The following is a 72,089-nucleotide window of genomic DNA, read 5'->3' as shown; positions in this document are numbered from 1 at the left end:
GATTTGGGAATTTAAAAGATGTACACATTAATTTTATATTTAATAAGATTAATACACGATTTTTTTTATGTTACCATTTATCTTCTGAAAACTTTGGGGTTTGATGCGGGCTATTGAGCTTGTTTATTCTATAAATATAATATAATTCCCTAAAAAATAACTTAAAAAATAAAAGTGTCAAAGTGCAATAAAAATATATGTTCTCAGAAACTAAAGTTGAAGAATTGCATATTTTAGAGTACATACCTGTGAAAACGTTTCCAGGCAAATATAATTCTTGAAGCATAGTGAGGTTTACAATCTCCCTTGGAATGTGTCCACTAAATCTATTGGAGGCTACTGAAAACATGTTGAGATCCTTGCATTGTATCCATTGAGATGGTAAGGCACCAGACAATTCATTGAATTCAAGAGACAGATATTGGATTTTTGGAATCCCATGACATATATATGAGGGGATGCTCCCTGACAAATTATTCTGACTCAAATCCATCTGTTGCAACCCTGAAATGTTGAAGATAGTTGATGGTATTTGACCAAAAAACTCATTAACACCCAAGGATATTGTTTTCAAATTATGAAGTTCACCAATCTCTTTTGGAATACTTCCTGCATCGTGGTATAAAAACCACAAAGAGAAAAAGAAACCAAAAATGTTGTTTACGGTGACGCAAAGAAAACTAGTTGAAAAGGAGAAAATTAAGAGTAATAGCACATCATAATAATTTGATGAAAAAGTACCTTGCAAGTCATTGTAAGAAAGATATAACTCTTCAAGCATAGTCAAGTTTTCAATGCCTTTTGGTAATTGTCCAGACAGCAGATTTCCACTTAAAGATATGTACTTTACATTTGTCAGATTACTGATTCCTTTAGGAATAACTCCTGTGATGTAAGAAAGAAAAGCTCATCTTGCTTAGTGCTAATGAATACAGAATCATGTCATAGAAACAAACAATATTTTCACTTGTGTTAATCCTTTTCAATAAATTATAGGGTTAAGGTGTAAATTTATCTTAAATTATAGGGTTAAGGCATCACAAGATTAAGTTTCAGAAGATGGATGTGGTAGTTGCGTGTTGGAGAAGATGATGAATGCAATTCTATAATCGCCGGTCTTGGATCTTTCAGCGTTGGCATCACTCATCTCCATCACAGCCAGGAATGAGACGCACAAAAAGTAAAACCTATGCCTCACCAAAATGAGTAAAGCGTACATTGAAGAAGAAACATTAAATATCTTAAAAGCAAACAACTACAAATTTGTATTATTATTAGATTAGACTAGGCTAGACATATAAATAAATATTATATGAAATATTTTTTAATATGTGCCTCCTTTGGAGTCTTAAGACAACATGACATGCGAGTGAGGATAAGTTTGAAATAAGATATTTTGCCTAAAATGTTTCTTCATAGAAGTACTATATATAATCTGAAGGATGTGAATAACAACTTGTAAATAACTTAAGGCACCTAAAAATAACACACAAACTTGAAATTAAATATATGAAAACCAATATCAACAAAATTATTGAAGTGACCATTTAAAAAAAATATTTCATAAATTTATCCTTGATATATTTATAAAATATTTATGTAAGTTACTTAGAACATACCTGATAAGGAATTGAAGGACAAAACGATTTGTTCAAGTGAGTATAGGTTAGAAATAGTTGGAGGTATCATTCCTGAAAGGTTGTTTGATGAAATGCTTAAAATCTTCAAACGTTGAAGTCTTGCAATCTCAAGTGGAATGGATCCTTTTATAAAATTAGATCTCCAAATTAAGGTCTCCAACTTTGTTAGATATATAAAATACTTATATCACATAATTTAATTAGGATATACCTGATAAGGAATTGTTGGACAAAATGATCTGCTCAAGTGAGGATAAGTTAAAAACACTTGGAGGTATCATCCCTGAAAGGTTGTTTGATGAAATGCGTAAAATCTTCAAGTATTGAAGCCTTCCAATCTCAAGTGGAATGGATCCTTCTATGAAATTAGATCTCCAATTTAAAGTCTCCAGCTTTGACAAATTGGATATGCTTAAAGGAATAACACCCCCAAGATTATTTTTTTCGAGAATCAAGTGTTGAAGTGTGAATAAGCTTCCTATCCATAATGGAATATCTCCACTAAATTGATTGTAGCTCAAGTTGAGAATTCTTAACTTGTCTAACTTCCGTAACTCTTTTGGCAACTCACCGTAAAAACTATTGCTGTGAAGGTCAAGTTCCTCCAGAAAAGACAAATTACCAATTTGCGAGGGTAAGGCGCCCTTGAGACCCATCCCGCCAAGTTTCAAGATCTTGACTCTCCCATCATTGGAATCACATATAACACCAGTCCAATCGCAAATTGAAGAAGAGTTGGACCAATTAGCCAAGTGATTGTGAGGATCGGTCACTGAAAATTTGAGGGCAAGAACTGCAGAGTCATCAGTGGTAAAAGTGGTGTTACATATAATGGGACAAACCATGAGACAAAGTAGTAATAAGGACATGGAGACACAAAAATGAAAACAAAGATTTGTCATGATGATGGATATGTTTAAGGCTTATTGTAGAGGAAGGAGGAGAAGGCTATCCTGTATATATATATGTATATATATATATATATATATATGTCTTGTTATTGAATATGAACAATGTATATCGTTTAAGCTATATATCTCGCGATACCAAAGTTAGGTAAAGACATTAATTAAATAAGGGAGAATGATGAAGAGATTCCAAATGGATTAAATAATTTAAGTTAGGTCTCTAATGCCAAACTCTAAAAATTTGCAAGTCCATTTATTAAATTTGCAACTGCATTGTTATGAATTTATAATTTATTTTTTAAATTTTAATATAATTAAAAATAAAAGAATTTATTTTTTTCGTTAAAATTTAAAATACAATATGCAAATTCATCACAATAAAATTGTAAAACTGAAAAATTGAGTTGTAAATTTTTAAAATTTAATATTTAATATCTAACTTAAATTAATTATTTTTTTTAGATCTGTCATTCTCCCATTAAATAATTATTAAAAAAATGTATTGTATAGACAATGGAAGGAGCTGTAGAAAGGTCAGCAATGATGGCTGGCAGAGAATATAAAATATCATCCACGTTGATACCATTATATTGGTGTATCCAAAAAGAAAAATTTAACTTGTTGACAAGATCTGGACTATTTGAATTTGAAAATATGAGGGACGCAGTAGGAATCGGTGGAAAAAATAAGTATATAAGAAATCATTCACAAAATTTTAGTTAAATCAGAAAATTACTTTATGACTAACAGGTCTGGTTGTCTTTGATTGAATGGAATATAATGGTTAATAATATTGGCTTATTCAATAACTTGTTGAAGATTTTGACTATTTGTATTTTAATAGTTAATAAACAATAATAATTCAATAAACAATTACATGTCTAGATGACTGGGCTTTGATTTAAAAGCAAATATTTTTTAATGGGGTCCAGGCATTAAGAAACTTTGGCAGAGGATTCAAATGTATGTTGAAATAATTAATCACTATATGATAATTAATTGAAGTTCCATAATATAAGTCATTATGTCCTACATTAACATGGGCAAAAAAATTTCTAGACTTAAAGGGCAAAAATACCTAATAATTTTTTTTTCAAAAGCATCTCATATCTTTAAGTGAATAAAGATATTAGAATACCCATAAATTTATTGTAATAAATGCAACACACTCCATTCCATTCATTTTGACAAACGTTTATTAAAATTGATCATTAGAAAAACAAGGAAGAAAACATAAAGTGTAAAAATATCTAAAATATATATGTATCCTTTGATATATATATATATATATATATAGGTGAAACCACAAGCATCACCGGCAACTTGACACATGAGAAAGATTTGTAATGTTTCCTCAATTACATTTGAAAGTGCACATAGGCTTTCTAAATTTCATCCTCATCCCATATCAAGATGCAATCAACCCCCACCAAAATTAAGTTTTGAAGTCCATAAGCCACAAGGCCTCATCTCTCTTGGTGAGATTTTCCATCCACCTCATTCTCAATCTCTCTCTCTCTCTCTCTCTCTCTCTCTCTCTCTCTCTCTCTCTCTCTCTCTCTCTCTCTCTCTCTCTCTCTCTCTCTCTCTCTCTCTCTCACACAGAGGCTCAATCTACTTTTCTGTTGTTAATTGATAACTTTTAATATTTTACTAAATTTATTCTTGTTTTTAATGTAATTGAAAGTCATTTGTTTAAATTTATTAGTAAAAATATGATTAAATGGATGATAATGCGTGAGAATGGACATGAAAATGTGTTATAAGTGGGTGGAAAAATTCTAACATTAATTCTAGGTTTTATACATGTAAGGAGGCCAATTTATGGGTCTAAAGAAAAAAAATTTAGAGCTCTAAGTCCAAGAAAGTAAATATTAAAAAAAATCTGCACAATTCATGTTCACTGTAGCGAAAATACATTTCACTACAATGAATCTGAATTTTAATAAAATGCACAGTTTTTATTTTCAGCAAACTTTTAGGGTTTGGGGATCTCATTTTCAATTATTCCTCACTTACAACAGTTACAGAATGTCCAAGGAGAGGAAAAAGATCCAAAAGAGGGTTGAAGAAGTTTGAGTTTAGTGAAAAATTAAGGATTTTGTTCAAGATTGCTCTGGTTAAACTTTTCTTCTCCTTCTTCTCTTTACTTTGCTATATATATTACTGACTTTTGCTATCATAGAGCCATGTGTGGTCAATTTTCTCTTAATATAGGGTAACTATGAACCATATAATTCTTGAATTAGAGCATGTTTGAACTATTTATTTGAGCTTAATATTAGTTTTGTTTACTTAATCTTATGTTTATTTGTCTACTTAATTCTTGCCCACTATTGAGTGTAAATTTGGGGGTTTAGGTTTTTCCCTTAAAAGAGAAAAATCTAAATTGGACGATTAGATTGAATAATGTGGGATTAGAATTATTTCTCATTTGCCAATAGGATAGAAATATACTTATTAGACCCATATAATCATATTAAAATGAATTTGTGCCTTTTTTTCTCTTGGGTATTTGTGCTAAGAATAATATATTAGTTCGAGAAAGGAGTATAATTAATCAAAAGATAATTATTCCTATTAATAATCTAAATTAATAAATTAATATTAAGTAAATTTATTTAGGTAATTACATGCTCTATGAATTGAAGAAGGGATTAGACATCTTAAGTTGTCTTGATTATTTGTAGTTGTTGAAACTTTAATTTTAGCGCATTTTTATAACTTCAATTTTTATTTTGCATTACCAAATCTAAATTTTGCTTTGTTTAACTTAAATATAAATGGGAAATTCATTGACTAATCACCAATTCACTTGATTTTTTGTGGGATCAATCTTGATTTATCACGCACTATTTTTACGAACATACACTTGTGAAATTTATTACATATTTGTGTGCATCATTAACCCTCTTCATCTCTCTCAAAATTAACTCAATCTTCGCTCCATTTTTCATGAACATTGATTTTTGAACTTTGTTCGGTTGCAATAGGTTTGTAACAAAATTTCTGAGCACGTTCTTTTATTTCCCTTTATTTTTTGCTGGTATTTGATTGCTCATATTCACATGTATTTAATTTGTTTGAAAATTTCTTTTGATATAATTTTTATTCCATTCGCTATTAGTTAACCTCATATTTATTCTACTCCTTAGGGGGCTCAATGGAAAATTAATTGTGTGTTGCTTCAGAACCATCCTTCTTAATAGGAGAAAATCGTGACTCATTTTACCTATTATCACCCTTCCTTGATCAATGAATTTTATAAGTATTTTCAATTTTGTAGGTACTCAGCCTCCCTTGATTGACGTCTCTTAAAGATTTGATGCCAGAAAAGTAACAATAATGTTTTTCCTACTGTTCAATTTGCTTGAAATATAGTAGCTGTTATCATGCTCAATTGTAATGATTGCCCCACTATAAAATCTACCCAATAAAGTGTTCTATCTCAATTTTCTTTTTTTTTTTTCATTATTTGATTTTGATGACTAATCATTCTCTGTTTTTGGTGACTAAGGAGGCAAAGCATATAGCTAAATTTTTTCCTCATCTCTCAATTGGCTAAGCTAAATCCTTCTTTAATTTGTTATGGGTATAGCCTAACAAGAATATTTTTAAGAGACATTTGTATCAAAGATCTTCTAACAAGGGTCAAGGTGAGTGATAGAACTGCTCAAACATAGAATTCCAATTCTAGGCCAATTAGGTAAATCTGTCAAAGCTAATGACTATCACTTAATCTGTTGATTTTTTTTTATGTTCATCTATAATTCTTTAAAAAGGTTATACTATCACCTTAGTTTTCTCTCTTTTATTGAGTGTTAAAAGCTTAATTTACAAATAAGAAAGGGAGAAGTTGAAAATAAAGTTGTTGTCTCTAAAAAACAATAATTTAATATACTACAAATCAAAAGAATTCAGCTCTTAATTCAAGTCTAATCTAAATTAATGAAAGCATATATAATCGTAGTCTTTAAATATGATAAAATAATATCAATTTTTTAATACAGTCATTGGCATCAATTTTAAAATTTTAATTCATGCTTAACTAATACTAGGTAAAATTTCAATAATTTTATTAAATTTATGACAAGAAAATAAACCCCAAAACAAATAAACCTTTAATATTTATATAGTTGAATAGAAGTAAAGTTAAAAATGAAACTTCTAATGCGAAATCAAATTACTGATTTTTATAATTAATTAAAATAATATGAATCACTAAATAATAAATTAAGTTATCTTATAAATTGTATATTTAGCTTACTACCCCCAACGTTAAAACATTATAAAAAAATAGAACAAACATACTTTTTAATCTCTGCACTTTACTCGTGTTTTGCTATCAGTCCCTGTATTTTTTTGATGTTTTGAGTCCCTACATTTTTATTTTTTAATGTTTTACGTTTATCCAAAATTCTTTCATTTTATTTATTTAGGGACCTAAAATATCAGAAAATAAAAGTATAAAAATCCAAAAAACTGAACAAAATATAAAAATTTATAACAAAACATGAATAAAACGTAGAAATTAAAAGGTATATTTTTCCAACAAAATTTATATTTAGTGATAATAGGTATCGAACTTGACTTGCTCCTCTTCTTGCAAGACAGCTTCTAGATTCCCTTGTTATCATTGCTACAAACTCGTCATAGTTTATCATTTCATCTTGTGTACAAATGGTAAATTTTAATTTCTTTTTCATACTAAAGCCAATATTTATATATTTATTTATCCATTTTTTTAATAAATCATAATGTTCATAATCTTTAAAAAAATGTTACATCACTTAATTCTACATATTTAGTGTGATTCATTTGACAGCTGTGCATAACGCGGGCCATACTAGTTGAATATGAATAATGTATATCTTTTGAGCTCTATATCTCGTGATACCAAAGTTAGGTAAAGACATAAATTAATCAATTATTTAAAAAAAAAAGTGTACTGTATAACGACTGGAAGGAACTGTAGAAAGGTCAGCAGTGATGGCTGGCTACGAATATAAAATATCATTCTTGTCGATAATATTATATTGGTGTATTCATTAACTTTGTTGACAAGATCTGGACTATTTGAATTTGAAAAAATATGCAAAATTAAAATCTGGAAGAGACGCGGTTAGCCAGTTAGGAATCGATGGAAAATAAATAAAATATACACACACACACACGTATAAACTCATTCACAAAATTTTATTTAAATTAAAAAATAATAATAATAAAATCTCTCTAAATTATATAAATAATAAGTTAGCCCCTTGAAATGTCATAATTTCAATAAAGTTTCTATGAACCTCTTTGTTAATAAATTTTAAAGTAAAAAGATAATTTACTCTTACCAAAATAATAAATCTCAAGCACAATTTTTATTTAAGGAATCACAATTATCATTCTGTAAATCACAAAAATTTGAATAAAAAATTATAACTTATTAAGTATAATTTTTATTATTAAAAAACAAACTCCAATAATAACTTTTTCTTAAAGAATAATAACTTTTATTTTATAAATCATAAGAGTTGAACAAAAAATTATAATTTATCAAGTGTAATTTTTATAATTGAAAAACAAGTTCTCAAAATAATAAACCTCATTCACAACTTTTTTATAACTTTTATTCAAAAAATTAAAAGAATTAAACAAGAAATCACAACTTGTCAATAAAGGAAAAATGGTCTTGTCAATTTAAAATTTATTGGAAAAAATATCTAAAAATTTTAGTAGAATTATGATATTTTAAGAAATTAAATTATCATTTATATAATTTAAAAAGATTTTATTATTATTATTTTCAATTAGAAAAGTAATTACAACTAAGAGTTCTGGTTGTCTTTGATTGAATGGAATATAATGGTTAATAATATTGGCTTATTCAATAACTTGTTAGAGAAGATTTTGACTATTTGTATCTTGATAGTTGATACACAATAATAATTCAATAAAAAGCTACATGTCTAGCTGATTGGGCTTTGATTTAAAAGCAAATATTTTCAACAGAGTCCAGACATTAAGAAATTTTGGCAAAGGATTCAAATGTATGTTGAAATAATTAATTGCTGTATGATAATTAATTGAAGTTCCATAATAGGAGTTATTATGTCCTACATTAACATAGGTAAAAATAATTCTAGGATTAGAAGGTACAAATGCCCAATAATGTTTATTTCTAAGAGCATCTAGTATTCTAAAATGAACAAATGTGCAAGAATACGAACCTGTTATAATGAGTACAACAATCATTATTTCATTAAATTTGACTAACATCCATATTGATCGTTAAAAAGAGGAAAACAAATATAAGGTGCAAAACCATCTAACAACTTTTTCTCAAAGAGCTTCTAATATTCTTAAATTAACAAAGGTACATAATTACTCATTAACTTCATTAAATAGGTCATATAGCCAAACTCAACCCCAACAACTCAAGCTTTTGGGTTTAACCTTTTCCAATATATTAAAATAACCAGCTCTTATCTTTTCAATTATGTTAAAATAACTTGATGTTGACTGTAAAGTTCTAAGAATATAACTTAATATATTAGAAATGTTGACCTATTTTGTAAAATTAATAGGTACCCATACATCATTGTTGACTTTATGATTGTTGTGCTCATTAAAACAAGATCATAGATACTCTTGCATCTTTGTTCACTTAAGGATATTGAGTGCTTGTATAAAAAAAAAAGGTTAAGTATTTTGTTATTTAACTTAAAATTCTTGTCATATGATGTTTTAAAGTAAGGTCTCCTGGTCTTCTAATTTTGAAGATAGAGATAATGGACATAGAATTTTATATTTTATAATGTATTTTAGAATGTTAAATTTGAATAATTTGGAATTGGTTTAAGAAATTTAAATCTATAAGATGAGAATGTGCAGTGTGTTGGATAAGGTTGGCTTTTAAAAGGGGGTGAATTGGGTGTTGTAAAAAATTTCACAAAAATTTTCCCAACCCATGATGATGATGGACATTGAAAAACATTTAATGCACAAAGGTTAAATAAATGAAGAGCTCAAGAGTAAACACGAGATTTATCTTGCTTCAACCCAACCACTAGGCCTATGTTCATTCCTCAAGATCATACTTGAAATTTTTCACTAAAAACACAAACTTATTTGGATGCTTGCTATCACAAAACAACCACTAGACTACATCAATCTTGATTTTATAACAACACTTACAGCACTTGTCAGCTATTACAATCACTTAAGAAAAACTCTTCCTAAGATTTCAATAAGCTAAAGAAAAAGCTTTTCAACACAAAGACCCTATTAAAGAGTAAATATGATAATTATGAAAACTTATAAATCTTTGAGAGCATTTTCACAAAAATAATATGAAGTTAGTAAGAATTCAATCAAATCACTTAGTACTCAATGAATGTATTACCCATTTATTTAAATGAGGTCCTATTTATAATATAGCATTAAAATAGATATTAAAAACACTCAAGGAAAGTGAAATGGCCATTAAAGACGTGTGAAAGTGAACAATACTAGAAAATGTACTTTTTCTACTAAGTATATTAAATAGTTGTCAAAAGGTGATTAACACATGGATGAGTAAAGAGTCACTCATGGATTAGCTTAAGCTTCTCCGACACATAGTAGAATCGCAATTCAAACTTTGAATGCCATAGAGATTTAAACAAAATCTTATCTTCTTCCTCTTCCTCTTCTATTTCATTGGTGTTGTCCTCATAAGTGTCTTTGGATAAAAAATCTTCGAGCTTCTTCTTTTTAAGCTAAGATTAAGAACAAAGGCAAGAAGATTAGAGAGATTAAAATATTATGGGTCCCATAAGTCTGAAAATCAATAGTGTAACATCATCAATTTTAAATTATAGATTTTAAAGTATTAATAAGGGTAAATTGGTAAATTTAGGTGATTGTTGAAGTAAGTGTTTTTAGAATACTAACGAGATTATTGGATCATTGGATAGCCTTGAAAGTGGGCTAGATCATTGTTTGATAGGACTAGGCATTAAGTAAGGCCCAAAATGCATTGTGTTTGGCTCACTATGCCATCCTCCACGATGAATGCACCATGTGTCGTGGCAAATGTGCAAAAATCTGCATAAATATATTATACACACGCAATTGAAATAGAAGAAGAGAAAGAGGAAAACATGAAGGACGATATAGATAAAGCTTGGGGCTGCTAGATTTTCACTTTTAGAGCTATTTGGAGGCAATCTACATTAGTTTAACACTTGAGTAAGCTTCCTATTCGTCCTCCCTCTCCTTGGATATGGTAATGTAAAGTCTTGCTTTTCACCTGGACTTTACTTACACCAACTACATATCAAAACATAATTGCAACACAATTATAAAAATATACTCCCTTCGTTCAAAAATATAAGGCATTTTTAATCAAATCTTACTTCTAATAAAGTAGTTACATACTTTCAAACTAACCTTATCTTTTTAGATTTACCCCTATTAAACACTCTACAATAAATATAAATTCATTCATCAATAGAGACACTTTTGTAAAAAAGGCAATAATTAAACCTCAAAAGACTAAAAATGCCTTATATTTTTTTAAAGGAGGGAGTAAGCCCTTAATTTATTTTTAAAATGTAGGATCTCAACTTCATTCAAAAACAGATTTATCATAAACTTAAAGTTCAATAAGAAGGATCGCAAAAGTATAAACATATATCCATATCATAGGAAAAATCAAACAATTATTTTTTAAAAAAATGTGCCATGTGCTGTGGCATGTACCATATGTGTCGTGACATGTGGTATAGAGCTACAGGTTCTTATTCTGTGCCATGCATCATGGCTTGCCACTATGTGCCGCAACGCATGTGTCAAAATCTACTATTATAACAGATTTTTTATACAAACTTTTGCCATGTGCCATTTCTGCATTTGATGTTCAATTAGAGTAATTCAAGTGCCCACATAAAGCTTGTAACATAAACTATATAATGAGATAAGTTTGGATCAATAATATGATCATAAATTAATCACCCAAGTATAAAAAGTTACTTTTCTTCTAAAAATAAGCACCCTAAATGTTTAATTTCTATCTCTTACTTCAATAGACCACTTTGGGCATTGAACTAAGTCCAAAGTGATTAAATACATCTAATTAGCACATAACATTACATATAACATATCTTAAGTACATTTTGACCTCTCAATGTCACATTATATACTTGTGGTCTTATATGAGGTATCACATAACATCACATATACACAATTATACTTATTGTACTTTCACCCCTCTAACTTACACGTATGAGGCTAAGCCTTACCATATAGTCAGGGTTTACAAATCTACTTAACTTACCTAAATGAGGCCAAGCCTTGCCATTTAGCCAAGTCTCATGCATACAAACACATTATCACACAACAATTCACATATATTACTTGTGGAACAAGTTGCGCATTATATCATATACTTGCTTGAATAACATCTAAGGCTACCTAGGGGTGTTCACGAGACGAGACGGGATCGGGACACCCCCATCTCGTGTCCCCTCCCGAAAAGAAGATCAACACTGAATTTTCGTCCCATGTCTCATCTCGTCCTGAAAGTCTTCCCACCCTATTAGGAGTCAGGACAGGACCGGGACAAGATCGGGACATCCCGTCATCCTGATAAATCAAATAATATTGAAGAAAAATCTAGATAATAACATTCGTTAAAATTTTAAATCATATAATTTATTAAGTTTAAAATTAAAATAACACAAATACATAAATCACAACAATTTAAAGTCAATTATTGAATTATATTAATCACAACAACTCATTATAATATAATAGAAAATACAAGTGATCTTTAGGCTATAAGAGTAACACAACAAGCAAGTCAAACACAACATCAAATCATTGTTCTTATACTTTAGTGGATATGTACTAAGCTAATTACTTTTATAAAATAAAACAAGAAATACGTTATAAATAAAAGTTATTAAATAGATAGATATAAGAATAAATTATATTATTATAATTAATATATTATAAAGAAAGATATCACCATGTTTACTCAATGTCATTAAAATTATTAATATAAAAAAACTTTAGTTTTAAATAAGAATTGCAAGTATTGAAATTATAATTGATATAATTAACATAAATATAAATTATATTAATATATTTAATATATTTAAAATAAAAAATAATGTATATATAATATTCAGGATAGGATGGGACGTCCCGATGATAATCCCACGTCCCGTCCCGTCCCGGCCCAAACCCCTTTCCTATCCCATGTTGTAAAGTCCCGTCTTGATTATTTTTGGGCTGGGACAAGACCCATTCGGATATGATCAGGACTATATCGGGCCAATCGGGATAAGTCCAAACTGAACACCCCTAAGGCTACTTATGTATTCATTATTGTGAAACACTCAACAAGATGCAACATCAGTTATACAAGCAAGTCATCACAACACAACAAACACATGTATATACATACACATATGCATCCTAGTTGATAACCGAAACCTCAAACTCAAATATATACATTCATTACACTATAGGTAATTAAATCACTATTAAAAAAGAACCTACTTTTTCCTTGCTTCCTTTTTCAACCTTCTAATACTCTCTTCACCTATACACAAGAGGTAACAGAGTGATACATACGTCTCAATAACTTAGATAAACCCCAAATATTGATTAGCAAGTAAAATCAAATAAGAGATAAAGCAACATCAATTTCAATAAAAGTGATATAGATATATATAAATGCTATGCCAAACTCAATTATTCACTATGCTCAAACACTACTGGTTCCTACTAGTGGAACATGCTTCATGATCGAACCAATACTTCCTAGCCTTACACGAAACAGGGCCTACCAACCACTGCCTCAGACTAAGGTATCATAAATGAGTGGTATGCTCCCCTGTGTCTCCACTAATGGATAAAATTTATGCTTGGACTACTAGGACTTCCTAACCTTACATAGAGTAGGGCCACGACCCCCTACTCTAGTCTAGAGTACACTTATGAATGTATTCTTAAGTCCACACTAGCGAATCATAATCAACACTCTAGACTTTCAGGACTTTCTAGCCTTACACAAAGTAGGCTATTGACTTCCTACCCTAGTCTAGATTACACTCATGGATGCAAATACATATGTGTCATCATTATGCACTTCAAGTATTACTCATGCACACATACCTCACTTTTTCACAACTTTACTACTTTATCTTTTTATAAAACATAATACATATAATTAATATAAAAATACTTGTAAATCATTGTATAGGATAATGCATAAAAGGGTTGTTCCAATTATCTTTTACCCTTATTACCAAGAGTTAAAGTTCTCACTTTTAACTCCCAAAGGTGCAGATTCCCAGGAGCAACTTCTCAAGTATTGAAACTACATAATTAAATATATTTAATTAGTTTTTAAGCTCAATACAAAGCTCTAATCTTGCTAAACAATTTTACTCAATATCTATAACAATTACAATGGTATTTCTTCGGTTCACTTAACCCATTCAATACAATCACCCATTTTTAGGCCATCAAAGTGACCCAAACACCCTTTTGTACTTACTTAACTAGCATTTTCACCTTAACAACTTAACCATTTAGGCTACATTGAGCCTATATCTCTATGGCTCAACCATTAAATCTCAAACCAATCATAAAACCTTAATTTCACACCTAAGGACCCTTTGCCAACCTTTTTATTAAATTTTAATTCCTTAAAACTCCCTAATTCAACTTCTCTATCACTTAAAATTAGAGAAATTAGGGCAAAAATGTAATACATGGCTGTACGAAACTTACCCGACAAGTCACTAATTGGAGTTAACTCCTAAACTTTTGAAAACCCTTGCCCTAGTAGAGCTGACCTTCCTCTTCGTCTCTCTCATGTGTTTCCTTTCCTTCTCCTCTATTTTTCCATAAGCTAGCACATCAAAATTATGAAAGTCTTATGCCATGCACCACGGCACGTGACACAATGAAACAATTCCAACTGCTACTCACGTGTTACATTTTGGATCATCATTTTATTACTCAATCCTATAATCACATCAGCCAACTAACACCACACATTCATCCGCTATCCAAAACCATAATCAATCTACTAATTACTAATTTACCCCTATTTAATAATGATTTTCTTAAATCAAAGTTTAAGATGCTATTGTTAGGATGTTGACTTCTCCTTTCCCTAGGTTATAGCCGAACCCATTAGCTTAGTTGGAGCCTTAAGGAGTTAAACTAAGTTTCTAAACCTTGGTCTAAGAAATTTATAGTGATTTGGAGTTTTGAGTTAGGGTTTGGAAAAACCCTAAGTAGAAGTTTGAGTTTTGGAAATAATGTCAGGTGTAATTTGATGTTATTTATATCTATGGATATTAGGTATAGATAATAGAATATATTAGAAGTGTTATTTATAGAAAATTTGCATATTGTGGGTACCAAAAATTAGGCAAAAGGGGCTTATTTAGAGTTGAGAATTAATAATTAGTATTTAATCTTGTAGATTAAATATTAATCAAGTCTTGTTGAGCTAATGGACTCTTGAGGAGTAACCAAATTGCCACAGTAACCCTTTTTGTAATTGGAACATCCTAAGTTTTTCTATTAGTAATTATCAGTATTTTCTAAGGTAAATTAGTTAATTTAGATAAATTATTGATTTAACGAGGTTTATGGGAGACTAATATGTTTTTGAATCCTTGGACAGCTTTAGAAGAGTGCTAGCTCAATGTTCAAGCAGGCCATGGAACAGAAGGGAGTTTAAAATTTTGTGAGATTTTATGTACCATAAGCCACAGCGGCGTGTCAATGCGCCATAGTGCACATGCAAAATCTGCATTTATCAGACATGAAAAACAAATCAAAAATAGAAGGAAGAAAGAGGGATAATGAGAGAGCAACGGAGAGGAGCTTGTGGTCTACTAGGGCACGATCCCTAAGCTATTCTAGAGGCAATTAGAGCTTGAATCACCATTGGGTAAGCTGCACATTCCCTCTTCTCCATCATTATACAAAAAATCTAGACATTTAGGGCAATGAGGGCTTTGATTTTGGTTCCCTTAGATTTAGACTAAATCTATTGGTTTATTTAAGATCTTAAGGAGTTAAATCAAGCCTCTAACCCTAAGTTTATGAGTTTTGTGGTGATTAAAAATTTTTGGTAAGGGTTTAGACAAATCCTGAGTATAATTTGAGGATTTTAAGACAATGTGGGACATTATTTAGCAAATCTAGAGTGTTAAGATGTTTAATAGGATAGTTAGAATTTTTAGGAATGGTTGATGTTATGAGAAAAGGAAATTGGTTGTTATAGGCACTTAAAACCTAGTGAATTCAAAGTTAACCGGAGTAATAATTGATGATTGTCATTTGATTGTGTAAATTGAGCGTTGCTCAAGTTTTATCGTGCTTAGAGAACATGTGGAGCTAACGTTGAACCATGGTAACCCTTTTGTGTGACAAAGGGTTGAAGTAATCATATAGTTCATTATGTTTATTAACTATTTTAACTGTGTAAAAGTAAATACAAATGATAAAGTTCTGGTTTTGAAGAGTTTTGTACATAATTTGATATTGTAAATGATTTTAGCATGAAAATTAATTTGTAAAAGGTTATTAATTTTTATTAATATGTATATACAATGTATATAAGTTTGTGATGTGAAAATGTGATGAAAAATAGTAAAAATTGTGAAAAAGCATGATCATAGGGGGTGGGAATTCACTCGAGATATGTGTGTGTGGAGATATGTGAGTAAAAAATTCATATGGTTGGGCTAGCACCATGGGACATCCAGTGCGGCATTATTTAGGACTATTACCATGGGACATCCAAGCAGCCTGGCAACTCTCTAGTACCCATTAGGATGCGGTTAAGAGACAATGATGCCTCTATCACAAGTATGTGAAGAGGAAAAAACCATAGTCTATAGGTGGGTTAGATTACCTTTGGTTGAGTGTTTCTACCATCGAAAGTGTGCTCCAGTCAATAAGTGGTTGATTTAGGAGAGCCTATGGTTTCATGTCGGGAAACATTGAAGGTTCGGTGGTCAAATAATCATGCTAGAGTGAAATTGTGTGAAATTATTATGAAAATATTCCCTTATCTCGTAAATATAGTATACTTGTTATTACTATAGTTTTAATACTTTATTATGGTTATTTGTGATAATAAACATTTGATGAACTGTATTAGTTACTGAGATGTTTTTTCTCAACCCCTAGTTATATTTTTCAGGTGAAGGCTCCGGCAAAGGCAAGAAAAAGGAAGGGGCATTTGAAGAGTGAAAAGCATCATTGTATATCTCTTCCCTTTCTTCTGTTGGGTATTGTAACGAATATTGTCAATATATATATATATATATGCCAACTTAGGTACATGACATTATTTTGGTTATCACTTGTATAGATTTGTTATAAGTGTATGTATCTTGGTCCAAGAATGATATGTAGATTATGTGTGTGTGTGTGTTGGGCCAAGTTATAATTATAAGTGATGAATTTGAAGTGAATTATGTGCCTAAAATGACCAAGTTGATGTGTGTGCTAAATACAATCCACCCCTTTGTGTTATTGTCAAATGGGGGTTTGGTGGTCATTTTGGATGTGATTGCTTAATTATGTGATATGAACGAATTTTTATGTAGTGTGCGGTCCATTTGAAGTGGTCAAAGTGTCTCTAGGGTTAATGGCATTTGGTATTGTGAGTTGGACACCTTGATGTGTGTTTTGTTGTGAAAACAAACCATTTTGGGTTTGTGTATCCATCTTTTTAATGGATAATTATTTGAGTGTGAGATTAGTGACATTAGCCAGAGGACTCAAAGAGCTTTGTGTGAACATTTGAATTGCCCAAATCAGATGTCAGATGGCAAAACAGCGCCCTCCAAAAGTTCAAAAGGCTGTCATGACAGTAAGTGCCCGTCGCGACACGTGATTGTTGCACGTGACACATTGAGCCCTCGAGGGACTTGTCCCTCTATGCCATTCGCCATGGCAGACGAACCAGTATTTACAGAAGAATGGTCTTTTAGCCTAATTTTGACATGGTTTTTTTCCCATGCTTCCGTATTTGCTTTAAATTGATTTTTAACCATGGTTTGAGCTCAAACAATATTTTTAAAAAAGGTTTTCTTAGGATTTCAATGTTTTAAACTAATTATCTTTAAACTCTTGAGTTGTGGCAACTTCTTTAGAGAATTTTATTTAATCTTAGTTATCACAATGATGTGTGAGTGTTGTCCTAATAATGTCAAAGCGGACATTACAGCAAGAAAAGAATTAAGGTAACTAGATAATTTAATCCTTTTACTTGTGTATTCGAGTGGTTATAAGTTTTGTGAAAACATATGTCTATAAATAATCTACTGTGAAAATTAGTAATTTAATTGTATGAGTACTTGGTGTTAAGTATTACTTTATGTTTAAAATCCATTATGTTTAATTATAGATAGCTATAAAATCAAATACAAATTTGAGAATGTTAGTAATTGTGGTGTGATCATTTCCCAATGAATTGATATGTATACCAGTATTATATGAACATGATTATTGTGAGAGGGTTGGAGTTCACCCTAGTGTTGTAATGACATATTGTATGAAATCCATCTGGTACACTAACACTGTGGAAGCTTTGATGTACAATCTTTATTGTTTGGAAGTTTCAATATTATCTTAGTGATAGATTGGGCATACGACACCCCAAATATTAGAGAAAGGGGAATTTATGGTCTACAAATGGGTGATGGCATCTTTGGCTAAAGCTGTCTCCTATTATTGATGAATTTAGGCCACTCTAATCACATAAACTTGGTCCTGTTATGTTGTTAACCCACAAATTCAATCGAAGGAAATAAGGAGGATATAAGGCAGAAAGTGCTGATCATGTATTGTATGAATAACATTTGATAATTATGTGTATCGTATGCATCTGATAAATATTTTATGTTACTAATTCACATACTCATGTGCTATTTTAGTGCACTTGTGAATAGATTAAATTATTTGATTACTAAGACATTATCTCACCCCTATGGTTATATTTTTATAGGTAAGGGAAGGAGGATACAACTAAGATTTGAGGAGCTAGTACTTGTATAGCTCTCTCTTTTGGTATTGTGTAATGAATTATTTATAAAATTATGCCAACTTAGGATGATGCATTGTTTTGGTTCCCTTCCATGAGAATATGTGGTTTGAGAGTATTTTGTCCTATGATATGGTAATTGTAATGAAAGTGTTGTAAGATGCTAAAATACTAACGTAAATGTTGTTATTGTGATGATTGTTATATGAGACTTGTGCGTCACAGTGCATTTCACAATGAAGGGAGTTCCCACTCTGCGCCATCCGCCGTGGCAAATGACACATGCACCTAGTGGAAGGAGCATTTTGAAAAATGTTCAATTTGCCCTCTTCTAATGATTAAATGTGCTTTAATCTTCTTCCATACTTCCATGCAGCAAATGCCGTATTTTGGTAAAGTGCCCTATGTCATTTTTAGGGGGGAAAAAAATCATGAGCCCCATATGAGAAGTTAACATCCATCAAATATAAATTAACAAAAGCTATTGAATGTTTCATTTTAAAAATTGAGAATTTATTTCACATTACTTTAAAGTATAGGCTATCTAATACTCTTGAAAAAATAGTTAAAGTCTAAATTTGTACTTTTACCCAAAAAAAAATGAAATGAAGAGAGGGTAAAAAAGTTATCCAAAAGATAAAAGAACGACAAAAGGCACCAGAAAGGGTAGAAAATATTTGAAAAACCAGATGTGTAGAGATTACAAAACAACCAAAAGCTAGACCGTATTTGGGTTGGAGAAAAAAATCAAGAACTTTGTCATTTGTATCCGTAACTAGTCATGTTATGCAAAATTTGTGATTTTGACCTTCATTTTTGTCACAGATCAATGAATGCAACAGCCGCAAGTTTGGAAGAATCATTCAAGAATATAAAAATGCTCACTAGGCACGTAAGATTCACTCCTAAATATTGTCCCTTACGAAAAAATTGGTAACACATCTGATGGAAATTCTAGTCCTATACAATGTACACATTATAGTTACTTCCATCTGGCTACATCTTATAATGAAAAAATAAAAAAAATAAAAATAAAACAGACTATCCTTGTGTCCTATTTTTCTGGTTATAGATGCAAGATTTTGCAAAGAAAATGAACAAGGCTAGTCCCATCGCACTGGGTCCAAGAAGCAACCAATAAAAGTAATCAAGTTGAGCCTTGTTGAGATTATCAGCAAACTAACTGCTTTGTCCATTTTTACCTGTTGCCTCCTCACTCACAGAAATCAAAAGGCTGCTGAGAGAGCTCCCCAAACCAAAGACACTCAAGTACAGAGCATGACCCACGCTTCTGAGTTCATTTGGCACCTGACCATAGAAGAATTCTTGAAGGCCAACCACGGTGAAGACCCGAGCAATTCCCAGCAAAAAATATTGGGGAATCAACCATGACACTCTCATCGGAATAGTTGCATCTGGATCATCAACTAGACCATACACTATTGCTGTTTGCCGTCTTTTCATGTCAACAAGGTGATTACTGATAAGGATATTCCAGTTCCAATTCTTTGTAGTATTGTAATGCCAGGGGGCTTTTTAGTGATAGCTCTAGCTATTGGCACAAATATGAGGTCATAGATGGGAGTAAAAATAACAATGCCTAAAGGTATAATAGCTTGAAGAGAAGCAGCAGGTATATCAAGCACTGGGAAAATAGTTCTATCCATAGTACTTCCTTGCTTGGTGAAGAAAGTTGGAGTTTGAGCAAGGACAATACCAAAGACCAAACATGCAGACCAAATAGAAGCAAGTCTAAGAACAGCCTTTGCTTCTTCCACCTCGATAAGGCTACATGCCTCCTCTTCTTTAGAACCATTTGGTGAAAACAGAGCCTTGTTGAGGAAGCTTCCATTGTGGAAAACAAAAGGCTAATTAGTCAATGTTATTATCTTACAAATCCAAGGAGGCTGGAATGTAGAATTTGATGATACTGTGCTTGGAATATACTGCAACAAGGGTAGATAAACTGGTTTCCACTGGCATAATCAACAACTGGAGATAAGAACTAGCTAAATTGAGAATTGTACCAAGATTCACAGTGACTTCTAAATCAAAAGAATCAAAGCGTGCAAAGAACAACTTTTTCTTGTACTACATTAATTGAAACATCAAGGAGATAGGATGTTATAAATGAACATTGTTAAGAAATCTCACCAACCAGTCAGACTGGGTTAGCCGGGAATCGGTGCCTAGTCCGGTCCGGAACACACACAAAGCCGGACCACACAAGAACTGGTGAATTGGACCATGATTTCAACCATACCAGCAAAAAAAAAAAAAAAAAATTAACTTAAAAATTGTCAAATTAAAACTAAAATTAAGTATTAAATAATAAATTAAGTAACAAACTAAAAAAAAATATACTACAGGCCCACAACTTTTATTAAGTGTCACCCATATGGTTTTCTGAACAGCAGCACCCCATCCTTTCTATTATATAGAGATCAGCGCCTCTCCCCTGCAACACTTAGTCGATGTGGGGGGCTAAGCATTTCCATCCAAAACACATGCAATCTCATGATGTGGGGGGCTAAGCATTTCCATCCAAAACACATGCAATCTCATGATGTGGGGGGCTAAGCATTTCCATCCAAAACACATGCAATCTCATCCTATGTCTATTTCTTCTTTTAAAAAATTTTCCCCTTATCTTTGTTCATTTTTTGTGAGTTCCTCATACTTATTTTTTTTAATTTATGAACATCTTTTTTATCTTTGTTATTCTAGGTATTTATCTTTTTTTTTGTCATATGATATCATTTTAATTAAGTTATAACTTGTGTTTAAAAACTGCTTAATGACCAACCTGAAAAATAAGCATGCACTCCTTTTATCTCTTTTTAAATTGATTCTTTGAATTTATTTCTTTACATGTAAACATCTTTATGATCTATATTTATCCAAATACTTATTTACATATCTTTTCAAACAAATTTATTTCTTATTTCCCCAAAAAAAAGTGATAACCATCTCCAAAAAAATAAACAATGATTTTGAAACTCTAAAAAAATATAAGAAAATTAATTTAAATTTCTCAATAATATTTAAATATATCAATTTAATTATAATTAGTTCAACCAAGGTCTAACCCTAGTCTAACTATTGAACCGTGAAATAATGTCTCAACCGGTTCAACGATTAATCCGGTTCTCATAACATTGTAAATGAATTCAAAAATAGATATGTGATAAAAGAGTTCTTTAAAGGATTCATCATCTTGCTAATCCAAATAACTAATGAGAAGAAGATGATTCACAAGAAATAAAATTACAATCCTGAGGTTCCATTTTGCAGGAAGTTTTAGATGATAATAAAAAGTAATGTTAAGGTGAAAAAATACCAAGAAAACTTTTTTCCAGGAGTATCTCCTATCTTTAAGTCAACAATAGTGTATGGATACCCATTAACTTTACAAAACATTAGAAAAAGCCTCTTTTACAAAATTAATGGATACCAATGTCTCATTGTTGACTTAAAGATGCAGAAACTCCTGGAGAAAAAGTTTCTAAATATTTTTGCACCTTAACCCTAAAAACTGACACTGAGAGTGAGATATGTGCTTCACTTTATCAAAAATTAGTTCAAACCGTTTTTCTCCCTTCAAGAAATTTAAAATTGACTCTTATGTCACAGTGAACAACTAGCATAAAATGTTATCAAACTCAAGGAACTTGATTAGATGTTACTATCTTTTAGCCCACAAACATAATGCCAGTAAGAGTCAAAATGATGAGATATACAAACATGGAATATGAGCTGTTTGTCTTACTTGAGTTGTTTGGAATATTGTAAAATGTTTCCAGCTTCGTCTCTGAAAGCAATGTTTGGTAAGGTAAGTTGCCGATTTCTTGTAGCTACAACAGAGACACAGCCAATTCTCGTAAACGGGCTCCTTTTATGCCCTTCCATTGTAAATCTGTAAGTCTTAGTTCCAAACAAGAAGACGAACAAAGCAGTGATCATTGCTATACAAGGGATTCCAAATCCTAAAACCCAGCTAACATTGTCCTGTATATAGTTCGAGATCAAAAGAGAGAGCAAGATGCCTGAACACATTGTAAAATACCACCAGTTAAAGAATGAGCTTCTGTCTTCGCACTCTTTTGGATGGTGCTCATCAAATTGATCAGCTCCAAAAGCCTGAACACAAGGCTTATGCCCTCCTTGTCCAAAGGCCACCAAGTAAAGTGAAAAGAAAAACACGACCACTTGCAACTCAGGAGAACAAAATGCGAATATATTGGTAAATTTGCACTCAGAATTAGTTAGAGAAGGAAGCATAGCTGCTAGAGTCAGCAAGCCAAGTCCCTGCATCAAAATAAGGTTTGAATGTGATAACCCCTATCATGATCTTCTATGCATTATGGTTTTCCTGTAAATATTGCAACTTAATGACTCGGATAAATTTTTAAATAAAAAACGTTACGGGCAAGAAACTTTTTCTTTTGACTATACGTCACTGTTTAAAAGACTACCCAGCTTTTTGAAGCGAAAAATGCTACTTAATGACTCACCTCCAATTTAAACAGCCAATGTGGGACAAACGAAGCTTTCTTGTTGATTCTTATATTCTTCGTCAACAAATAAATCTATAAAATGATAGATGAAAATAAACATATTCCTTAAATATTTCTTGTTCTCGATAAAAGATAGATGGAAGGTATCCTTCCTTGTTTGACTAACTCTCTGGAAACAGCAAATATTTAGCCCAATCATTAAAGCAAAAGGGCATCCTCATCAGGAACTTGAAGGCATTGAGGACATGTGGACTTGAAAAAATTCGAAAGGGAGACAGCAAATATTTAGGGGATTTGGATCCTCTTCTCTCCTGTACTCTCCTCATCTCATTCACACCTTTGGATTGAAAATTTAACGGCTGAGATTTAATATTTTATAAGTTATTATAATAAATAAAATAAATAAATGTAAAATGTTAAATTTGACCTTAAAAAGGACTGATGATATTGATAGACTATTATTAAAATAAATAAGTAAAGCACATGATTAAACCCAAACCATTGAATTTTTAATCTAAGGATAGGGATGTGATGATAGAAAGAAAAGGAGAGGGTGGATGAGGAGAGGATTCAGATGCAAATTCAGGTCTCTCTCAATCTCTTCCTTTCCCATCCCCCCCTTCTTTTCTACCAAACATGGCCCCGGACCCAATTCGGGAGATGATTCATACAAGGACAACATAACTGTCTTACCAAAAGGCAACGAAAGGAGTATTTTTTTTTTTCCCCTTAATATCATATGACATTGTATAATAAGTATTCCTGTAAGCATAACTGACCAGTACATAAAGAAGGGAAGATATGACAATAGCTCGATAGTGCCCAAGATAAGAATCAGCGATAAATGCTCCCAAGAGAGGCAGGAACGACGCCGTTCCATCCCACGACACCGTCCAAGATAAGATCAGCGACAAGTGCTCCCAAGAGAGGCAGGAACGACGCCGTTCCATCCCAGATGTTGACATTGGCGGCAGCGATGGCCGTGCTTTGGTGAAGCGGTCCCGTCAAGAAGGAGATCAGATTCGACACTATTCCATTGTATGCAATCCTCTCAGCCACTTCCATACCTTCTCACAGCAAAAATTACATAAAAAAATACTTAAATGACAAGAAGAAGAAGAAGGGGAGGGGGGGGAGGGAGAGAGAGAGAGAGAGATTCAATGCGAGAGTACTTATTATGAAAACGGCGGATCTCCAATGGCCAGACTTGAATCTGATGACTGGTTGGCCTTTGTAGACAATCGCCCCTTTTTCTGTATCGAAATGCAGAAGCGACGTTCTAAGTTTGGAATCGAATGAAAACGGCGTCGGATTGGTGGATGGTGGCTATTTCTCTTGATTCCCAGGAAGGTTAAGGTTGTCCTTCAACCATTTATGTCCAGGATAAGCAATGGGCTTGAATGATTCCGATGAAAGCGAAACAATAAACAATTCAGAGGTTGCTTTTTCATCAACGAAATGAAACAAGTTAAATTCTATGTTTGTTCCCCCCAATCAAAACGATACAGGTTAAGATCTGATGGCTCTGGTTACTTCCTTGGGAAAATTTGGAAAGTAGTTCATGAGGTCTAAACTGTCAAATAGTTGAACAAAAGTCTCAAAACCTAGTAAAACTATTTGTCATTCTTCCAAAAAAATTTAGGAAAATAATATAAAGGTTTTAAAGAATCAATTAATTTAAATTAAATTTTAATTATTAATTTTAAAAATTTATAATTTAATTTTTTAATTTTATAATTACATTATAATGAATTTATAACTTATATTTTAAATTTTAATATGAAAATAAATTTTTTATTTTTCTACCATGTTAAAATTTAAAAAAATAAGTTAAAAATTTATTATAATGTAATTATAAAATTGAAAGATTGAATTGTAAATTTCTAAAGTTTAATATTTAAAATTTAATTTAAATTAATTAATCCTTTTGAAATCACTTTATTATTCTTCCAAGGAAAATGACAAATAGTTTTACTACATTTTGAAACTTTTGTCCAACTATTTAAAAGTTTGGATCTCATGAACTTCACTCCCATTTTTCCCAAGGAAGAAACCAGAGAGATAAATAGTTTCAAAAAAATGACAAAAAGGTCCTAAAAAATTAATTAATTTAAATTAAGTCTTAAATATTAAATTTTAAAAATTTACAACTCAATCTCTTATTTTTATAATTGTATTGTGATAAATTTTTAACTTATTTTTAAAATTTTAGTATGGTTGAAAAATAAAAAAATATTTTTTCTATTAAAATTTAAAATATAAGTTATAAATTTAAAATTGCAAAATTAAGAAATTAAATTACAAATTTTTAAAAATTAAAACTTAAAATTTAATTTAAATTAATTAATCTTTCTATAACCTCCATGTTATTCTCCCAAAACTATTTATCTGTCCCTGATCTTTAGGTGTCAATATCTTCACAGGTCAAAAGATAAAAATATCTTTCAAATAACTTGACGAAGTCGAGTTGGATTTTTCAGGAAAAATATATCATTTTATTCTGAAAATTTACATGTTTAGTTAATTTTTAGAATAAAATTTTCATGAAAAAATATTTAACCTGAGAACCTGATTCTGATTTTTCAGAAAAAATATATTATTTTATTAAAAAAAATATACACACTCGGTCAATTTTCGTAATAGGATAAGAAGTTTTCAAGGAAAAAAAAAATTTAACTCGCGACCGAGAGCCTTATGCCATGCACGACTTTGTTTTTCGGGATATATATATATATATATGCTATTTTATTTTGAAAAATTTACATGTTTGGATAATTTTCAAAATAGGATGAAAAATTTTCTGGAAAATTTTTCAATGATATCTGAAAGTCTTCAATATCAATAGGATGTAATACTCTTCCATTATCTTCAAAAAATCTTTCATGACATGCTACAAAGAAAAATTTATCCTCTGTCACCATCTTCCACCTCTATACTAGCAAATGGATGATGATCAAATGATCAATAGGATGTAATACTCTTCCATTATCTTCAAAAAATCTTTCATGGAATGAGAGAGCCAAACTAAATAGTTAGCTTTGTTTTTATGTTCCCTGTGTGCATGATTAAAAATAGGAAAGATCTAGATTCCTCAATGATATCCCTGATTGGGTAGCTTAACTCACAATAGTTAAATTAATTCATTTAATTGCTTCAAAGCAATTATAAAAAAATGCAACTTTTTTTTATAAAAAAATAAATTTCATTAAACAAAGTAAAAAGATTACAAACAAAAGTCAAAAAAGTAGTAGTTCAACTAGCGAAAAAGCAACATATAACTAAAAGCAAGAAGCAACTAAAAACTCAAAGCAACAAAAAAAGACCGGGACAATAGGAAAATCATCTAGTTAGTGAAGATAAAAAAAACCAAATGCATGAAGAACTGTAAAAATGTAATAGGAAAAATCAGAATAATTATATTTAAAAATTAAAAGTCTAAGAGATTAATTTTCTCAAACTAGTGTTCACCCCGTGTGATGCATGGATAAAATATCATCTAATTAAATTCATTTATATGTTTTAAAATTATCTTCTCGTAAAATAAACTATATTGTAAAGTATCTTTATTATTATATGGCAATAATTTTAAATCAACAATATTTGTGTTATTTAGTTTTTTTTTTCCTGGAATTAAGCATGTGGTCTTTAGTTGGACCACATTATCTGCAATTAATTGGACATGCAAATAAAAAATGTAAATAATATAATCAATTAATCATAACTAATTATCACAGACAAGTACAATTTACAAGCAAAAAAGTTAAGCAAGTAACCAGTGAATACTATAACAAAAAAAAGATTATAATTTATTTTTAATATTTTTAAATATATCTTAAAATACAACATTGATCATTTTTTAGGATGCCTTATTTCTTTTATTATGGATTATTATCTTTTAGGCTTTTTGTGCATAAACTGATTTTCAATTAACCAAACTAATTTAAGGAGGAACTTATAATTGTTAATGTCTTATTTCATTAGTAAAATATTAAATGAATTATTCAATTTCTTGTATCATAATAATTTAGTGAAGTGTTAGAAAAGTATCAAAACAAATAAAAATGCTATATGATATTTGTAATTTACTGTTCGCAAAAATATAACTTCCTCCCATCTTACCCTTGCCACAAAAATATTTCATGCTTAGTAAATAAAAGACTTTTATTTAAAAAAACCTTAAAAAAATTATAAATCCAAGGCATTCATTAATTTTTCTTAGTAATAGCTGTTCAAAAGTGTGATACATTTTTTAAGGGTTAGATTGTAAAAAATGTAAAATATTTTTAATGTCTCAATACATAATTAATGTATTTTTTAAAACATACACATAATCAATAAATTACTTTATATTTATTATAAATTAAAACACCTTGTCTATAATTTGTGTTGTTATCTCTACAAACAATTTCCAAAGCAATAATTTCAAAACTATTAATATCTGCTTTGCTCGTCATGTAAATCTTCATTACATATTTAGAAGCCATGTAACTATTGAAAAGAGAATATGCAACAATCATAAATTAGTGATTTTAGTAAACAAATGAAATATTGATGTTTCTAGTATCATTTGAATGAGAATGGCTTTATGCAATAGCAAAGCATACATTATAGAGGAAGTGTATGGTGAAGACAAATTCTATTAATGAGCAATCAAATATAGAATTTAATATGGCATAATACATTATTCTAGGTATTTGAGTGCTAATATGGGTATTATCATCTTAATCGAGCTTTGCTAAATTGAAGTTAGAGATCTTGGCATTCACATCCTTATCCAGCAAGAATATCCCTATGTACTATTTTCTATCTTGATTTCTCATGAAGATAAGCCAATCCTCTAGCTAGTCCTCGAAAAATTCTCACACTTGTAGGCCAATCCAAGTGAATCATTTGTTCTTCATAGCCTAGAAGTAAAGAAAAACAAGGAAAAGGAAACTATCTTGGAATCACTTTACAATTTGGAATTAGGAATTTACACAAGCAAGGTGTACATGATAAACTTATTATATTCTGTAAAACTACTAAAGCCCCACAACGATAGAAAATCACTACTATATTCATATGAAAGGGTATCAATACAATGCAAAAAGAATAAAGCCATGAACCAAATGCTATAATAGAAAGGCAAGTCAATTAGCTGCCAATAACTAAAAGTTGCATAACAAAGTTCCCCTTATAGGAAACAATTTACCCAACAAACTTAGTCCAATAGGCTAGTGACAAAACAACATTCTGTTTTCAAAATAACGATTGGATCTCAAAAAACTTATCCATAAGGCCCCTGTATGATATTTATATTTTGTTCAAGATCAAACTTGAAATTAAACTCTTCAGTTTCTCACGGTTACAACATAAGACATGCATACAGTAACAGTTACCATAAGTTTCCTACTAATCCACATAAACTTTCTTGAACAAGATAGAACATTGTTCTCAGGATTGTAGAGGATGGAAAACTCATCTTGCAATAGGGTCTTCAACATACTCCAATAAATCGCCAAGAGATGCCAACAAAATAAGTTCATTATCATCATGGATTAGATTTTCCTAAGGCAAAGAGATTGTCAACAAAGTTTCTTTTGTCTTGATAGTATAAGTTTCTCCATAACAGCCAAAGAACAAATGGAACAAAAACTGGAAAAGAATAAAATCAACAAACAATTATTTATATTTCCAAGCACTTCCATGCAATGGGATAACAAAAAAAATGCAAAACTAAATTTAGCAGCTAATTGACTTGCCTTTTGTTGAAATGATTGAGTTTTCAAGAAATTTTCTCAACCATGTTATTTTATTCAACATCAAATGTATAGAGATTTTAAGGCACCAAGCTTGCTTCTCTAGCTCTAATAAATCTAGTTTAAATCTATTTAATAACTCTAGAAGATAAGATGATAAAAAAATTAGATAAAATACTTAATGGATAAATACCTAGATATTAAATATTAAATATCTAATATCATAAGCCTTTATCAGTGACTTACAACATCTAATTACTAGGCAGATTGTGTATTAGGGAATAATCCAACCTATAAGAGCTAGATGGCGACAAAGTTTGGTTATAACCAAGGCATAAAAAGTTCACAAAGGCTATTAAAGAATAAAGGCTATGGTTATATTCAAGGAAAAACTAACCACACTCTATCCCCTAAAAGTAAAATTGCCATTTTGATTGTCTATGTCGATGATATCATAATGACTCATGATTTTAGAAGAAATCATGTGGCTTAAATGAACTCTCCAAAATTAGTTTGGGATTAAGTTTCTCGCTGACCTAAGGATCATATATAAGGAACTTGCCAGTTAAAAAATTGATCACATAGAAAATATACCCTGAATCTTCTGGAAGAGACTACATGCTAGCTTGAAAGCTAGTAGAGATTCCAATTGAACCTACACATAAGATGTGCTTCAAAGAAGATAGACACCAAGAGATACAAAAGAAATGCAAGGAAACTAATCGGCTAGTCTCATATAAGGTGAGATGTCAATTTCTGACTTCTTAGCCAGTTTATAAATAAAGACCCATAGAGAAGGGCATTTTTGTTGTCATCAGAATCTTAAGGTGCTTGAAGATACACAAGGAAAATGTCTTCCTAGTGAATTAAGTATTGCTATTGAAGCAACTACGAAACTATCAATGTAATAACAGGGCCCCAATCATCAATATACTAAATAACTTAGTATACCTTGATAGAACAAAACATATGTAGCTTGACAAAAACTTTAATCAAGAAAAAGCTCAAAAACAATACTTTTAAACTTCTTCACTCATCTAATAATTTTAAGTACTAGACCTATTGGCCAAAGCTATGCTAGGAGCTAAATTTGAGAATCTGACAAGAAAGCTAGAGATAAAAGAGTTGCATTATGGCTAAACAGGTCCCATAATAAAGGAAATCAGGATATGGAAAAGCTATTCATATCTTATATAATATTGAACATGGACTCATCCATATAATGTGCCAAGCAAAAGTCTTTATTTAATTTCCTTGAGATTTAATATCACACAGAACATTAATTTGTCTTCTACCTGGTTAAGCATTTCTATTGACAAACAACCACATATTTCAAACCACCTGAACCCAACCATTCTCATCCACCAACGAAGCAAAAGTTAGACTGCTAGTCTTATACTCTAAATTTCATAAAGTGAAGAAAGCAAAAACATAATGAAAATCATAAAGCAACCAGGACATTGTAGAGATTAGATGGTCATTATAGGCATTATATATACACCATCAATGTTTATTCAGCTACAGTTAATCCACTGCAGGAGATGAATTATGGTTATTAGAGTTAGCACGTATATCAAAAAATAGCTACTTTGAAATATCATGAAACAGTAATTGAAAAATAAAAAGAGTATAGCTAACTATGTCTATTTTGACCTAATGCTACAGGCTTTGATGAAAATGAGAATAGCAACAACATTTGATATCATGATGTATCCTTTTAGAAGTACTTTTGATTTTCTTTTAGTGAAAGGGAAAATGCATTCAAAAGAAAATGAAATCCAAAGTACCAAAATATCTCTCCGATTTTAACACAGTACAGTCTAGATAAGGATCACAAAGGCAACCATCTATCCCACATCTAATTGCGTCACCTATGCATTCCTTATCAAAATATGAGCGGTAACAATGATATAATAGAAGGGCAATACGCAGAGAACCCATAAATCGTACATTACCTCATTGCCGATACCACAAAACTGCGTTCGCTTAACACTAATCACTGGAAGCCATGTCAGAACCCATAGACAAAAGTGGAGATCCCAGGTGTAGTGACAATCTTAAAGGGTTTAGCCATTTGATTCGACAGGGTCGTGGAAGGTCGAATATAAATCTGTCGCACAATAAAGGGTGAGTAAGTACGGACGCTTCTTCGCCATCGTGGGTTTGAATGGTAAGGTGGTGAAGGTCTTGGATTAAAAAGTGGATTCCAACCTCGCCTTTGGTTTATAAAGCTTCTACCATCAAGTTGAGTGAATAGAAGTGCTCGTTGACAGTCACAAACAGATGACTCCTACCGAAAAAGGGGCAATTGAAGGATCCTCTTTCACATCCACACCTATTGACAGACGAGTAGGGCGTACCTAGCATGGATGCATGAAAAATGGAGGATATTAGAGGAGAAGAAGTGGCAGAGTGGTGGACAAAACTCAGAGCAACTGAGGGAAGTAAATGATCATGAGAACTTGCCAATAGAAATTGGAGAGGCGTTAAGAAGTTAAATAGGGAAAATACTTAAAGGACCAAGGCTATGGAATGTTCTGGATAAATGTATCTGAGTATTTGATGGTTAAAAAAAAAGCTCATGTTGGTGCCAGTCTTCATTTACTGTTCACAGTAAGATTCCAAATTTATATAGGTATTTGATTTGATTGATGATTGATTGCTCTGCACATATGAATACCACATTGAGCAAACAATATATTTAAAATTTAACCTAGTGGTGCGAAATGGCAACACAAAAAATTACCAAGAATTCAAAAGTTGGTAGAGATCCCCCCAATTGACCCACCGACCTTCCCATTTAATCTATTTCATTGACGCAAGACCGGCCTCCCTTTTCTCTATCTTTTTCTGCATGAGAGCCCATTTGAATTTCAATTGAATATAATAAATTATAAAAATAATTGCTTAAGTTTTAGATTTTAATGATAATTGATTATGTTATAATGCAATCTATTTGAATGCTGTTTTTCTAAAATTAATTTTAAGATAATTGAAAATATTTGGATAATTTAATCAGAATTAATTTTAGTAATATAAATTACTATATAATTTAATTCTTAAATATCAAACATTAATTTTTTGAGGATACAAAATTTGAATTTTATTAAAAAAAAAGAAGAGAATAGAGTTTGGTTTTATTTTTATTAAATTATGTGCTTTCTTCGTATTTTTTTTCTTAAACGTTTCTTTATAATTTTTCCCAACATTTTTGGTTAACTTTTCCGCAAACACTCAGTTTCTCAGCTTTCAAAGAAAATTAATTTTTAGTCCAAAAATTAATTAACCCATAAAATAGGCGTTTGGATAATTTTAGTTTTTAATCAATTTTTTTAAATAATTGATTAAAAATGTTATCCAAACATATAGTAGTTAGATTCAGGATAAAATATAAAATATTAGTTGAGATGAGGAAAAAACAAACAACAGGAACAACCAAATATTATAATAATATTAACACTATAATATTCGAATCTCTACCACCAATATCATAATATTATATTATAATTATAATATTATTATAGTTATAATAGTACAATAGATGGAGAACCCGAACATACAACTTGAAATGCGTAATTAATAAAGACAATAGATGGAGCTTTGACCAAAAAAAAAAGACAACAGATGGAGTACTGTTCATTTACTGTAGACATGGCCATCCTGCATTAATAAAGGTAATAGAAGTATAAAAAAGTAAAAGGTGAGCTAAGAAGAAGATGAGACCTAAGAAGGAGAGACCATTTTAAATTCAAAACAAACAAATGACATGAGAGAGAAGAAGCCATTTATACAAGCCATCAAGCCAGCATAATTCATTTAGTTTAAATGAGTCCAGAGTTGGCACTGTTCATAATCATGGCTGCAAGTTATTATCTTGTAGAGCATATATTAACAATGACATTAATTCTCTGATTGTCGGAGCAGTGATGTGATTTGTTTTTTTTTAAAGATGGACAATAGGGCCATCCTCCCCGCCCCCACGCCCAAAAACAATAAAGTTAAAATACGACGGCAGAATTTCGAGAGAGTTAGCCCATTTCATAACTTTTTGTGATACGCCTACTTGGGGACCCTCTCATGCCATTTCATGAAGCATATAAAGTTAAATATATATATTTTATCCTTCATTTAAACCAATCAAAAGCAGGACAAGATTTGGGTGGGGGGAAAAATCAACTGTGTCATTGGTATCTGTGACATGTCATGTTATCCTAAATTTGTGATTTTGACCCTTCTTGTTGCCACAGAATGAGTATATAACAGCTGCAAGTTTGAAAGAATCATTCAAGAATATAAAAATGCTCACTAGGCAAGGTTCACTCCTAAATATTATCCCTTACGAGAAATTTGGTAACTGATGGAAATTTTGGTTCTATACACTATACACATTATAATTACTTCCATCTGACTACATCTTAAAACGAAAAAAAATAAAAATAAAAAAAAAAATAAAACGGACTATCCTTGTGTCCTACTTTTCTGGTTATAGATGTAAGATTTTGCAAAGAAAATGAACAAGGCTAGTCCCATCGCACTGAGTCCAACAAGCAACCAATAAAAGTAATCAAGATGAGCCTTATTGACATTATCAGCAAACCAACTGCTTTGTCCATTTTGACCTGTTGCCTCCTCAATCACAGAAATCAAAAAGCTGCTCAGGAAGCTCCCCAAACCAAAGATACTCAAGTACAGAGCAAGACCCATGCTTCTGAGTTCATTTGGCACCTGACCATAGAAGAATTCTTGAAGGCCAACCACGGTGAAGACCTGAGCAATTCCAAGCAAAAAATATTGGGGAATCAACCATGACACACTCATTGGAATAGTTGCATCTGGATCATCAACTAGACCATACACTATTGCTGTTTGCTGTCTTTTCATGTCAACAAGTGCAGCAATTACTACTGTGATTACTGATAAAGATATTCCAGTTCCAATTCTTTGTAGCATTGTAATGCCAGAGGGATTTTTAGTGATAGCTCTAGCTATTGGCACAAATATGAGGTCATAGATGGGAGTAAAAATAACAATGCCTAAAGGTGCAAGAGCTTGAAGAGAGGCAGCAGGTATATCAAGCCCTGGGTAAATAGTTCTATCCATAGTACTTCCTTGCTTGGTGAAGAAAGTTGGAGTTTGAGCAAGAACAATACCAAAGACCAAACATGCAGACCAAATAGGAGCAAGTCTAAGAACAGTCTTTGCTTCTTCCACCTCAACAAGGCTACATGCCTCCTCTTCTTTAGAACCATTTGCTGAAAACAGAGCCTTGTTGAGGAAGCTTCCATTGTGGAAAACAAGAGGCTAATTAGTCAAAGTTATTATCTTACAAATCCAAGGAGGCTGCAATGTAGAATTTGATGATACTCTGCTTGGAATATACTGCAACAAGGGTAGATAAACTGGTTTCCACTAGCATAATCAAGAACTGGAGGTAATAACTAGCTAAATTTAGAATTATACCATGATTCACAGTGGCTTCTAAATCACAAGAATCAAAGCGTGCAAAGAACAACTTTTTCTTGTACTAGATTAATTGAAACATCAAGGAGATATGATGTCATAAATGAATTCTGTAATACATATGTGATAAAATAGTTCTTTAAAGGATTCATCATCTTGCTAATCCAAATAACTACCGAGAAGAAGACAATTCACAAGAAATAAATCCTGAAGCTCCATTTTGCAGGAAGTTTTAGGTGATAATAAAAGATAGCATTAAGTTGCAAAAATACTCAAAAACCTTCTCTCCAGGAAAATAGTGCATGGATACCCGTTAATTTTATAAAAGAGGTCAACTTTTTCCAATCCATTAAAATAACCTAATGTTGACTGTTAAGTTCTATCCTAATGGATTGGGGAAGGTCTCTTTTATAAAGTTCATGGGTGCTTGTACACCATTGTTGACTCAAAAATATAGAAACTCCTAAAAAAAGTGTCTGAATATTTTTGCACCTTAACCCTGAAAAGTATGAAACTGAGAGTCAGTTGTATGCTTCACTTTATTCACAAATTAGTTCAAGCAGTTTTTTTCCCTTCAAGAAATTTAAACTTGACTCTAGTATCGCAGTGAACAACTAGGCATAAAATGTAATCAAACTCAAGGAACTTGATTAGATGTTAGCATCTTTCAGTCCGCAAAAGTGTCAAAATGATGAGATTTATAAGCATAGAATATGAGCTTTGTCTTACTTGAATTGTTTGGAATATTGTACAATGTTTCCAGCTTCGTCTCTGAAAGCAATGTTTGGTAGGGTAAGTTGCCGATTTCTTATGGCTACAACAAAGACACGGCCAATTCTCATAAATGGGCTCCTTTTATGCCCTTCAATTGTAAATCTGTAAGTCTTAGTTCCAAGCAAGAAGACGATCAAAGCGGTGATCATTGCAATACAAGGGATTCCAAATCCTAAAACCCAGCTAACATTATCCTGTATATAGTTCAAGATTAAAAGAGATAGCAAAATGCCTGAACACATAGTAAAATACCACCAGTTAAAGAATGAGCTTCTGTTTTCGCACTCTTTTGGATGGTGCTCATCAAATTGATCAGCTCCAAAAGCCTGAACACAAGGCTTATGCCCTCCTTGTCCAAAGGCCACCAAGTAAAGTGAAAAGAAAAACAAGACCACTTGCAACTCAGGAGAACAAAATGCGAATATCTTGGTAACTTTGCCCTCAGAATTAGTAAGAGAAGGAAGCATAGCTGCCAGAGTCAGCAAGCCTAGTCCCTGCATCAAAATAAGGCTTGAATGTTAAACCCCTTGTCATGATCTTCTATGCATTATGGTTTTCTTGTTTAAAAAAATAAAAAATGCAACTTAACGACTCATATCAATTTTTAAACAGCACAAAGCGTTACTGACAAGAAACATTTTCTTATGACTATACGTCACTGTTTAAAAGGCTACACAGCTTTTTGAACCCAAAAATGCTACTTAATGACTCAGATCCGATTTAAACAGTCAATGTGGGACAAACGAAGCTTTCTTGTTGATTCTTATATTCTTCGTCAACAAATAAATCTATAAAATGATAGATGAAATAAACATATTCCTTAAATCATCCCTCTATGCATGAAGGAGGCAATGTATTTCTTGTTCTCGATAAAAGATAGATGCAATGCATCCTTCCTCGTTTTTATGGAGAGTTTCCGTCCCTGGAAACAGCCGGGGATTTGGATTCTCTTCTCTCCTTTACTCTCCTCATCTCATCCCCGCATTTAATATTTTATAAATTATTATAATAAATAAAAATAAATCAATCAATCTAAAATGTTAAAATTTGATCTTAAAAAAGACTGATGATATTGATAGACCATTATTAAATTAAAATAAATAAGTAAATACACATGATTAAATCCAAACCATGAAGTTTTTAATCTAAGGATAGGGATGTGATGATAGTAAGAAAAAAAAAAACAAAGAAAGAAAGGAGAGGATGGATGAGGAGAGGATTCAGATGCAAATTCAGGTCGCTCTCAATCTCTTCCTTTCCCACCCCACCTTTCTTTTCCACCAAACATGGCCCGAGACCCAATTCAGGAGATGATTCATACAAGGACGACATAACTGTCTTACCAAAACGCAACAAAAGCACCAATTTTTTTCCCTTAATATCATATGACATTGTATAATAAGTATTCCTGTAAGCATAACTGACCAGTATATAAAGAAGGGAAGATATGACAATAGTTCGATAGCGTCCAAGATAAGAATCAGCGATAAATGCTCCCAAGAGAGGCAGGAACGACGCTGTTCCATCCCAGATGTTGACATTGGCAGCAGCGATGGCCGAGCTTTGGTGAAGCAGTCCCGTCAAGAAGGAGATCAGATTCGACACTATTCCGTTGTACGCAATCCTCTCTGCTACTTCCACACCTTTTCATACCAAAAAGAACAAAAATATATACTTAAGTAACGAAGAAGGAGGAAGGGGGGGGGGAGATTTTCAATGCGAGAATACTTGTGATGAAAGCGGCGGATCTCCAATGGCCAGACTTGGATCTGATGACTGGTTGGCCTTTGTAGTCAACCACCCCGTTTACTGTATCCAGATGCAGAAGCGACGTTTCAAGTTCGGAATCCAATGAGACGGCGTCGGATTGGTGGGTGGTGCCCATTTCGCTTGATTCTCAGGAAAGCATGGTTTTCCTTCAACCATTTCTGTCCACGATGATAAGCAATGGCGTGAACGATTCTGATGAGAGGGAAACAATAAACAATTCAGAGGTCGCTTTCTCATCAACGAAATGAAACAAGCTATTTTGTTAAATTCTTTTTTCTTTTTTTTCAAATAAGAAAGATAGAAGTTTAGTTTAGTGATGGCTCTCCACTAGTTACTTCCCTGGAAAAACTGGGGGCGAAATTCATGGGGCACAAACAATTGGATGAAAGTCTGGTAGTGTAGTGAAAATACTCGATCACTCCCAGGTCTTATAGGTGTCAATAATACTTGCACAACACGGATCTCATGCATTCTCAAGGAAATATTTATGTGCAGACACACATAAATATTGTATTAAAAAATTATGAACGTTATATTATATATTTATAAATAATATATTATGCATATTTTACATGACTTTATTTTAATTAATTTATAGGTCAACTAAACATAAATGGATATTGTATTGATAATTTATGAGATCAATGTGGGATCCATAATTTAATTAATAATTTTTTATATAGGATAAAAAAATTTTTGCTATATAGATTTTCATTTGTCAATGTCAAAAAGTAGACAAGAAAAAAAAAAGAATTAGCACATTTTGAATTTTGAAATATTATACAAAAAGTACCCTAAACCTAAACTCTTAAAATATATAAAATTGATCCTAAACTTTTAAAGTCATAGCAAATTACTCTCCATCATTAATTTATACTTAACGCCATTACTATTCACTTAATAGGAGCCTAATCAAAATGATGATGTGGAAGTGATGAATCATGGATTTTATATTTTTTATCCAACATTTTTCATACATTTTAGTGATGATTTTGGGCTAATTTAATTTTATTAGACATTATGTGAATGTATAGCCAATTTTGAAAAATAATTTATTTTTAGATTAATTATGAGAATTTTGTGCTTAATTTTTTAATATTTTATTTTTTATTTTAAATATTTTTTAATTTTGTCAATCATTAATTAAGTTTAATTTAAATTATTACACATTATTTGATTTTTTTGGCAATTTTTTTGAAAAATTTTAATTGTTGGGAAAATTAATCTAAAATATTTCTTGAGACATGTGATTTATTTTGAATATAATCTATATTAATAGATTTATGTTGACTTTTTCAAGTTATAAAAGCCTAATTAATAAAATTTAATGGTGAATATTAATTCTTGAATTTCAAGATATATCTAGTAATTAAGACTTTAAAAGATAATGAAAAAATTATTCAGGTTTATTAAAAGTATAATGGGCATTTTTAATAAAAAAATAAAAAAAATTTGCATTTTTCTTTTTATTTTTTTTATTGATTCTTTTTTAATTCAATGACTAAAATTTTTCTTAAACTCTTTACTGTCTTTGCTAATCATTAAATCATTTGTTCTCAATCCTCTCTTCCTCTCATCAATTAACACAGCCGCGGTTCTTGAAAGAAAGTGAGGCTGGTTCTTCGTTTTCGATTTTTTCCTTGGGGCGTCCATCATCATCAGCTACAGCGTCTCTCTTACTCCACTCTCAATCATCCACTCTCCCACTTCATTACACGCGGCACCACTTCACTCTCTCTCTCTCTCTCTCTTCATTCTTCCATTATAAAAATCATTCACGTGTCATTCTCATTTCCACACATCTCCATCTTTTTTTATTAGTCATTCAATAATTCATCAGATTTTTGCATGGCGGCAGTTGCTTGCGGCTGGGAGTTAGGAGGGAGAGCATCATTCATAAAAGCTTGAGTTAGCTTAAAAAATAATTTGAGATGAACATGAAAAAAATTAGTGTTTAAAATTTATAATTGAAGATTATTGAAAAATAATTTTTCATTTATCTTCTTAATTCTTAATTCAAGAGTTTAGAATTATTTAATTTTAAATGATTTTAAATTACAATGCTTGAATACTATCTAATTTTATATTATAAATATTTTTAAATCTTGGATTGAATTGATTTTATATTGAACGAATTTCTGAAATTTAAATATGTTTATTATACTTTCTTTGCCAACTAAATTAATGATTGAGTTCTCATTATTAGTTTAATTATTATTGTAATGTTTGTTGCAAATTTGGATTATTCATTTTACCTCTTGATTGTTCAATTGAATTGATAATTTTTTTAATTATTTAATTAGATAATTTAAATATTTTTTTCCAGATTTATCTTTGAATTATTTTGTCATTGGTTTTAATAAATTTAATTTTTCTAATTCATAATCATAGCACTTAGTTCATTATAAATTCTCCAATAAATTAAGTGTTAGACTTTTGTGCTTAGAGATTTCCTATGCTTTAATTAGGTAATTGAATTTATTAATTTTATTTTTCTATTATTTTTCTTTGGTATAACTAATTGAATTGGGTTAGGAAAGTTAACTCCATGTGAAGTTCTAAGTTGTTCTCTTTACTACATTTGCATCAAACTTTTCTTAATTTTTAGTTAATTAATCATTTTTGTCACTTAATTAATTTCTTTAGCTTTCATTTCAATTTTCTTGAACAAAAAGCCCCAATCATAATTTAAAACTCATGCATTGCATAATAAAATTTAGTTGTTAGACTTTAGCATTAGCATCTATCTAAGTAATTTTAATGGCATAAATTACATTTTCTCATTTGCATTTTAGTGTAAAAATCTAACATTTAGTTTTAAATTTTTTCAGTTATTAAATACCTAGAACCAATTTAAGATAATCCCTAAATTGCTCCTAAAAAAAATGACCTAGAGTTAGCCTATACTATATTAAGTCAATCTTAGTTTAATTGAGCATCAACACAACTAAGGCAAAATCATTAGGCATTCCATTGCTAATATGTAATTTGTTAATAAACACTATAAACTCTAAACTATTGTGTGAGTGGCATTCTAAATTATGAACTTTAAAATTCAAAGTAAATTACCTTCATCATTTATGTGGGACCAAATTAGTCTCAGTGTGGTCCACCTTATGGAATGTATTGTTGGCTATGGCGAACGACCCATAATTTAGTAAAATTTTATTTTTTTTGCTCCTTTTTTATAATATTTTCTAAACGATTAGTATCTCATGCTTTCATACACTTTGTAATTATAATTTAGTCTTATTTTAAATAATTTTTATTTATTTAATGGTAAAAACTTGGGATCTCATTTTAAATAACAAATTTTTCTATATATTTGGCATTATCATGGTGTAATATATCATAAAATATTTTGTATGAAAATAAAACAAATTTATCATTTAACCTACATAAATACATGGGGCAATGAAATTAAAAAAAAAAAAGAATAAGCTAGAATATATTTTAAGTTGCAGGAGGTGAAAAATTTTTAAAAATTTTAATATTTTTTAATATGTGCAAGGGTAACATAATGCAAAATAGAAATTATTCTTTTAAGTTTTTAAAAAGTAAGTGTACGTGAGACTCATAGTAAAGAACAATGAGTTTAGGACATATCATTAAAGAAAATGTAAAGTGATATAAAACTCATACTTTAATTAATAAAATTTATTTACATATGGAGAAAATATTTTGGTATATATAATAGCATTTGTAAATTATAAAACTTTAGAGGTGTAAACAATAATAAATTTTAAAAATGTGGTTTTATGATAAAAAAGTAGTTGTGGGACCCTGATTAAAAAAGAGGGGATTAAAATTCAAAGTAAAATAAATAATAAACGTAAAAGAGGTAGTAAAAAAAATATGAGTATGGATGGACTACAAGAATATTGCAGATTTAATCTACATAAAATATAAAAAACAAATGCGTGTATACTTCAATGAATAAGTTTTATTGTTTCAAATTTTAACTTACATTGAACAATAGTTTCTACATTAAATAAATTTTTAATTGAATTGTTAAAATCTGTAAGATAATAAATTATAAAGTAAAATAAATTTAAATATTTATAAATATAAGATTTGAAGTGGGATGAACAATGATTTATTTTTTGAAAAAAAAAAAATTACACGTTGAAGATCATGCGGGGCCTACAGTAAAAAGTTTAAGTGTGAGATCTATTTCGCAATTGTGGGAATGTAAGAGACCCATTATTTCTTATTTTCATTTTTTTCATATATAAGATGATAAATAAAAGAATAAAATACAGACCTAAATAACAATTTATAAAATAAAATTTTTATTAGTTTAATTTTAATTTATGAGAGAATAACACATTTTAGAATAATAAATTATTCTTTCTAACTATAACATACTCAAAATAACAATTTTTATATATAATTTTTCAAATGGGACGGGCCATGTTATTTATGGTTTCAATACACATATGGATAAAAAAAATTATAAAATAACGTAGGGTATTTTTTATTTTTTTGTGTATTAAAAGATTTAAGTGAGTTAAAGTTTAGAGGTTTACCAAAATGAGGTATATTTCAAAGGTTAAAAGGTATTTAATTTACATATCAGTCACTAACAAGGTTTTGATATTGGCTAAGATTTAGTCCAAGAACCTTTTGAGTTATAAGTCAAATTTTTATCAATTAGACTAACCTTTATTAACATGTGTTATTTAAATTTTAATTTAGAAAATATAACTTCAATTTAATTTCTAATAGATAAATTTTTAACTTTAAATCAGCCAATTTATCCTATAATTTATTACAAGACATTTTTATTTTTCTTAGGATGATGTACTAGCCAAAAAAAATTCTAAAATACATTAAGATAATAACATTTTAATTTGCAGGGTTGAGAGATTTAAAAAAATATTTATATTTTGAATATACATAAGGATAACATATTGCAAAATAGATATTGATGCTTAGATAATTTACTCCAAACAGCTAATGGCAGATCCCGGAATATTTTTTGGGAGAGAATTTTCTTCTTCAATTAATTATGGGGGAAGAACTCAATAGGAAGTACTCTCTCCTTTTAAAAATATAAAGCATTTTTAATCAAATTTTATCCTCAATAAAGTAGTTGTCTACTTTTAAACTAACCCTATCTTTTCATATTTACCCCTATTAAACACCTTATAATAAATATAAGGTCACTATCAATAGGGGCATTTTAAAAAAAGAAAATGATTATACTTTAAAAAATTAAAAATGCCTTATAGTTTTTAACATTCAATTCCTCAAAAAATACCTTACATTTTTTTATGGAGGGAATATATTTTTTAATCTAATTTTAAAATTTTCCCACATGATAATCAAAGGAAGAGTGCAAATGTATATGAGGATAACACGCTTTAACATAAATAAATACTTTCTCTGTTAAAAAATGTAAGATACTTTTTAAGGATATTAAAAAATATAAGACATTTTTAGTCTTTTAAAATATAATTATTATTTTTTAAAAAAATATCCCTATTGAATAAGTCACTTTATATTTATTTTAGGGTAAAATACCTTATTAAATAGGAGTAAATATGAAAAAATAAAATTAATTTAAAAATAAGTAATTATTTTATTGGAAGTGAGATTTGGTCTTTTGAATGGAGGGAGTATGTGCAAAAAATAACATAATATTTTGAAATATAATAAATTACCTAAAATTTTAATTTATGTAAAATAAAAAAAATATGATATTTTAAGTACAAAAAATAAATTATTTTTTATTTATATTTTTTATTTATTTTTATCTTTCAAGTATTAAAATAAATCTAGTTGATCACAAACAAGCATGACATAGTAAAATGCCCATGTGAATAATATTTAGATGCTTGCTTTTAATTAAATCATGACAAGTAGATCCTTCATATATTATTTATTATATAACAAACTCTTATTATTAATATTATTAACACATCGAAATCAACTTGTTTTGATTTGATTAAACATTTTTTAGTCCTTCAAGTCTCTCTTTATTATCGATTTAGTTCTTCAAATTTAATTTTAATCACTTTAATCCCTTACATTTATTTCAATTATCGATTTGGCCTTTATTGTTTAAAAGAAAAACATAATTTTAAATTCCTACACTTTACTCAAATTTTATTATAGATTCTTACACTTTTTTAGTATTCTACATCCTTATACTTTTGCTATTCAGTGTTTTAAATCTTTATAACACCACTCATAAAAGAACCTAGAGCATCAAAAAATAAAAATGTAAAAATATAAAATATCAAAAAAAAATGCAACAACCTATAATAAAAACTCAAGTAAACTGTATGAACTGAAAATTGTGTTTTCTTTTGTTTAAAACAAAGGTTACATTATTGAAATTTACTGATTTGAATAGCTTAATATTGATGGCAACTATATAAATTAATGAAAAAAATATAATTATTTAAGTTTAAAAAAAAAGAAGAAAACTATAAAAGTTTAAAAAAAAAACATGGTGTAAGAGATTACAAAAAAGAAAAAAAGAAAAAAATAAAATAATTTGAAGGTCAATTTGTTTTGATTTAACTACATAAAAATGCCAAGTTAGCAATATACTCTACATACTAAATTATTTTGAGAGTCAATTTATGTTTTAAAATTTAAAGGACTCACATGATTATTAAAAAAAAAAACATAAGGAAACAAATTAATAAAAATTAAACTTAAGAAACTAAATTGATAATTGAGGTAAACTTAAAGGACTAAAAACTTTATTATCCCATAAAAATATATTAAATATATAAGATTAAGTATTTAAATCTTATCATAATATTTAATACAGTTGCTATTTTTATACAAATTAATTGTGTATTTTAGTTTCAGCCCGTGTCTCGACATCTACAAATTTCGAATTAGATAGTGACCTAGCTATATATCAACCAGCAAAGAAGGAAAACTCTAAATAAATTACATGAAATAAAAAATGTTCTCTGTCAAATTAAAATAACACTAATTAAACATATAACATGCATTTTACTTTTTGGAATTTTATTTCCCACCCAACAATCTTTTCTTTTCAAATAATTAATTTAAAATAAAAATATATATATAAACACTAACCTCGAGCTATTCCTTCCTTATTATAGATATATGATTTTGCAAAGAAAATGAATAAAGCCAATCCCATCACACTGAGTACAGCAAGTAACCAGTAAAAGTAATCAAGATGTGCCTGGTTGAGATTATCATCAAACCAGCTACGTTGTTCATCTTTACCACTTACTTCCTCTGTTACATAAACTAGAATGCTGCTCAGCAAGCTCCCCACACCAAGAATACTCGAGTAAAGAGCTAGACCCATACTACGCAATTTTTTTGGAACCTGATCATATAAGAATTCTTGGAAACCAATAATGGTGAAAACGTCAGCAACTCCAAATAAGAAGTATTGAGGAATCAACCACCATACGCTCATTGGAATAGTTGCATTAGGATCATCAACTAGACCATAGTCTATTGCTGCTTGTAGTCTTCTCATCTCAACAAGAGCTACAATTACAACTGTAATTATGGATAAAAATATTGGGAGAATGACAGTTAAGGACCCCCTAAAGATATTAATTTTAATTAGGGATCCTGAAAAATAGAAATCCCAAATAAGGACCGTGGTTTTTAATTGGGATAAAAAAACATTGAATTGTCGAAAATGCCCCTGAACTCAAAACAAAGGTACCCGCATGAGAGAGCCCTATTCCTGCTCTGTTTCGGTGTTTTCCTTGGTTGCTCCTTCTCATCATCTTCCTTTATTTCAGCTCGGTCGGCTGCTTAATCGCTAATTGAGTTCTCTGTATAAGCTCCAGGGGTGCGCAGTCGTTGGTGAGAGGTCCTCTATTGTTGCTCCCATTTTCAGTCCGGTGTGCGTGCTCTGTGGTCGGTGCCTCCTCTTCTCTTCTTCCAGGTTCGGTGCCTCTCTCTCTCCTTCCATCCCTCGGTCTGTTCTTCGATGGGGGCGAGACTGATTTTGTGTTTGTTGTTGATTGTGCATTTTTTTTCAAGTGTCATTCCAGTAAGCTATTTGCAAAAGAGAAGAAACTACAGTAATATTAATTTGTGATCCTAACATGGTTCCATAGTTGTTTATATTTATGTGATATTCGAACCTGATTTTTGCTCTATTCTATGATTTTGCCATGAATTTGAGAAGAAAGAGTGAGAAGCCTTTTATTCGTCTGATATTTTTATGTTGTAAAATGAATTTATTTTGTTCTGTTCTTTTGCTAGCCGAGCACATATACTGGCAATGAACTAGAAACTTGTAACATTTGGTTATGTGTCTTTCAACAAGGAATGAAAATCGACCTAAAGCTGGCTCTTTTAAAACATAGGGCCGTTACAAAAGGGAGAAAGGCACTGCTTAACAAGGACTTTGGACTCTTCCTTGATTCCTTCCATGTGTTGCATCAAAACTTAGGTTCTACATTGGCATGTTTGGTCTTTGGTCTCTAGATTTGGAAAAGCTTTCCTTTTCATAATATACTATCTGAGCTTAGAAAGGAAGTAGCCAAATATAAAGCATGGGAGAAGAAGGATGAGCACAAAAAAACTGTTAGAGAATGCTTATTTCTTCTTGTGGTATGTAGGTAAATTAAGATATAATTTATTATAAGTTAATTATTTTGCAAAATTCTGTGGGTTATATGATATAGATGTAAATATACAGATTTTCTACTTTCAAATGTTTCCATTGAAGCCAATTGAGGTGTCATCACAAGAAGATACTCTGGAACATTGGACAGAGGAGAGAGTGACAGCACGAGTTCAACTTGAGAAGGCAAGTGATCATGACATTTTGTATCACCCTTCTCGAGGACATGACAGCTTCTCAGTAGAGCTTCCAGAAATGACTTCATTTTATGATCCGGTAAGGGCAAAATGATGGTTGTTAATTAGTAAAGTTATTTTTTATATAATTTTAAACATATGACATTTTATATGGTGCAGGACATAAAAGAGGTATACATAGATATTGTGACCTTTACACATGGAATTGCACAAAGACTCCTTAAGCTCCAAGGTAAAAGAAGAGGAGAGGAAGTTGTTCAAAAGCATGATGGTGAAGAGGAAGAGGAGGAAGAGTTGAAACATGATGACAAAGAAGAGGAAGGAGAAGAGATAGGAGATGAAAATGAAGAGGAGGGAGAATTTAGAGAAGATGAGAAGGAGGAAGAGGAAAGACAAGTAGAAGAAGATGAAAATAAAGAGGAAAGGGGACCCAGAGAAGATGAAAAAGAAGAAGAGGAAGGACAAGCAGAAGGAGATAAAAATAAAAAGGAGGGAGAATCGAGTGCACAAGAAGAAGAGGTAGAAAAGCTAATTAGAAAAAAAGATTCTAAGGGTGAAATAACACTAAGAAGGTCACAATGAGAAATAGTCGGCACTATTCGTTCACCCTTTTTGGATGATAGAGGGAAGGCAAAAAGAGGACATGAAGAAAGAGGACAATGTACAGAGAAAGAAGTTTACCAATACTGTACAAAGTCTATTCCACCCAATGAGGGACATGAGTATGATATTCAATCTTACTAGTTGATATGTTCATAATTGATTGGTTGATATAATTTTGTTTTTTGTAATAGGAAAATTATGGAGATTGAGCAGTATATCTGACAAGATATGAAGCAAGTGTCTAGGTCCTAGAGAATGGATCAATAGTTCGATGAGCAAGTATGCTAGTTAAAATAAATCAAGTTATAGTAAAATTTTAATGTAACTATAATTTTGTTATGTAGGTTGTTACATTAATTAGAAGACTTTTGGTCAATGAACAAAAGGAAAAGGATCAAGTTGTGTGGCAACACATTTTTGATCCAGATTTTGCGGTTTGTCTTACGGTTTAATTCCTTTGTTTTATTAAGTGCTTACAAGTTACAAGTGTTACATTTTTCATTTCAGGGAACCATAATCCACCAACAAAAAAGATAGGACTTGGATAGCCATTTGACAGTCTTTATGCCAACTAACATTGGGTATAACATAGGAGATTGCGATTTTATTTTTTTCCTTATATTGTTTGCATTACACTGGTTTTGCTATGTTGTGGGGCCAAAAACAGCCACAATGTATGTGCTGGACTCGATGCTACCATCTAGTAAAGAATCAAAGAAGAAAAAGAAGAATACAAAGAAAGAGAAGGAAGTGCTGTTACCGAAAGAGAAGGAAAAAATGGCATATTTTATGGTATGCCTTTTCCCATATAATGATATATAAAATTTTATTGGTGAAAGCTTATCATTCACTTTGTTATTATTCTGAGAAAAGCAGGTTTGTAAAAATATTAATAAAACTGAAACCTGAACTTGTTGATGACAATTATGACCTAGAATTGAAAGTGATGCCTATGGAACAGCAACCGATGACATGGGTAAAAAAGCTAAAATTGTGTACATGTAGTTAAGTGTATATTTCCCAACTACGTGCTGACAGATTTTATATTTTTTGTAGATCTGATTGTGGAATGTATGTCATCTTTTGCCTTAGACAGTGGACTAATATTACACGAGAGAAATGGGGCGGCCGTACTATGCCTCCTCTAACAATGGTAGGAACAAATGTTAAAGTTAAGATATAATCCCTATGTGTGACAATTTTCTGTCTTGTGAGTTGACTTTATCTGATTATGTAGGAACAATTGAGTGAAATGAAGAGTAAGGTATTATATTGGCCGGTGACTCATCCACACAATAGAGTGGGCTCTCAAGTCATGACGTCTATTTCGAATTCTAGGCATGCAGGATTTAAAAGATTGAAATCATAGTGTAGACATTTTTGTGATATGTAAATTAAACCTTTATGTAATTAAAATTTTATGGCTTCTTGTATATGATACAGCAATTAATTCAAAGAAAATTTTGACTACATATTCAAGAAATTTGACAAACCATTCTTGATTTTCATTGACTCATGTTACTTTCAAAACTGATGTTTGATTTTTTCACAACATATGTTATAGAATTTTCAAGTGAGGTTGGTGGAACACAAATTGTGCCTAGTGGCTTATCCTTACACAATGAATTTTCAATTCAGTTAGGCTCTTCCAAAACATACGTTCAGCTTTTTCTCAAGTTAGGTTAGGACATTCGCTAGAGACTCTGCTAGAACCCAACTTGGGCCACATTAGTTTTTATTAAATAATAAATTTTCAAGTCACATTAGGAACTTTAACAACATAAGTTAGTTATTTTTCCAACTTATGTTACCAAATTCTCATGTGAGGTTGCTAGAATAGAACTCGTGCCAAATGGCTTATCCTTACGCAATCAATTCCCAAGTCACATTAGGCTCTTTCAAAACATGCGTTCACCTTTTTCCCAAGTTAGGTTAGTCCATTCCCAAGTGACTTTGTTGGAACCCAACTTGTGGCAATACTTATCCTTTAACAATGAATTCCCAAGTCAACTTAGGCACGTTCACAACATACGTTAGTTATGTTTCTAAGGTAGGTTAGGGAATTCGCAATTGAGGTTTTTGGAACCCAATTTGTGGCAAGACTTACCCTTAAAAAAAGAGTTCTGAAGTCATGTTAGGACATTTCACATTACATGTTAGCTACTTTTCTAACTCAAGTTACGAAATTCTTAGGTAAGGTTACCGGATCTTGATTTTTGATAGGTATCTTCTGATAAACAATGACACTCAAGTAGGATTATTAATTTCACAACATATGGTAGGAATTTTTCTTGATTCAGATATGAAATTGCCAATCAACGTTATTAGTTTCCATTATCTGACAAGTCTCTTAAATGTCTGAAATACTATAGAAAATTTTAATCCCAAGTGAGGTTCTATGTTGTTAGTAGTTACATTAGCAATATCCCTATACTACGTTGGTGAATTCAGCAATCTTATACCATGACAGCATTTTCACTCGCATAAATTAAGACTTGAAATTTTCATCAGCATTATATTACACTTATTTCAATACATGTATATCATATTTCCATCCTTTTTTACACAAAAAATATCTCACCTACCTAAATAGTACCTATACAATCTACTTACCAAAAAATAACATAGACTGCAATCCCATTTACATAACCTATCACCTCCATAAGAACAAAAAACATATGGGGGGGCTGTTTGTACAAAAGGTCATTCAACAGCAAAATGCACAAAATAAGTAAAAATCATATGCATTTCAATTTTAAACTAACTAATATGCATATGGTTTTCACCCCATTTCAATCCCTATATTGGATTAGGATTCCTACATCTATTCTTGGTATATCCAACTTGATTACATCTTGAGCAATGATAAACTTTTTTATTCTGAAACTGTGACTCTCTTCGCTTGGTAGGTGGTCGCCCTAGGGGACGTGTAGTCAATGGTGGTTCCAAAAAGGTATTATTTTCATAATCTTCATAATATAGCTCCGTTAACTGAGGCATGTCAATAGTTTCCACCGAAATTATTATGGAGTTGTAAATGTTTTCTTGTGCACGAATAGTGTAGCATTCTTCAACATATGAATAAACATTACCTTGAGCTAATTTTATTGCTACACATGCATGTGCACAAGGAATTCCTACCATTTACCATTCTTGACAAGAGCATTCTCGCAATGTTAGATTCACTCTCAAGTCATTGTTTCCGACCTTCACTAGTATCATATTCATACTATAATGTTCAGCCACTATAACTTCAGCTCTCAATACATTCTCCCTCAATTTCGCTTCAACACATGGTCCAACTCCGTTTGACCAATTCGCCATTTCTATCTTGCTATTGTATAGCTTTCTTACTAATTTCGCTCGGTGCTCATTTATCAACGCACATATATAATGTTTTCTCTCTTTCACTAACCAAGTATTGAAAGATTCAGCATGGTTTGTTGTTATATTGTCCCATCTTTTGTATGGAAATCTTGCTAATACCCAACAATCTATATCCTCATTTGTTTCTAACCATCTTGCCAACTGTGGGGAGAAAACCATCAAATGACCCATAGCAATATGAAATTTTGTTTCCAACCTTACATATGCAATATTATCCAACAACTTAAGTGTATCTTCCTTTGTCATCCCATCAATCCTTCGCATGCCTCTATTAATTTTTGTAAATTCGGAGCTCTAATTTTCTTTGACATGACGATAATAAAAAGCATGTTAATTGCCATCAAATATTGCACGCATTGCACCAACAATAGCATTATGCCTGTTTGATACTATGGTCAATTGGACTTGGTGTGTGATCTCTCTCACATTTTCAAGAAACCAAGCCCAATTATCATATGTTTCTCCACCCACTATTGCATAAGCCAAAGGAAATAAGTCATTATTTGCATCAATTGCAGAAGCTGCTAGCAAAGTCCCCTTATATGGACCACTCAAATGACTTCCATCAATAAAAAACTTAAACGAGCACCTTAGAGAAACCCTTTGATGCAGCATTCATTTGCAATAAAAAGTCTATCAAATCTGTAATTTGTCGAGGCAACCCACTTTGCAACTGTGTCTGGATTCGTCTCCTTCAATTTCTCACAAAGTCATGGGATCAACACATATGACTGTTGTGGAAGTCCATGTATTTCCTCCAATGCTTTATCTTTCCCCTCAAAGCTTGCCGATATGTGAGATTTAACCCATACTCTTTGTAGAGATCTTGTCTAATCTCATTTGAAGTTTTTTCCACATTTCCCCTCACAGCATCAATGATGATTGATGATGTCAATATTGAGTTAGCTTTTTGCTTTAATAGGAGGTTGTCTTGAGCAGAATGCATATGTTCATTGTGGAATTTTTTCACACACAATATAGAGGTTGTCTTCCCAAGAGCATAAGCTGATATCTTCCATTTACAACTATCAATATTACATTTAACAATTATCTTCTTAGGGCTGTTTCTCACAAATATATAACCAAACCTATGAGGAAGGCTGTATTTATATAGTGCTTTTCTGAATACAATTGTATCATCAAATGTCTTGCCAACACTCATAAATAAATCCTTCCATTTTACCAAATTAACCTCAAGCAATGGTGCAAGAGCATTTTGTGTTGAACATGGCAAAAAAAGTGATATACTTTCAAGCTCTTGCCTACAGGGAGATCCTGGCAGTGACCATGTTAACAAATTCTCCATCCTACATTCACAATTACTCCAGGTCAATATAAATGGTCATTAAACTAATTAAACACATAAATAACTAAGAACAACAACTTACTCCATCGAATTATCCATTGCTCCATTTATTTCATTATCATTTGTCTCAATATACACATGTGCTGACTCATCATTATACTTTATCAAATGTTGTACTCCATCATTGTCTAACAGATCTATGTATGTGTTTTCACTAAACTTCACTGTAAATTTCAAGTTAGCTGCACCACTTTCAACTCCTGTCACTGATGACACCATCCTCAATAGCTCTTCATGATTTATAACTTCTCTAATCAATTTAGAAATTAATCTCCCACCTTCATAGGTCATATTCCTTTGTAAATCTTTTACAAAATGTCCATCAACATGAAGATAACAAAATACTTCTTTTGCTGAAGTACTTGTCATATGAGAAATAAACCTGGAACAACTACAAGCAACATACAAATTTAGTACTTTACAACTGCCCATTCCATAATCCCAACCTTGACTATATAAATTCAGCATCCATGTTACGTTTTTCAACATTTATGCACTCTTCAACACAGATCAAAAAAATTCAGCATCTATGTTACATTTTCCTTGTTTTTCACTCCTCAACTTTCTCAACTGCGTCGTTCTCGTAAATCATTTCTTGCGCATGTCTCTATATATAGTCTATTAATCATTAAAAAGACTACTTTTTTTCTAGGTATAAAATAAAGAGAAATGGTGCAATACAGCATTTGCAAAGATTAAAATATTCTTTCTGTGCATGCATGACAGAGGACATGTGTAAAAGAAGAAAACAGAGCAATGGAAGAAGAAGATGCAGATTTCTCTTGCGTGCATGGCAGAGGACGAAATGTAAAAGAAGCAATGCATATAATTACTTATTAGAAGACGATTATGCTCCACTAGTTTTCTCCTAACATTTTCAGCGCACGAGAGCACACCCTATCAGTATTTTTCCCACCGAAAAATAAGAAAACAGAGCACATGAGATGAGCTTCTTTTCTGTTGCCTTTCAATGTTTAGTGAGGGGGTAGTTTGGTAAACTCAAGTTTGTTTTTTATCCCAATTAAGGACCACGGTCCTTATTTAGGATTTCTACTTTTTAGGATCTCTAATTGAAATTAATGTCCTTAAGGGGTCCTTAACTGTCATTCTCCCAAAAATATTCCAATTCCAATCCTTTGTAGCATTGTGATTCTTGAGGATTTCTTAGTGATAAGTCTCGCTACCGGTACCAATATTCGGTCATAGATGGAAGCAAAAACAACAATGCCTAAGGGGATGAGGGTCTGAAGGGAAACAGGAGGAATATCAAAGCCAGCAAAAATGGTTCTATTCATAGTAATTCCTTGCTTGGTTAAGAAAGTAGGAAGTTGAGCGAAGACAATACCAAATACCAGGCTTGAAGCCCAAATAGGAGCAAGCCTCAGTACAGCCCTTGCTTCTTCCACCTCACGGAGACTACAAGCCTCCTCTTCTTTTGAGCCATTTGGTACAAACAGTGCTTTGTTGAGGAAGCTGCCATTGTGGAAAACAAAAAATTACTTAGTCAAAGAAGTTATTTTCTTACCAATCCAAAGAGGCTAGATCAAAGAATATTTTTTCTACTGAGATTGAGGGAAAATTATATGGAATAATTCTCCAAAGCTTGTAATTTACTAGAACAAAGGTATAAAATAATATGATCCACTTTACAGGCATCATGGAGTGCTGTAGATGATAACTAGTTCATTGAGAATTGTAACAAATTCACAGTGACTTTATTGAAAAAGATCAAGGCATGCGTGCAAGAAACAACTTTCCGGACTTTTTTTTTTTTTAATGTCAAGGGGATAGGATCCTGCAACAACAACAACAACAATCATTATTCTTATTATCATTATTTGTTTTGGTAAATGATAGGGTAGTTCCTTAAAGGATCCATCATCTTTACTCATCGAAGGAAGCTACAATAATGAAGAGGGTCCTACTGCAAGATGGTTACATGATGGCAGTATTATTTGCCAGGCATCTTTAAAAACCTCAGTCAAGCTAATAATTAATGGAATAAACAATAAAATGATGAGGATCAATTTAAATGAACTTTATTCACAAACTAGTTCGAGTAGTTTGATATATATTTTTTTTTTCCTCAAGAAATTTTAACTTGCCTCTACTGCAGAAGACTGAACAACCTAACATGACATTATAAACAAAAGAGATAGAACTTTGTGAAATTTACAATCATTACCGCTACTTTCAGACTACCAGTAAATTCAAACTGATCGATTTTCAGAACAAACAATAATTAGCTGTTTCTCTTACTTGAATTGTTTGGAAGTTTGATGATGTGCGATATTTCTAGCATCCTCCTTGAAAGCAATGTTTGACAGGGTGATTCTCCGATTTCTTACAGCAGCAACGAATAAACGGCCAATTCTAACAAATGGGCTCTTCTCATGCCCTTCAACTTCAATGTGAAGCCTGTAAGTCGCAGTTCCAAGCAGGAAAATCAACAATGCCACAATCATTACAAGAAAAGGGATTCCAAATCCAACAACCCAGCCTATGTTGTTCTCTATATAATTCAATATCAATACAGATACCAAGATACCTGCACACATTGTAAAATACCACCAATTAAAAAATGAGCTTCGCTCTTTGCATTCTTTGGGAAGTTGTTCATCAAAGTGATCGGCTCCAAAAGGTCGAAGACAAGGCTAATGTCCACCTTATCCAAGGGCCACCAGGTAAAGTGCCGAAAGAACAATATGACTTGCAACTTAGCAGCACATGATGCAAATTTAGAGGCATCTTCACATTCAGAATTAAGAAGAGAAGGAAGCATAGCTGACAGTGTCAACAAGCGTAGTCCCTACAACTCAAGTAAAGCCAAAGTAAGCACTGGCAACAAAATGAGGCATGAGTTCTAAACCTCCTATCATGCTCTTCTATGAAATTTCAAAACATATTTTATCTTGAAAATCCAATTAATTTTAGTTCTCTATGTTACAACTAACTTTATTCTTCACTAATAACCTGAGTTAAAGAAATTCACGCTCCTCTTGCATGCATGAAAAACATATGGCTATAAGAAATTATTATGTTTTAAAACTGCCCTTAATCATGGATGCTTACATGAACGAAAGCTTCAACACAGCAATATACAGCATGGCTATACCCCCACAGGGCCCCCCCCAAAAAAAAAAAAAAAAAGATTTCGTTCTTAATGGCTTCACCATCGTTCTTCATTTTAAAACAAACAAAGTGGGTTGGGTGTCAAGATATTATAAATCCAAGGGATGACAAACTTTCCTTATACTAAACCAACTTAAAATGACACGAAAGCAACATTCGCTTCTGAATTATGAGCTAGCCACTGCTAAAAGAATACCATTTTTTCGATTGGCAAATAAAGAAAGATTAATCCTACTTCAAGACTGAGGTCGAATTTCCACCGTCAATGTGGGAAGAGTGCAAGTCCATATGTCAAATTTAAAGAATACATTAAGATCCATATCGACCTTCGCTTTATAAACAAAAATAAAACAATAAACTCCCCAAAAGTTAGCAACAGGGCAACCTTTTAACTTCCTACGTTACTAGTACTTTTACATCATCCAAAATCGCTCATACTAATAAAACATTATGTACACAGAATATGCAGAAATGACTATTCCTCGTTTAATAAAGGCAAGAATGGAACTTCACTTCTTGAGCGCACGACTGAATAGTTTTTGGGAGAATTATATTGAAGTCTCACTTAAAAAAATTAATTACTACAAAGTTCATTGACAATTGAACCAATACAGTTTAGTTCAGTTGTCAATGAACCTTATGGTAATTAATTTTTCTGTGTAGGACCTAATTATAATTCTCCTATAGTTTTTCAACATAGAAAGAACGCAAAACCATAGAAAGGTTAAAGACTGAAAGGCATCAAATTAATGTATATACGTTAATTTCACCCCAAAAAAAATGCATATACGTAAAAAAAAATAATTTTAACTATAAGAGGGCACATTAATTTGCTTGATTCATTTATGCTCTGTTTGGTTGGAAAGAAAACATGAGAGGAAAATAGGAGAGAAAATGAACTTTTTCTTGTTTGAATGAAGAAGAAAAAATGAGAAGGAAAAAAAAAAGAGAAAAATAGAGTGTGAAACCATTATATTTTTCTTTCAACTTTTCGTCTTAAAATTGAAGAAATTTTAGAAGTCAAATATTTTTTTCACCAACTACCTCCCTTTTTCATTTATTTCATGCTCTTATCTACGGAAAATTACTTAATTATATTAATTTAATTTTAATTAAATAATTTAGTTTATAATTTTTAACTTCTATGGTGATGAATTACATTAATTTAAACAACAAAAACCGCCAGACGGTAACTGCTCTCACCAAGATATAAACAAGGGAAGCAACGATAATGGTGCGGTAGCGTCCAAGATAAGAATCAGCCACAAATGCTCCCAATAGAGGTAGCAACGACGCCGTTCCCTTCCAGATATTAACATTTCCTGCGGCGGTGGCCGTGCTCTGCCGGAGCGGACCCGTTAAGAAGGTGATGAGGTTCGACTCTATTCCGTAGAATGCCATTTCTCTCCCACTTCCCACCTTCGAATCCAAAAATTAAAATAGTCAATAATAAATAAATAATAAATTATACGAGTTAAAATATAGATTCAGTGGAAGAGTACTTACGGTGAACCAAGCCGATCTCCAGTAGCCTGACTTGGATCTAATGACTGGTTGGCCTCTATATAGTCAACGGCACCATGAACTGTATCGAGATGTAGCGAACGAGTTTCAATTTCATAATCCATTGCAACTTCGTCGAATGGAATAACGGTAATTTTCGTTTTTCCAGATTACGATGAAAGCAAGGTTCCCGCCATTAGAGCTCCCATTTCACAAAACGTTGAAACTGAGTGGAGGGAACGAGCCCTTCCTGCTGGAAAGAGTCCAAGCCAGCCTTGCAGGAAGGGGTACTTTTTCAGTTTTGGTACTACTCAAGGAAGAATCGCAACAGAAATTCGCAGGTTCAATAAATTTTGATAATACGAGGCTTTTATTGCAATTTTTTTAAAAGCGTAACAATAATTTTGCTTTTGTATGATTTAAAAATTCAAAACTTACACAAAACTTTTATTGATGAATTCTCAACATGATATTCATGAATTTTTAACACAATGTTCATGCATGTTCAGTTTATTTGTAGAATAAAATATACATTACACAGAGCATATACAACACCATATTTATGGATACACAACACAATGTTTATGCATTCTTAACATAATGTTCATATGTGTCCAGTTGATCAATAAATTTAAAAAAATGTATAAGTCATGCAGATAATGTAAAACACAATGTTTATGGATAAACAACACGATATTCGTGCATTCTTAACTAAATGTCCATTCATATCAATTTGATTAGTAGGTTAAATAAAATATACAAGTTACACAAATAATATACAACACAAAGTCTATCATACACAATACGATGTTCATGAATTTTTAACACAATATGCATACGTGTCCACTTGATTTGTAGATTAATTAAAATATACAAGCCACACAAAGCATGTAAAACATAATGTTTATAGGTGTACAACACAATGTTCATGAATTTTTAATATATTGTTTATGAATTTTTAACACAATGTCTATACATATTCAGTTGACTAATAGGTTTAATAAAATGTATAAATTATGTAGATAATGTATAACATAATGTTTATATGTTCTGAACTGAATGTATATGCGTGTCAAGTTGATCATTCTACCACTTTTAGTTAGTTTCTTTCATTTTGATTAAGGGCAAAATTACACTTTCGCTTTCAAAAAAATTACAACAAGAGCTCTTGAGCCTACAGTGCATTATCATAATTTATTAAGTCTAAAGTGTAATTTTTTTAAGGCTATAAGTGCGATTCTCCATAATATTTATAAGAAGGAGTGGAGATTAATTTTGGTGATAGTATTGGTTACTTTTTACATTTATCTTTACTATTTTATTTTTCTTAAATGTTTAAAAAATTATTAAAAATATTTATGTATGTTTGTTAAAGTATGTTTGATTCAAGGAAGGAGAAATGTTTTATATTACTTTGTTTGGTTTTGTTAGAGGAGAAAGGTAGAGAGAGTTTTTAATGATACTAAATAAGGCTGGTACCTAAAATATGGTTGAATTAGGTGACACTTAATTTTTTTTATAGAATTATAAAGAGAGAAACACAAATACAAGTAGTTAAAAGGTTTGACATAAAAAATTTATCTTGATTTAGCCCAAATCTTAGCCTACATCTAGTCATCAAAATCACCCTTAAGATTTTCAACTATAATTATAAGTTTAAGTGGGTGCTTGCAATTTCAGTATCACTCACAAGACTTGACTAGTCTTATATCAATAATCCAACTTTGCTACAACCAGCAAGTTATTACAATTAATATTACTGCTTATCTAACAAATGGATATAATTTACAAGTAATATTGATAAATTAATAAGTGAAGTAAGAAAATTTACAATTGATGATTTTGCATAACAATGTTCGCGTAATCAATATTTTTAATGTTTTGCTTAAACAGTGATATGCTTGGGATTATTTGTTCTAGAGGACTTCACTTATACTATTATATTTGCTTCTCATGGTATTTGTCACATCCTAAAAATTAAACGTGACCGGCATGGGATATATACACAAACATACATCCCTTCAGCCTTGATTAAGAAAATTTTACTCTAATATTTTAATTTAATTAAAAATAGGAGGGAAAGTTGTTATAATATTTTTTATATAAATAAAAGATTCTTAAACTTTTTGAAAAAATTTCTAAAAAAACCTTAACTGTAAACAGGACTTACCAAAATCTTTACAACACCAAAGTACAATCCAAATAAAAAATGTGAAGCTTTGCTTCTCCACAATAGACAAATAAATGACATCAAAATCCTATTTATAGTTAATGTGAAGCACCTACTCATGATTTTTAAAGTATAGTACATAATTAAATATTTACATCAAAAGGAAGGTAGCCTCAAAAGGTTTCCTCATCAATTTAACAATGAGCCCCTCAGAGATCAACAAGAGGTAGCTCATCAATTATGCTATCTAAGACCAAAAATATTTTCAGTGAATAACGTCCCAACAATAAACAATTGAACATGAATAAAAAGAAAGTTTGAAACAATTTTATAAGTTGGAGATAACAATTCTGATAAAAATTTAACAAACTTTAGAATAAAATGGTTCTATATAACTTTAAATAGAATTTTGAATCATTAAAGTATTAGATCAAATATTAGTGCCACATGGTTTCAAGAAAGCAAATGAACAAAATAAATAATTCTACATAAATTACTAAATAAAAAACCAATGAGATGTAAAATCATCAAATTATCAAATTATTCATCATAGGGACTTATCAGAACAATTAACAAATGTAGACATACAGTCCATGAGGATAAATAACTAAACGCGGCTCATGCCATGAAGACAAACGTGGACACACAGTCTACGAGGGTAAGTAACCAAACGCAGTCGAAGCCACGAAATAAACGTGGACACACAGTCTACGAGGGTAACTAATCATACGCGGCCGAAGTCACAAAACAAACGTGAGTATGATGCTCATAAATAACCATCCCTCCTTTTCATGTGCGTTGGCCATCGCATGGGACTAACACCTCCTATAAGCACTCTGCAAGCTAGGTGAACCATGACGCTTTAAGAGCTAATGAAACTGCCATTAGCAACTAGTGTTTTGTATAAATTCCCATTTTAAATCTACTTTTAAATATGCGAGAAAATCATTACTTGCAAAGTATAATTTCTTTTCTCAGTATCAAACTCGCATGAAACATGTGAAATATCAATTTTTCTAAATATGAAAATTCATAATTAATATTTCATAAACTGTTAACTAATTTTCATAGTTAGTTTTATCAAATAACAGACTACTAAAATTTGTAAAAGTATTTTTATCAATTCAAAAAGTATTAAGTTATGACTCCAAGAAGTAAAACAATTTAATTAAATAAAGGAGCTAATGCAAGAGAAATAAATAATATTTATACATTGTTAAATCAATATTTTTATAAAGAAAATTTTTTAATTTATAAATTAATTGAGATGTTATCCACTTACCTGATAAACTCTCAAGATAATAGCTTATTCCTTATAGACCTCTCAATTATCTTTAAACTCCTCTATTACCTAAACAAGAATAACAAATGAATTTATTTAGCAGTAATTATACCACACAAATCTACATCAATCATTCAACAACCTACTCTCTTACCTAAGCCTTGACAAAATTTGATTTGTCCCGAAATCACCAATCATATTTAAAATATACATTCTTATTTTTCCATCAAACCTACCATAAGCTCAAATATTTCTAAGCTTTAGCATATAAAATGATTAACTGTCATATTATCATGTAATCTATGGTATCTTCATTGTGCTTGTTACCTCAATAGATTAAAAAGTCATATCTTGTGCAAATATTTCCAAGCACCCACACATAAATTTACCATGCTTTCCAATGAATCAATTTCTCATTAAAAATAAATTTAAGCTTAAAGAAAACCAAACCTCAATCTTGTCAATCCTTTCAATACTTTACATACCCACTTCTTTATCTAATCACACAGCTCTCAAGGATTCATCTAATAACACACTAGCTCTATAATTGATAAGATCTCTTGCAATATTCAATTAAACTCACAAATAATTAACATCTAAACCATATATGTTTCATGAAAGTTATTGGAATTTCATAAAGTGCATAAACAAACAAGACCTTTCCCTAACAAACATTTCACCGAACATTTTATGGCCATTAGTATTATAATTTTAATATCTATATTTGAATTAACCTAGCTTCTCAAGTTTCATTCTTTCAACAAAATCAATATAAATTTAAATAAAATTCAAAGCCATACTATTTCATCTTACTCAATAAATTAAAAAGTTTAAGCTTGCTCAAACCCTTCCTTTCTTATTTAGTCACACACAGCAATAGGGTGAGGGAAGAATCACAATTGCCCCCATTTCAGCACACATAACAAAATAACGAAGAGATCATAGTCCTCACCTTTAAGCAACACAATGAAACAGAGGGAAAATTTCAGAGCCCTTCCTCAAGTTAGATCAGCCAGCAATATATATGAGAAAAATATTGATGACATGAAGCACTAAAGGAAGAAGCTGGGTGTTCGATAAGGCTCCTACAGCAATGAACGTCAGCGATGAAATGCAAGGGAGTAGAAGATTTTGATGCACCCCTGCAGCTGTTCGAAGGGAAGAGAAGGAGTGATAGAATAGAGGAAATGGAAGAAGCTGCGAGCTTAAGAAGGAGGAGAGAAAAAGAGTGTCTGCGTACTCCCACAGCCATACTAGAACAGCAACGCACCTAAATCTTTTTGTTGCTTGAAAAGAATAGAGAACCCTACTAGCCGAATAAGGAAGGAGAAAGCTCAACAGTGACGGTCGAAGCCTTTACATGCACCAATGTCTACTATGGGAAATGCAGAGGAGGAAGACAAAGAAGACGGAGGAGTGAATCGACAGGGGAAGGCTTGAGCTAAACAACATCAAGGAAGCAGAAAATGAGTAACGACAGCTAACTCGCGGTAGAGTTGAGGCCCTCACTGGTGATGCTGTGATGATGGAGAAGGGTGAAGGAAATGACGGAGGGTGGCGAGATGATCAGAGCTCTCTCACTCTTGGTGGTTTTGGAGAAATTGAAGAAGTAATGAGGAAAAATGACACGTGTGAGCTCTACATTTCCTGATGCAACCAGAGGGACAACATGGTAAATTTAATCATAAGTTACAACAACAACAAAAATTAAAATTCCAATTTTGCTTCCAAGAGGGTTTAAACACACGATTAGTTGAAGGAGAGCCAAGAAGAATACTATAAGACCTACCAACACACCTTGTTAAATTTTTTTTTTCAACAAATAATAAAAATACAATAAATTTTATCTTAATGTCATTTTATCTTTATAATTATTTTTTAAGTTATTACAATATTAAATAGAATCAGTATCTTACCCTCTATTTGGTTGGAGGGGGAAGGTGAGGGGAAGCTTTCCCTCCCCTCCAAAACCTCCCCAACCCAAAAAAAAAAAAAATTGGAAAAATTCCTCCCCCTCCCTCTCATCTTCCCTCCCCTCCCATCCATCCCCCTCCTCTGCGTTAAAATTTTTCCTCTCGCCAAACATACTTAAAAAAGTAACTTTAGATCATTATGGTTTGTCAGGAATCAAAGGATTCTAGATTGATTGCTCTATGAATCATCATCGATTATGTCACTCAATGTAATAACCTTGATAAATAAAATAAAAATAAATATATAATAATTTGTTTCAAATATATTTTTATTAATATTTGGGATAGTTATGACCAGCAAAGATGTTGGTGCAGTGAAAGCTATGCAAATAATCAACCATTTAAGTCTCAAGTTTGAATCTTGATGAAACCAAAGGGAGTTTTATTTTTCCTTTTTTTATGAAATTATTAAATTGCCTTTTTTTCAAATGTAAAATATATTTTCCTCTTCTCCTTCGATTTTTCCAGAACCGTGTGATAGAGAGAAGCTCCGATTTTTTGCCACTTCTTTGTCCTCCCACTGCAGTTCGTCTCTTCCCTCCCGTTTTCAGTGGTCGCCGATGAAAGTGAGGACTTGTCGCTACTGTACAATGACAGGTTCTCCTTCGTGCTTCCCATCTTTGTCTTTCTTTCTTGTTTGCTGCTTTGTCTTTGTCGTTCACGTTTGCGTTGCTGATGGGAGGAAGAAATTAGGTGGCTAGAGCTGGACGTACTGGTCACGAGCTTGATCTGGTGCTGATTCTGTCCTCTTCCTCTCTCTCGAGTAGTGCTTGTAATATCTTCTTCTCCTCTCCTTGTTCTATTGGCAGCCTTTTGCTCTTTCTCTCCTCCGCTATTATTGGTGATTGAGGTGAGAATTCTTGACCTTTCCTTCTTGTTGATTCTGAGAGGGAGGGAGGGAGAGAGAGAGTGTGTGTGTGTGAGTTCGTGACTGAAGCTGCAAAAATTGCTGCTGTCCGTGCTGTATAGGGAGGAGAAAAATTCAAATTTGAGTTGAAAATTTATCTTCAAACTTGATAATTATATATATATATATATATATATGGGTGATAATTTTTTTAATTAAATTAATTTTGTTTGGGTTAGTTGATGGTAAAGAATTTATGAGGGTGAAATTGAAATAGAATAACTTAAATATAAAACTTGAATATTGATACCAATAAAATATTTATTAAAATGCTTGTTGGAAGAAATTGAACTCATTTTTTTTTAATATTTTTGAATTTTCATTGATTCTTGTGGAAAGTATAGTTAGCTTAGATGTTATTAATTTATAAATTTAATTTAAAAATTGCAAAAGGAATTTTGACTATGAAATAAATAATATGTGATTATTTGAATTTTTGGGAGATAGCATTGAATACGACAAAGCTCATAAAAGTTTAAAGTTTAATGCCTAAAAGTGTTTGATAAAATGATTAAGAGGGAGCTTTATATAAGGGTATGATAAATATTATGATTATATTATTGATTAAATAAACCATTTTTAAAAGACAATTATTTTTTTTTCATGGAAGTTGGGAGGTATGATTAGTTCAATTATTGATGCAAGAAAACTTTTGGAAAGGGATCTAAAGAGGGGTAAAAAAAAGAGCTTAGTTTTATGGTCTAAATATTGAGCATAACATGAGTGTTTGATAAATTTTTGAAAAAGAGAGATTTTGGGTTTGAAGTAGCAAAATGTATAATAGATATATTGTCATTGATTAAAAAATCTAGGAAGGCATTTGCGCTTGGCAATGAAAGTTAAAGTAAAAATTTGAGGTGTTTGAAAGAAATAATTGAGTTGGTAATTTAAGAACCAATTGTTATATATGTATATTTCATCTTTGAAGTATTTTTGGAATATTTGATGCAATGTTGAGAAAGATAAAAAAAAGTGAATATTTTTTTTCTTTTATTTCTCTAAGTTGTTTTATATTAAAGACCTTGGATGGTAAAGCCTAATTGAGGAAGTGACAATAATATTATTTGAATATTAGGAATTTAAGGACAAATCATTGTCACTAAAAGGCTAGTTCAGAAGTATTTTATACACTTGAAAATTTTACAAGCAAGTAGATAACGTTTTAAGTTAAATTATTAATAGGAAATTTCTTTTAAGGAAATTATCATTTCAAATTTATTATATTATATATTGTTGGTAAATTATATTAATCATTGAATGTTTCTTTATTTGAATTTTTAGTAAAATAAATTATTTTGTTTTGCTAAATTATGTTATATTGAATCGATTAAGAATTTAATTTTAAATGAATTTTTATCTGATAAATTATGCATAGAATACATAATAAAAATTTATGAAATGTTAATTATTGATTAGAAGTGGAAGAGCTAAGAGCTAAGATGTTTTTTGATATAAAATTTTAATTATGTAATTTTATTTTGTAAATTATTTTTAGGTGCTTCGCATAGCCTGTGGCTATATTCTTTATGTTGTTATATATTTTTATTTGCTTGCTGGAAGAAGTTTAGCTTCTGATTAATATGATATTTGTTTGAAACATTGTATTGTAAAAAATTTTAAGAGGAGGTTCTATTTACAAGAGAGGTTTTGTCGAAATTTTTACATAAATATTAAAGCTTTTGATATGATGATTATTAGCAAGAGTTTCAAATTTTCAATATAAATTTAAATACATTTTAAAAATAAATAAAAAATCTTGATTTGAAGCTTAGAGATGTGTGATAAAACTCATACCTTGTGCCAGTCACCCTCTATTTTTAGGGTGTGGCACTCGGGTAGAAATTTCTCTCCTTTTTAATTTGTTATTAGGAAATGATCTCTTTTTTTCACATCACAATATACTGATTTTATGTTTAGTGGATAGGAATTTTGGGTTCGAAATGAAGAGCTTGCTCAGATGGATGAGGAGAGATTTGGGAATGCAAGGTACCTTCTCTTAAAGCTTGCTTGGACCAACAATTGTGGAGATGGTGAGTGGATTTTTTCTCTCTCAAATGCGAATGATCTTTTTTACGTTAATTACTGGTTAGTTGTTGACCAATGTAAACTCAAAGCTGTGGGATTTACTGCTCAAGCAATCATCTGAGTTATGTGTTGAGTGTTCTAGGCTGTTCGCTTATTATGATCTGGTAAATTTCTGGTTAATTCAATATGCTTAATGCATGTCTACGATTTGTTCTTCCTTCCTTCACTTCTTGTTGGAATATTGTTGCTTTGTCATCGCATTAAAAGCCCATTTCCTTTCTTCCTCTGCTCTAACAATGAATATTTTGCATGCTCAAATATCTTTTGAGCCTAATTGTTTCTTTTAACTTTCCAAAACCTCATTATTGTTCCAAAGACTTCTTGTGATCTTTCCAACAATGATATGTTGTCCAAACTGTGAAATAACAGTTTTTCTTCATCGGGGGCTATCTTTAAATTAACATTATTTGAGTACATGCCTAATATCTGCAGGAAATAGCAGATGAGCTGTGCGATGAATTCCAGAACCCCTTATTCCTCGTCTAAGTAAAGAGATGCAGTGTGAACCACCAATGCTAGAGAGGTGATTGATTTGTCTCCTGGGAAATCTCATTTAATTTATGTTACTGATTTTTTATGTGTGAACACATTATATTAGAATATGATAAGGGAATGCTTGACAAAGTATGTGATTGGAAATTTTATAGTATGATAAAATAACAAGTTGGCTTACTTATTTGAAGTGGAATAATAAGAGAGTGCTTGATGAATGAAATATCTTAAGGTTGTCTGTCAAGTAATAGTTTGTAAATGACAACTTGAACAGGGCATTAACAAGTGAGATTTAATATGACGTTGAGGAATTCTGATGAGACTCAAAAGTGAAGTTATAGAAATTAACAACTATGGGAAGACATAATAACAAGTAACTACACAAAATTAACGTGCACTTTTACTTGTTGCAAACTTGTTAACAAGTGGACTTGGGTTATTGACAAGATATTAGAGTAAGTGCAGTGATGATTTCACATTCAAGTGATAGTTTAATTGTGACAAGTTGAAAATTGTTTAGTTGGTTAAATCAAAGTTCTTTTATGAAACTAGCAAGTAACGTTAGCGCATATTTTTTTTTTTTGTTGACCAATAATGTTAGGGTATTAATAAGCGAATGCTTGATGAATGAAGACTATCAAGATTGTTTGTCAAGTTATATATCGTAAATGACAAGTTTATTATGGAAAATTAACAACTGAAATTAAATGAGACATACAACTGTAATTAGTAATGAGCTTGATAATAACTATAGTGTTTACTTTTGCAGGGATAAGAAAATGGTAGAGGAGAAAGAATGACAAAGGATTTACCATACTAAGCTTAACTTCTTTGTATTGAAATGTATTTATGATTATTTTGATGTTTATATTAACTATTTGACAAGTTTAGTTGAGTATTTATCAATTGTTGATACAATTAATTACTAATACAGGTTAAATATTTATATGTTATGGACTACACAAGTGTTAGAAGGGATTTAACAAAAAGTACTATTTTTTTTAACAAATAACATGATGAATTTTACAAGTTAAGTTAATAATTTCAGAAGTCATAATAGATTTAACACAAGTTAAATAATTAACAAGCAATGTAATGGATTTATCAAGTAACTTTAGGAAATTCACAAGTAATGTAACATTTTTAACAAATTAAAATAATAATTTAACAAGTTATGATTAATTGTGACATAATAAATTTACATGTAAGGGATTTAACAATTCATGTTATATATTTAAAAGCTCATATTAAGTTATTATTTATATTCTTTTTCTTCATTTCTGTCAAGGACATATTTGGTCATTTAACCAAAAAATTTGTTTAATTTTAGTCCTCCTGGCTTGCAATGAGAATTCAGATTTAATTGGGTCTTGTTTATAATAATATCACATTTATGGCCTTATAATGAAATTCTCCCTGAATTTAATTTTACTTAAATGGCAATAAAGATGACAAATAATACAAAGTTAAAAATAAAGTAAAATGACAATAAAATCTTACATAAATATATAAATGACAATTAAATTTTTTAAAATGTTATAATTTTTTTTAAGTTTTTAAAAATTTATCATATATTAATAATTTTAAGTTAAATAATTAAATTATTCATAAATGTCAAAAAAATCTAAAAACTTAAAAAATTATAATATTTTAAGTGCTCTAATCATCAATTGTATATATGGTCATTTCTTGGGAAACCAAAATCCTCTTCTTTTGACTTTTTGTCAGAAAACAAAGTCTTCTTATAGTCGATTCAATGTGGCGTTAGAGTAGTCTACTGCCTACTGAGAAGGAAGTGGAAGGAAGCTTCGTTCCTAGGTCAGCACAGACCTCAGTCTCCGGTTCTCCACGTTAATTCTACGGTTGGTTGCGAGGCTTTCATCTTTCCCCTTTTCTCACATTTTGAGTTTCTCGGCTAATATCAGAGGCATCCGTACATCGTAGCAATACTGGTCACAGCGTTCATTTATCATGGCACGTCAAGGAATACCATCCTCCTCCTTCACCGGCGAATGGACTTACGACGTGTTCCTCAGTTTTAGAGGTGAAGATACCCGCAACAATTTCACCGGTCATCTCTACAATTCCCTTCATCAAAAGGGTATTCACGCCTTCATTGATGATGTTGGGCTCCAAAGAGGAGAAGAAATCACTCCGGCTCTTACCAATGCCATTCAACAATCTAGGATTGCCATCATTGTTTTCTCTGAAAATTATGCATCCTCGACTTTTTGTCTCGATGAACTTGCCGTCATACTTCAGTCCGTCAAGGGAGAAGGTCGGTTGGTCTGGCCGGTATTCTACGGTGTTGAACCATCAGAAGTCCGACATCAGAGTTGGAGTTACGGACAGGCGTTAGCAAAACACGAGATCCGATTCCAAGCCAACAAGGAGAAAGTGAGAAAGTGGAGGGAGGCTTTATGTGAAGCAGCTAACATATCTGGCTGGCATTTCCATCATGGGTATTTTTATCCTGATTTTTCTGTCATTATTTTTTCTATGTCGTTTGCATGACAATTTTCATACTTATTGCTTCAAAAATGGAATTGAAATTCATATTGATACAGGGAGTGTACATTAAATGTGACTACAAACTTCAGTTTCACCTCACATATTTTTTTGTCCTGTGGCAGGTCTCAATCTGAATATAAGTTCATAAGTGGGATCATTGAGAATGTATCCAAAAAGATCAATCGAACTCCCTTACATATCGGTAATCACCCTGTTGGGTTGGAATCTTCTGTTCAAGACGTAATCTCACTTTTGGAACTTCGGTCTGATACGGTGGTCATGGTAGGGATTTATGGAACCGGTGGAGTAGGTAAAACAACAGTTGCACGTGCTGTTTATAACTTAATTGGTGATCAATTTGAAGGTCTATGTTTTCTTGCCGATATTAGAGAGAAGGCAATTAATAAGCATGGACTCGTGCAACTCCAAGAGACGCTACTTTTTGAAGTTGTTGCAGAAAATGATATCAGGCTTGGAGATGTTAATAGAGGAATTCCAATTATAAAACGAAGGCTCCGCCCTAAGAAGGTTCTTTTGATTCTTGATGATGTTGATGAGCTTAAACAGTTACAGGCTGTAGCCGGAGGACATGACTGGTTTGGTTTTGGCAGTAGGATCATTATCACAACAAGAAACAGTGATTTGCTTACTAATCATGGGGTAGAAAAACCATATGAGGTGAAGGAGCTAAATGTCAGAAAATCTCTTGAATTGTTGAGTTGGAATGCCTTTAAGAATAACAAAGTTGATCCAAGATACGTGGATGTTTCCAATCGTGCAGTCTTTTATGCTGGTGGTCTTCCATTGGCTTTGGAAGTTATAGGCTCTGACTTATTTGGTAAAAGAATAGAGGAATGGAATTCTATGCTAGACAAGTATGAAAGAATTCCTAACAGAAAGGTACATGAAATACTGAAAATAAGCTATGATAGTTTGGAAGAGAATGAGAAGGAAATTTTCCTTGACATTGCATGTTTCTTTAACAAATTAAAGCTCAGTTATGTCAAGGAAATGCTTTATGCACATGGCTTACACGGAGACATTGGCATTAAAGTCTTGATGGACAAATCTCTCATCAAAGTTGATAGTTCAAACTGTGTGAGGATGCATCGCTTAATTCAAAACATGGGCAAAGAAATTGTTAGAAAAGAATCAACATTTGAGCCTGGCAAACGCAGTAGGTTGTGGTTTGATAAAGACATTATTCATGTTTTGGAAGAAAATACGGTAAATTAAAATATCTCATGGCTTTACTTTTCTCCATGAACTATATTGATGAATATGAAATGGGTTATTGTTTTTTCTTTTGTAGTTTTACCCCCACTTTATCCCTCTTTCAACGTTTACTTGAAACATGGCATATTAGAAGTTAAAATTAGTTAAGTAGTTAACATGACTTGATATGGGGTATGACATTTCTAATAAATCAGTGGTTTGTTTATGCTTTGGCCTTCAAAGGGAAATGAGAGAATTGAAGTCATTATGCTGCACTTATGCAAAGATGAAGAAGTGCAATGGAATGGACTGGCGTTCAAGAAGATGAAAAACTTGAGAATCCTTATTATTGAGAATGCACGCTTTTCTAGAGGCCCCAGATATCTCCCAAATACTTTGAGGGTAATGGATTGGAATGGATATCCATCATTGTCTTTACCGTCTGATTTTAACCCCAAGGAACTTAATCATACTTAGCCTTCCAGAAAGCTGCTTTAAAATTTTCAAACCACCAAAGGCATGTATAGGTTTTATGGGTTCTAGGTACTTTCATATACTCTACTGGTCTTACATATTAGTGATAAGTAAATTTGATCATTTTGCAGGGGTTTCATTCTTTAAGTATTTTGGATCTTGAAGGCTGTAAATTCTTGACACAGTTACCTGATCTATCTGCACTGCATAACTTGGGGATGTTGTGCCTTGATAATTGCACAAATTTGATGAGGGTTCATGAATCAATTGGGTCTCTTGATAAGCTCATATTGTTAAGTGCCCAGGGTTGCAATCGGCTCAAAATGTTCGCATCTCACATCAAATTGACTTCTCTTGACTCTGGATCTTAGGGGTTGCTCAAGTCTCAAGATTTTCCCAGAAGTTTTGAAGCCCATGCAGAATATAAGATACATTTATTTGGATCAAACTGCCATGAAAAAACTGCCATTCTCAATTGGAAATCTTATTGGGTTGGAAAAGCTATACTTGAGACAGTGTATATGGCTGAAACAGCTACCAAGCAGCATATTAATGATCCCTGAACTCGAGGTGGTTCTGGCTTATGGAAGTAGAGGGTTTCGCTTATCTAAAGGGTATGAAATTCTAGAAAAGCAGATGTCAGAATTGTCTCCAGCCACAATGTCTCTCTATTCTCTGCCAGATGTTAGTGATGAAAGGTTAATTTGTCCTGTTTGGAAACAGTACCTTAATGGGCATTGTATGAGTGAAAGTGAAACAAATTTCGTTCAAATATTTACTCTTCCATCTACTTTGGTTAGTTTCGTTCTGCTTCCCAATGCTAGCGTTGGAGTTCCTTATTCTGGGGACTGCTCTAGAATCTTGCCATTTAAAGACCCAGGGACAATATTAAGAGCCTTCCATGCAAGCAGGGAATCATCAGTGTCTTTTTGGTTCTGTGAGAAATTCCCAAAGATAGCCATATGTGTGGTTGGGGGACCAGGCACAGAAATAGACGATTCAATCTTGGATATTAAGTTGAGAGTGTTTGTCAATGGTACTGAACAACTTACTTGTTTGTGTAATTATATTGTTTATAATCAAGAAATGGCAAAACATATAATTTGGTGTGGCATACGATGCAAACATGAGAGGGTGATTTCTGCACATAAATGGAATCATGTTCAGGTTTCATGGGAGTTGAAATACCACAAGCCATATGATCCTTGTAGGGTAATTTCAGATGACAATGGAATCCCAACAGTGAATATAGATTTGTCTGGAATTCATGTCTATGAGGAAGAAAACAGCATCATTGAAAATATCCTGTTCACAGATCCTGATATCTCTCTGTCTCAGGTTGAAATGATGACAAATGACAATGGAACATTTTATTCTTTTTTGGATTTTTCAATGGAGCACAGGAGTTGGGTGTTACGTGCACTGATAAATGGTACCATCTGTTTCTCTATTTTGATCGAATAGCCTTGCTTGTATCTTGTTCTTTGCTTGAGAGATGTGTTATTGGGGACACACCACTTTAACAATGAGTTAATCTAAATGAAATAAGTGCTTTCCTTGATATTGGTTTTCACTCGACACAAGTTGTTACCATTCGCTGCAAAATTATTCTGAGTTTTTTACTCCTCTTTTCAACTAGACTCGAATAATTTCCTGTCAAGTTTGATTCAAGAATTCAACCATTAATGGAGTTGATTTAGAATTTTATGTGCTTTATGTATTCTCCATGTACGACAGTTTCTATAGGTAAATGTAATAACTATATAAGAAGTGTGATTATACGAGCTTGCAATTTCTTGTGAAGATGAATGCTCTTTTATTAATAAATATTCCAACTGGTTTACTAATTAAGTTCATTCGAGCCTTTGAAATTCATAAAACTATGTCTGCAGGCATCAATCTTATGTTTTACTGTTTGCAGGGCCATATTTTTGTCAGTTACATTAATGAACATATCAGTTTATGTGGATGTATTGATAACATACACTAAATATATGCTAATTAGTACATATCATTTTAACTGATCCCAATGGCTGAAAATTAGTCATAATCTTAGAAACACTTCACCAATAGAATGAAAAAGGGACCCTTGTTTGCGGAGCCATTACAATTTTGAATGTTGGATGGTAAGTTCTTGGAACTACTTGACGCTTGCTATGCTATCTCATAATCAAACTTGATGATCTTTTTACTGGGTCGCTTAATTTGTGAAAGTTATGGATGCATCTCATACTTTAGCGGTGAATTAGTCATTCTTGTATTATGGTAAATATTTGCCATCATGCTCACTGCTAAAACAAATTAGGAACGCAAATGGATGGTTTGTCTCGTAGGCACTTTGAAATCTTTAAAATTGCAGCAGTTATGAATTTTGCCCATAAACATTTCACCTTTTCCAGTCCTTTTCTCTCTCTTCTCTCCTCCGTATGTTGGTGGGGCTCCCCTAGACTTATTTTCGCCTTTCGGATGTCAATTAATCTTGCTTGGTCTTTCATGTTAATTTTTTATTTTTTAATTTATTCAAAAATTTTAATTCTTTTTAATTATATATTTGAAGTTAAAAGTATCTCTGCTATTGTTTTCAATGTTTTATATATTTGTTTTAAACAGCGCTGTTAGTGTGTAGGCAATAGTATTTAGTATGTAATTAATAAGAACTTGACATATAGGCTCATAATGAAATGTGTAAAATTTTTTGGAGGATAGTGAGGTGTGTGAAATTTTTAAAATTGCAATGCATATGCTCAAAATAGGCTGTCTCAGAACATAATTATGTTTTAGAGAAACCGATAGGTCATAGATACTTCTATCTCAATGGGTCACGAGTGGTTTGCAGATTTTGCTTCTGTTCATTGGAAATGCTGGGGATAAAAATTGTTTATCATGTCCAAAATGTAATTTTTAAGAAGTGACACATGAGAATGAAGTGTGTTATCAACTGGTAATTAAATTGTTACTGCAAGGTTATATAATGCATGGGGAGAAGAGAAAATGATGTGAAATAGTAGTGTCTTGTAAACTCTAGTAAACGCGCAATTGAAGAGATTTACAGAAATGAAATTATTAATTAATGGATGTAGTTCGTGATGTATTTATTTGATGTTCATAACAATGATATAATATATATTATTACAGTGTAATGTTTGTGTATTTAGTATTGGATATTGATGAGCCTCCAAATAAGTGCGGCCGAGTGTATCAGAGGAAGCCCAACAAAACAGCCCAACAAGGAAGAGACACAAAAGGGTAGAATAGGAAGGGGACCAAGGTAACGTCCTCTGACAAGTCAGAGCAGTGGGGAAGGGATGTAAATAGTGGGACGGAAGGTAAGGAGA

The 72,089-nt window shown here is 31.5% G+C and overlaps 1 protein-coding gene and 3 pseudogenes across 10 annotated transcripts in view; 1 reads left to right on the top strand and 3 right to left on the bottom strand.

Annotated features, from left to right (window-relative positions):
* Nucleotides 1–2,589, bottom strand: part of LOC129313780 (probable LRR receptor-like serine/threonine-protein kinase At3g47570) — a 9,333-nt gene extending 6,744 nt beyond the window's left edge. For 2 of the 10 annotated variants that reach the window (XM_054957156.1, XM_054957158.1), the window contains exons 1-4: nucleotides 1,852–2,589; nucleotides 1,620–1,763; nucleotides 742–885; nucleotides 247–609 (exon numbers count right to left, since the gene is read on the bottom strand). In XM_054957156.1, the coding sequence (XP_054813131.1) occupies nucleotides 247–609; nucleotides 742–885; nucleotides 1,620–1,763; nucleotides 1,852–2,542 (1,342 nt within the window). In that variant the 5' untranslated portion in view covers nucleotides 2,543–2,589. The other 8 variants (XM_054957160.1, XM_054957157.1, XM_054957161.1 and 5 more) reach the window with 8 other exon arrangements.
* A 16,889-nt stretch (nucleotides 2,590–19,478) lies between these two features.
* On the bottom strand, nucleotides 19,479–37,308 carry LOC129312862 (uncharacterized; annotated as a pseudogene).
* Nucleotides 37,309–43,923: 6,615 nt separating this feature from the next.
* LOC129312894 (protein NRT1/ PTR FAMILY 5.10-like) lies at nucleotides 43,924–55,943 on the bottom strand (annotated as a pseudogene).
* Nucleotides 55,944–66,322: 10,379 nt separating this feature from the next.
* LOC129312891 (disease resistance protein Roq1-like) overlaps nucleotides 66,323–72,089 on the top strand; it is a 6,491-nt pseudogene continuing 724 nt past the window's right edge.

This window comes from Prosopis cineraria, unplaced genomic scaffold, assembly GCF_029017545.1.
Source record: "Prosopis cineraria cultivar Desert tree isolate PC_DT_omini unplaced genomic scaffold, ASM2901754v1 PC6, whole genome shotgun sequence".
NCBI classification, from domain to species: domain Eukaryota; kingdom Viridiplantae; phylum Streptophyta; class Magnoliopsida; order Fabales; family Fabaceae; genus Prosopis; species Prosopis cineraria.
The sequence above is the reverse complement of the archived record's forward strand: the minus strand, read 5'-3'. Positions and strand labels throughout refer to the sequence as shown.